The sequence below is a fragment of the Pinus tabuliformis genome, chromosome 1_2 (assembly GCF_031772625.1).
Source record: "Pinus tabuliformis cultivar Carrire ecotype Pingquan chromosome 1_2, CPIR1, whole genome shotgun sequence".
In the NCBI taxonomy this organism is placed as follows: domain Eukaryota; kingdom Viridiplantae; phylum Streptophyta; class Pinopsida; order Pinales; family Pinaceae; genus Pinus; species Pinus tabuliformis.
Window position 1 is genome coordinate 64,312,835 of NC_142298.1, and position 72,089 is coordinate 64,384,923.

Sequence of the window (72,089 nt, forward strand, 5' to 3'; positions counted from 1 at the left end):
ATAGATGAAGAATAGGGAAGAGAGGCATTCAGGTTTTGAGAAATTTAGAGAGCCTTTCTGCTAAAGAAGTAACTTGATATTGCTTGAGAAGCAACTTTGTAATACTTGAGTTTTGAAGTTCATGAATAAAGATTCCTCAATTTCTATAAATCTGTCTCCTTTGTAGATTGTTTTGGATTCCATTCTCGAACTTGTATGAGCCTTGTTAAGGTTGAAGAAGTTGCAAAGACGCAGAAGTAGACCGTTGGGCCATATTTCGTGTTTCGGCACGAGGATATTGTTCAGAAGAATTCTTAGATATTGGAGCGATTAAGCAGACCTAGTATTTATTATGAACTAATATTCTTGTTGGCATTTGTATTCAAATATATTCAAAAACAGATTCGTGATGTTAGATTGCGTAGTAGAGGAGTCTCTTCCCTCTCTGTGATTAAAGTATCGATCACAAATCTTGTTTATTTCCGCATTTCCGCATTCTCGCTTTCGCTGTGTGTGCTTTGTAGTTGGTATCAGAGCGACGACGATCATATCCCCCTAAACTTTTAGAACCATGTAAATGCCATTGTTTACATAGTTGTTGATTTTTGCAACATATTTTTATATTTATCATCTATGTGAGGGATGATAAGAGGTCCAAGAATTTCAATTGGATTTTCCTTAATCTTTGCTTTTATATCTTCACAAGATAGATTCTTGAACTTTTTGACCAAAGCCATTTCTACTTCATTTGTACTTGGATAATAAAATTCATAAAAGGAAATCCATTGGTTATTCTGTTCCATCCAAGCTTTCCAATTTTTGTTGTTGACTTTGTTGATTGTTGACCTATCTTTCTTTGATTAGGTTTTCATTTCTTCACAATATCTATACTCTTGCTGATGAGTATACAAATCCCAGTTAAGCATTTTCTTATACCATTCATTTGAGGGATCATAAGGACTTATTCCTTTGTATATCTTAAGAAATTGAATGATTTCTTCATCAGAAGGAAGTTGTATTTTACTAGGAATCTTATTCCTAGGATCCAATCTGTAGCTGGGGATTTCTTCTGGATATCCTAAGCCTTTTGTAGCAGATTTTCCTACTGATTGAAGAAAAATTTCTTCATGAGCTAAAAAAGGAGAAGACTTTGTATATTCTTGTGTTTGATTTCCAGAACTTGGAACAAAACGAATCATGTTTATTCTTCTTCTGTCTTTATCTTGTTCTTCTTTTTCATGGGGTTTTGGAAGACTAGGAGTTTGCTGACAAAAGCTAGGAGAACAATGAGGATGATTACATACAGATGGTTGTGGAAATTGTGGAATTTGGAATGTTGATTGCATATTAATTGTTCTAGGAGGAACAATATTTGAATGCGGAGACTGAAGAGTTTGTGCAATCATATTTGATAACATATGCATGAAGTTTGGATCAAAAGTAAGATCATATGAATGACTTGGTGATCCTTCAGGAATAGATGGAATAGAGGACATTTGTGGTTTTACTGCGTCTTTAGTTTTTACAGGGTTTTGTATAACAAGAGGAGGAGGAGGTCCACCATGCTCAGACTATGCATACTTTGATTGGGGAAAGAAACGAGTTCGAACAAGGCCATTATCTTCTCTAGCAAGAAGTTCTCTTGATGAGTTTAGTGATAAAAGTTTTGATGAAATTCTTAGAGAAGAAGAAGAAAGAGAATGTAATGAAAAAATACAATCTGGTTTTCACACTGTCGTCCATGATAAATCTATTACATTATTAAATGAACAGAGTAAGTCTGGTTCTTGGTCTTTACCAAAAATAGACCCCAAAGATGTTTATACAAATCTGGGATTATTAGACACTATACAACACTGGAGATATAAGGTTAAAGAAGAGATTCTACAAACCTCCAGTAATAATCATCTGCTTCAAACAATGAACATTTTGAAGCAATCTGAGTTTACAGCTACACTAAAAGCTGGTCTCAATTTTGCTCATTTTGGTCATATCCAAATTAAAATTCAGCCACTACATAGAAAAGGTCAAGACGTTGATGTCTTCTCTTGTGTTTTTGATCGCCGATGGAAAACTTTTCATAAAGCTTTAATTGGTGGATGTCAAGGAACATTAGCCTAAGATTCAATTTCTTGGTCCTGTGTTCCTGATTTTTCTATTTCCTTATATTATCCTATTGCCATCAATGCTCTAGTGCTCGGTATCCAAACACATGGATATGATGATTTTGAAGATAATAGCAATAATGTTGTTATTCATTGGCGATGTGTCATCAAATTTTATAAGAAGACCACTCCTTCTGTTGTCCAACAAGTTTCTGAAACCTCTGAGTTCACTACTCTAATCACTCATGACTATGGCTTAAATCTTGTTCTTCTGTGGTCAGGGAATGCAATTTTGATAAAATTGTAGTTTTTTCTTTTTTCTTTTTAAATATAGTTTTGTTAAAAATTTTAGTTTAAGGGGTTTGTATTTAATTATATGGTTTTTTTTTCAATTTTTTGATAGCATAATTTTGTTAAATTTTTTAGTTTAAGGGGTTTGGTTAATAATTTGTATTTAATTATATGTTTTTTTTTTCAAAATTTTAATAGTTGAATTTGGTGTAATAGCGAGAGCTAGTTTTTCAAAGTTATAAAATTCTAATTCTGATTATAATTTAAAAATAAAATGTATTTATAAATATAAATAAATTCACTATAATAAAAAATTTAAATAATATTCAAATTATTTAAATTTCATAAATCAAATTTATAATTTAAGAAAATACTAAATTTTAAGGTATTTTTAAAAATAATCTTTAAATCAGATTTTAGCAAATCAACTGAGAAAATAAATCAGAAATTTTAAAAAAAAATACACTTAAAACTATTACATTTAAAAAAACACATACCCAAAACACCAAACTTAAAACTAGTGACTTTTAAAAAAACACATTCAAAAAGCTAAATTTAAAATAAGGCAATGAAAACTACATAAGACCAATGAATGAAATTTAGATAAACTGACACCATGTGGACTGTTTCATCTTTTATTTTCAGAATGAATCATCTGGTACAAAAACGTCAACTTTTTTCTAAACCTAGACGATCAAAGCAGATGTAAAATTAAAAGCAACCTCTTTAGACATATGGGGCTCCCGTAACAAAATATAAAAGCAAGCTCTTCACACATGTACTTCCGTAACAAAACAAATCCAATGGGCCACTTAACTTTCCCGCTATTTGATTTAATGTCGTGTAAAAACTCTATAAATCACTTTGGAAAATAGTAGAAATTTGGGCAAGATTATATAAAATTCAGTAGAATGTGATGTACTCAGAAAATTGTAATTATTTTTATTTTTACTGCCGTAAAATAAAATTGGATATTATGGTTATTATTTGAATTAAGTATGTAATTTGATAATTATGAAGAAAATTATTTTGGGAGTGTTAACAAATCTTGTAACTTTTTATATCAAGAAAGTTAGGGTAGGCAGTTGCCTAACGCTAACTACCTCACTGATTATGAATTCTCCAAGGAAATGACTCAAGAGGGTAGACAGAAACCTGAGTGGAAAAGAGGCTAAGTCTGGTGGTGACTAAATTGTTGTGGCACTGTGTGTGAAGCCTTGCAAGAAGATATCAATCTTGTAAGTGGGGAGACTTGGACCTAAAAGCAAGTCTCAAGGTTGGGAGGATTGGAATCTCTTAAATTACAGAGGTGATTTCTACAATTGAATTTGTTCCTTTATTTGTTGATCTTAGATAAGTAAACAACTTGGAGAAACTTTATTAAATATGAAATGATAGAGTAAATACTCAGTTCTGGAAAAATATTGTTGCTAAAGAAAAATTTGGAAATTTAAAATGTTGTACAATCATATCTTGAATTAGGAGAGTAGCTATTTCCATAAACTAGTCATATCTTGAATTAGGAGAGTAGCTATTTCCATAAACTATAAAAAGAGAATTTTTAGTTCAGATATATATTAAGAATGTAGTACAAACTTAGAAAAAACTTACTTAGAAAGGAAAGAAATTTACTAAGTAAAAACTAGAATTATTGAAAGAATATGGAAATATCTTTTTGACAAGAAAGCAGTATGTAATATTTTCCTTGATATAACTAAAACCACATATTAAAGCTAGAGGAAAACCTTAGTCGAGGCCTGTTCCATTGCGATCTAAAACCTTAGTCGAGGCCTGTTCCATTGCGATCTTTGAGAACTATATATATATATGTTATACTACTGTTAGGAAGTCCAAAAACATATATTCCGATCTTTGAGAACTATATATATATATATGTTATACTATTGTTAGGAAGTCCGAAAACATATAGAGATGCAGTACAGTATAGCATCAAGAAACTCAAGAAGTATCGTATTACAGAGAGGGCCAACAAATAATCTGGAAAGACAACCCAGACCCATAGGACCTGATACGTCCATAGGCTAGGGTAAGGCTCCCAGATACCAAGTCTTCATTCCCACAAGCAATAAGCCTAATTACGCATAAAGTATTTAATCAGAGAAATTGTGAATTGAAAGCTTTCAAACCCAGACAAGCAAATTCGGAAAGACTGGAAAACAACATAACCAGAAAGGAATAAGTCGTTGAAAGACCATACATACAAAACAGAGCCTGAATATTGCTCAAATAATAAAAGAATACCTAGAAACAGAGAGATGCGAGAGCTACAGGAATTGCCTGTCAAACACGAGTATTAACCAGTTTTAAACTAATCATTCATTGGTATTTTATAATGAGCCAGACTAGCCATAAGAGGCATCATTGAAAGCATTCAATATTAATGGAAGAAGTTCCAGAGTAAATGAAATAATTAAACAAGCGCTGGATGAAAATTTATAACAAGCCAAACTAGCCATAAGAGACATCATTGAAAGCATTCAATATTAATGGAAGAAGTTCCAGAGTAAATGAAATAATAAAAAAAGCGCTGGATGAAAATTCCAGAGTAATTAAGACAAATAATTTGAGCACTGTCATTAATACTAGGGACCTTCTAGTTTGATCCCCAAGGGGTTTGCTAGATAAACCCCGAAGTCCAAAACCATCACCTGAAGGGTCGACAAGGGTTTCCTTTGAACCAAAAAAAATATACGTTTAGCATAAATACAAAATTACAGCAGCAAGTATTCAGGAGCAGAGTCCCTTTTGCTCAAATAATAAATATACATCCGAAGTACCAAAATCAACACCATAGAAATTTAGAAACCTTTCGAGGGAATCCATATAAGGGCAAGCCTGTATGCCTCTCTACCTGGCCAATAGATGCCGCAAGAAAAAACATTGAACATACCGTGAACCCATTGAAGACCTAAGTGTGTAGGTCTCAGAAAATCGGAGGAAACCACCTCAAATATCCTTTGGAAAGCTAATACCTCACTTGAAGAACCTGCACACTCCAATACCAAGAAATCCATCAGGAGGTATTATTACAACCGCGAATAAGGTAGCTCACGAAAGTTGCAAGAAAGATTAAGAGATTACTTGAAAGGGCTGCGTATGGGTGGTGGCTCCACCTGTTCATAGGACTTCACAGAAGCCAAACCATAGCCTTCACAGCTCAAACCGCTTAGGGACGAGACCGTGGTATCAGAACCGAAAAACCAGAGAAACGAAGACTGAAACAATAAAAATGAAACAAGACCTCCGTAAATTCCAAATGAAGTATTCAAAAGAGCTATCATCCGTTAGATTAGTGCTATGGTCAGACCACCGTCGATGCAGCGAGAAGAACGAGGCAGGAGGGACAACTCGAGGGCGAACGCTGAAGGAGTCGAGGCCTGCTCCCGCCACATCTCGTGGCAGAGCAGAATGACATTATTAAATCTATGTATATCGTAAATCAATAGTATTGAGACTTAATTGTAAATGCATTGAAATATATGCAATGTATTGTATAGCAATAAATCTGCCTTGTGACTAATGATGTATGATTGATAGTATGTTCAATGAGTAAGTGCCTTTACAATCGTCGTATAAAAACTATTCTAATATGTAACAATTTTTTTTTTACTATGATTTATGTTAAAGTACATGTACGTGATATAGAATTTTTTTTAAATCTAAGTTACAATGGTTACACTTCAATATTTTGAGTGCCCAAAAATATTTATGATGCGGAATCAATTTTTACTATAAAAAATACTTCAAATTTTTTTGATTTTTTTTTAACCAAATTTTAACAAAAAAAAAAAAAAAAAAAAAAACCTACTATAAAAACGAATTTGTAAAATTGGTAGAAAACGCCTTTTTTTTAAAATAGGTGTGGAAGGACATTCTGGTCAACGCTCAAAGAAATTTAAATCCGCAGTTCTTGCACAAGCCTATTTATAATATGAAAAAAAAGTTATCAACCAAATAATACTATAACTCAGTGCCTAAATTGTAAACCCTGAATTTAATTTTGTCTATCGCTAGAAATACTTTTACTGATTGATTAATTTATTCTCACTGAATCCTTTAAAAATGAAGACAGTTGAATAATTTAATCTTTTTGGCACTCATATTTTCAACGCGGCTCTACATGGACGTGTTGCTCCCTCCAATTCCCATGATTTTATGTCGAAGGTTCGCCCCGGCTTCACTCCAGGCTCCACAGCTACCACGTTATTTGACTTTCATTAACGTCCATGCCTTTTTGCAACGGTTACCTAACAGTTGCGGTGGCCCATTTTAATACTCCTGGTCTCACCAAAATTAGTACTTCATATTCTTACAGGTCTCTCTTTCCGCCACTTATGTACAACCATTTGTACCCGTCCCACCGCAAGTTATGGTCGTTTATCCAAAAACGATCAAAGATACTGGCGAGATGGAAGGATTTTTAGAAATATCTAGGATTAGCAACTCTCCAGAAATATTTAGGATTAATAGCTAACTACTCAACTAACTTAATCAACCTGAGAGATTATATTTTAACACTCTTTTAATCTTAATTGTTACATTCATTAGCACTCATAATCCAAAAGTGTTTGTTTCTTAAATTCAGAAACAATTATTCACAATGATTTGGTGCAGATATGTGCTAGCTACTTTCTAGATCCACAAAATTGAAGAAATATGTCACCATTGTTCACATTTCACGAATGAAGTGATAGCGAGTGTCAATTTGCCTGTTTTTCGAGTGAAACACATGGTTCTTTTACAATGCAATCGTTGAACTATTATCACAAAAAATAGAAGTTGGTTCCTTCTCCACATGTGCAACATCTTTCAAGAGCCTTCTTATCCATATTGCATGGCATGATGCTATAGTAGCTACTAGATATTTTTCTTCTACAAAATATTTTAAGACAATGAAGTGTTTCTTAGAACCCCATAAGATCAATTTTATGACCAAACGAAAATAATATCCTCAATTGTTTTTCCTATCATCAATACTACTGGCAAAGTCATTGATTTTGTATCATGTAAGTGTGTTGTCTTCAAAACTTGTGTACCACAATCTATAGTCAATTTTTCATGTAATATATCTCAAAATTCCTTTTCAACATTGTCACAACTATCCTTGGGAGACTCCATAAATCTAAAAAATAAACTAATTGTATACACTATACTACCCATTATTGAGTGGATACCCTCTATGAGAAGAACCCTAGGTAACATGGGAACCCTATACTACCTCTAGTCTTTTGTGTTCATATTTTACAATCTTATACATGAACATCCTTTACCAAGGTCATCCCTAAAATGAATGAAATATGGAAGATATGAGATTGGTACCTCTTGGAAGACTACACTATAATCAGGGTCTATGGTTTCAAACAAAAGTCGCACTTACTACAAGTTTTCTTATGCCATAAATATTTGCACTATAGTTTATTAGACAAAGGTTTATCGGTGATTGGTTACACTTTGCATCAAGGAAGTAGGTAATTACATTTCATCTTCCACAAGAAGTTGGGCCATTTATAGCCAAAACTAGAAAGACTCAAAAGACCATACAAAAGATGTTGAATGAACCACATTTTTCTCAGGTAGAAGAATGGGTGTATGATCCTCTAGACATAATCTACAATCAGAGGAAAGAAAAAGGCAGAAATATGCATAGGCACTAGTCAAGACCTCTCTTGGAGCAAGCAACAAATAAAATGATTTTTGAAAAAGTAAAGGAAGTGCTCTTGCCAACTTACTCACAATCTTCTCAATTGTTTGGTACGTAGAGGAGAAAGACTTTTGACATGGAAATAAATTAGGAGAGAGAGTTTGGTTCCAAAAGGCTCAAAATAACAAAGATAGAAGATGGTGATGATGAAGAACAAGGCTTCAATAAATCCATGGTGATGATTGCAATTACTACTGTAGGGCCACCAAGCATGCCTGTGATACCTAAAGGCTCACCAATTATAGTGAAACACATATCAATGGCCTTAACCTCCTCAAAGTCCATGGACACCTCTCACATCCAAATTGGAAATAAGCCATCATCCCTCATTATAGAATTTGAAAGTACAACAAAGAAATCTAAACAAGAAATGAAGAGAGACCTTCGACTTATTGAGACTGGAAATATATCGGACACTTGAATGCTCAATGTCCTAGATTAAAAGGGACACAAGTTGAATTTGGCAGTCCTGAAGGCCAAGAGAAAAGAAGTTCTATTTGCTGAAGACTACGAGGCCACTCAGATCACCTTTGATCTGTCCCAAATACCTTTTCCCGACAAAATATAATTTTTCGAAGGCTCTTAATGACATTATATATAATGAGGCCTAGAAATAACATTCATCTTTGAAGAGATTAAGAAAGAACTATAATAGAGTAGATAAGAATCTGAAGAAGGAATAAAGGGAAACCAGGGCAATAATGTTGAAAATTAAAGCCCTTTATGCCAAAGATCACATGGATTAAAATCATTATGTACAAGTGCTTGAGTAGGCTGTTTCAAAATTTTATACAACATTCCTTCACAAAATCCAATTACTTTAGCATAATCAATACTAGAGCCTTTGGGCCAAACAATAAATTTTCCATCAACCAAAGCTAATCTATATCCTTTATCTTCTAAGCATGAAATATAAACCAAATTCTTCTTCAAACCTCACACATATAATATGTTGTTGAGATTAATGTTATCACCTAATTCTAGCTCAATGTATGTCTTTCTAATGCCTGATTGCATAGTTGTGGTTGTCTCTAAGTTCCACCTATTGTGCTTATCTTCTTTCCATTATACTTGTGAGTTTGTCTCGATATCGCATCATGTTCCTTATGGAAACACTATCTACTAGCCACAAGCCTTCAATATCTGTAACAAAACTAGTAAGAGCAGAAAAATAGAAGAATTTTTATTACCTAGATTTTCGTTTTTTGGTCTCTTTGGAAGTTCTTCAAAATCTGTTGCAGAGGCATGTTGATTTCCCTTTCTCTTTATATCATTCGATCTTTCAAGGAGATCATTTCTAACATTAACAACCTTGTGACATTGATAGCATTGAACCTTTGACATGTCTCTCTTTCCTTGAGGGGTGGATCTTCTTTCTTCTAGTCTTCTTCCTTCATTTCTTCTTCCTCCATTTCTTCCAAACTTCTTTCTTCCTCCACCTTTCTTGAAATGTGTTACATATGATTGAGAATTTCCTTCATCATATCTTCAAAACTTTCCTCTTGATTTGAGCCTTGACTCTTATTTAGTACAATTGGCCCATAGTTCATCAAATTTTTTAGCATCTTTTCTAGCACATATTTTTGTTGAAAAGCATCCCATGATTTAGGTAGACCATTGATTACTGTAGCAACTAATTCCTTATCAAAATTTACTTCATCAATTTCTTGTATTTGATCTCTTAGTTGATATATCCTAATGAATATGAGGCTATAGTATCATTCCTTGTCATTCTAACATCACAAAATTCATTCGTCAAACTCGTGGATTGACCAATATTGTTGATAGTGAACAAACTAATATTCATTCTCTTCATCCTTTTTTGGTTCGATGATCTTGAGTTTCACAATACCCAAGAGACATTCTTTTGCAAGGAGTAGATCAATCCTTGTATTCCAAGCCCTAAATTTTGTAGCTCCTTCTAATTTGTTTTCTGACTTCATGTGGGAACCCATAGTCATAGACAAGAAAATATATTGTAGATATAGGGTTTAAGAGTGATCTCTTACCAAAGCTTCTTCAAGTGTGATCTTAGTTTCCTTTTCGTCACCAAAGCTTTGATACCATGTTGATTTTTTAAGCTCAAATAGATACAAGAAAAATATTTATGAACCACTAGTAATTACTTCGAATGATATAGATCTTCTTTTAACAATTGCATTTTATCATTAATCAATTACACTTCATAAATTCAACCATAAACCATAACGATAGTAGAGATCACAATGCAAAAGAGAACACAAGATTTACCCTGGGAAAACCCACTCGGGTGGAAAACCAAGCAACCTTTTCCTCAGAGAAATTATTTAGTTCAACAAGAGATACATCTAATGCATCCAGTCAACTATGACAACAACAAGATCAACAAGCTATGTCAAACCTGGTCTCTAGCCCTCATGTAGAGTCAAACTTCTGCTCCACAAAATTTCAACCTTCTTAGATCTGCCTAGAATTTGGCCTGCCCAAAATACGCTGCCCAAAATTGTAGCCTACCAAGAAACTATCCAAAAAAGTCACACATGCGAGTTCTTAGAGAGAGAAATGTTAGTTCGAGAGAAAGAGAGATCTTCGTCCTTGTTTTTGTCCTTCTTCTTCTTCTTCTTCTTATCCTTCGCTTGGATGCCCAAAGACTGTCTTATTATGTGATGATCGAATGGTGCTCTTGTGGAGGAGGTTGAATCCCTTTATATAATGTTCTACCTATCTAGAATGAGCGTGTCTCTTCACTGGGTCTACTTGACTTGAGGGAAGGTTGACTTGACTATCTTGGAGCAAAAAAATCAAATTTCAAATTTCAAAAATTTCTCTTTTAAATATGACATGAAGAACACGTCTTATACAAATTCCTTCAATGGATAAAGAATCAAAATGGCATGAAGAACATGCCTTACAAATTATTTTTAAATTACAAAGACAAAAATATAATTATGAAGACTGACCATAGCATCAAAATCCAATAATTATAATGTCCCTATCCTTGTGGAATGTGTAGTATGGTCAATACGCAAGAGAATAGATGAGAGATGGGGGAGAAAATATGCAAGAGTAGGTTAAAGAATTGGGAATGTGTTGGTATGTTGAATGGAGCAACAAGAATGTGAAGAATATGGTAGAAGGAAAAAACAGGGAATGTTGAAGAGAAAGAGAACACAAAGTGAAAAATTGGCGGTGTACATGAATCTTCGAGGGAGAAATAACCTTTTCTAGCCTATGTTATATTCTTGTGATAATATTCCCTATGTTTTACTAATTCTAGTGTGTGTGCCTAAGAATTGAATTCCCAGTGAGAGTTCAATAGAGTTGAATAATTTAGTGGTAGTTAAAAGGAACCGATAAACCACTAATTTCTCATCTTAGGGATGATAAACCACTTATGCGCTCGTTCCATAAGTTGATAAACCACTGAGGTGCTAGTTGAAAGGAATAGATAAACAACTAAGTTCTCACCTTAGGGCCAATAAACCACTTATGTGCTTGTTCCATAAGCTAATAAAAAATATAGGTGCTAGATGAAAGGAACCAATAAACCACTAAGCTCTCGCCTTAGGGTCGATAACCCACTTATGTGCTCCACAAAATGTACAACTTATATGAAAAAATCTAGATGAACCACCACGGCTCTTTGATCTCTTCCAAGAAATGGGGACTACCCTCTTTCTTTCATTTCCTCCTTGATCCACAAGGGATGGGTATGGGCATGATATTCTATCCACGCAAATGAATTTCATCTCATTAATATTCTGCTAGTAAGTAGCTCTCACCCAATCACATCACTCAATTTTGTCAAATGGTGGATTCTTCAATTTGTGAGTGACTTTGTAATTTAATTCAAGTTGGCTTGTGACTTTTCAAGGCACACAACTGGATTCCCCCAGTCATCTCTCCCCACATCCTTGTTAGGAGGTTCGATTGGCTTGTAACTGGCAGGTCCGTGATTTAATTCAGCAACATTCATGGTTTTTAAAACAATCAAGCAAGCTTCCCCATCAAGCTATGTGTAACATCCTTGGGTTAAAACTTCATGTAATAAAGGATAATAAAGGACAAATAATACTAAGGTCATGGGACATGTATTCCAAGCTAAATGTTGGGAAAACACTTTAGTGGGCATCACTTTTGGTTTATTAATGGATATGGAAATTGGCAAGGGAAAAAAGACAATAATTGGCATTTGATTATGAGAAATAAAGGAAAATAGGAGAAAATCCCCAAGGGTTGGGGGTGAAGATGGTTTTCTCTGGAAAGCCCTCAAGAGGTTGGTGGAGACTGAAAATTTCCTCAAGGTATGGTGAAGAAATCATGAGGGATCCAAGCTTGATTTGGTTTTGTTATCTCAGGACCGGTTTAGGTGAGATCACTTTAGCTTGAGGGTGGATGTGGTTAACCTATGGATTCCCTATTTGATTTTGTCTTGGTTTATCCCATGAGATCCCACAATGATTCTTGGATGTGGTATGGGGTGATTCGCTGAAAGGAATATTTGGTTAAGCCAAATCTATGGTTGGGTGGTACGTGGAAGTCCCTGATTCGGTTGGATTTTGCATATGTTAATAAGAGTTATTTTCATATTGTGATCTATGAACACTTGTACTTGTTATTATGTGGGTTTTGTAGCTGATTTTTCATGATTAATATTCTAGTTATATGCGGGTTAAAAGCATGGTTCTATGATGTGCTCTAGCTATGAATTTTGTTCATGATTTGATAAGTATTTGAATGATTGATGAATGCATGGGCTAACAAGTGTTGTTGCAGCTACTTGAGAGGGAATTAGACCTTCTTGGTGATTCTCAAATGAAGTTTATATATTTAAGATCAGATATGTATTCATGACCTGTAACTCATATTTTACCCTATGTTTGACGAAATGTATAACATGTACTAGGTAGTCTATGTCAAGTTCTGGCCTCAAGTTTGAATTTTTTCAATTGCCATCATGTAAATTATGATTTTTGAAAGTTACAGGTAGTTTTGGGTAGTGATCTGGAGGCTAGCCTAGAAACCTGGCTCAGATCTCGGAACCGTTGGCACTGAACTGAATATTTGGGTCATAACTGCATGGAAGCATGCTTATGCATGCAGTTGGAGGCTCACAACTGCATGCATGCTATTTTGCAGGTGCAGTTGGGGTTTAGGCTTGAGAAAAGGCAGTTCCAACTCAGGATCTGGTCATAAGAGGTTGTGGAATGACTTGTAGGTGATCTAGTGCTCCTTAGGGGTATCAATAAATTATCAATGTGATGATCCCACTTCCATAATTGGAACATGGAGTTCGGGTCATGTCATAGTAACACCAAGTTCATGTTTACCCCGAGGAGCTTGTAAAAGAAGGAAAATTTGGGAGGGGCACTCATTTATAGGGTGGTATTAGAGCTTCCAGGTTCAAACACTTGGACTAGATGGGCTAGATGTGACTTTTATGCATGCATGTTAGTCATATGTGTGATTAGTATGCATGCATTATATTGGTTATAGTTTCATGTATATAGTTGATGTTAGAGTTTGTGTTATCGTTCATAATGTGAGATGTTGATAGGTTGGCATGCTGATATTGTTATGTGTATATACATGTATATCATGTTAATTTGGACTAATTTGTGAAGACGATATAACCTCCCCTGAATGTGACTCACCTTACCGACTAGCTTAGTAGTAAGGAGAAGAGTACCTTCCTGACATAGCATATCCCTTGAGAAGTTTAAAGGCAGAAATAAGAAGTTGCAAGGTAGATAATGAAATGATAATTGAGTCATGGGAAAGGTTTGCTAGAGCTCAAGAAAATCAATCTAAGGTTAATGCAATGATGCCTCATAGCTTATCAAATTTGAGGAGACATGGACAACCAAGGATCAGTTATGGACAAGAGGAAAGGACTAACGGGGCATACGGTAGTATGTTTCTATTAGGATACATGTTAGATAGGGATGATACAGACATAGGTGGCAGATGGTTAGATACATCTTATATGAGAGGTAGTGTTTATGGTTTTTATTCTAGTTGTGATTCATAGAGATATCATGGTCATCATCGTCATTATACTTATAGGAGGTGCGAGAAGCAATAATTTCTAGATGAGTTAAAGAAAGCCAAGGCTCCTACATTCCATGGAGAGCTGAAGAAACCAAAAGATGTAGAAGCATGACTTCATGGGATGAATAAGTTCTTCGAATTGCATGATTATACAGAGAGTATGAAAGCCAGAATAATTATTTTCACCGATAAAGGAAAAAGCATATATCTAGTGGGAAGATGTGAATCATGTGAGAGGCATCAAGATAGAGGAGTTGAGTTAGCATGAATTTAAAAGACTCTTCAGAAAGAAGTATTTGTCCAAGATATATTATGGTGGAAAGGCTAAGAATTTATATGAGCTTTAGATGGGTTCCATGACAAATGAAGAGTACATGACTAAGTTTTTGGAGTTGTTGAGGTATGTGCCTATTGTCACTATGACAAACACCCTTCAAAAATATTCCTACACTCGAACTTTGGAGCCTACTATGGATCTTACAATCAGTCGTTTCATAGTCACTTATTAGCAGGTAATGCCTTGTTAATATTTCGAGCTCCCTTCTTGGATTTCAAGTGTCAAAGTCACCTGCTTACACATGCTCGATCTGTAATGAATTCATGAGTGCATTATTTAATGCAAGCCTAAACAAGCCTAACACAATCCATCAAGACAGTGTCTTTTCTATGCTCAACCCATGTCAACAGTTAGTGTGCATTTTCATTGATAGTCTCTAACTTTCGGTTGTCTTGATACTTCTATTTCAATGAGTTTTTCAAAATTTCACTTTTGTGCAACTTCGCTCTTGTGAGTGTCATTTTTATGTTTCTGACTGTCGATTTTTCTTTCTTTCAGTCTAATTAGTGTCATTTTCATGTTAGATGCTCTCTGGCATGTGTCAATTTCATCATCATTCTCATATTGAAAGTTTCGTTCACTCTTTTCTTTCCATCTTGCATGTGTCATGTTTTGGCATGGGAAGTGTCACTTATAACGTAAACTAGATTTTTGGATTGTTTTGAGGGGAAATATTTGTGATAATGAGTGCTCCCTATCATGTAGACATGTTTTGCACTCATTTCCAAATTTTCAAGCATTGTCACAAATGTGTCGCCACTTTCGTCGCAAAGTATATCTTTTGTGTCGCACTTGGTAGGAGCCTTCACAAAGTTGTTGCATTGGGGAAGGGATTGTATTCATACATTTTGAGTGTTCCTTGTCTTGTTGTCAAAGTGATATAAGTGTTTGATCATGCTCAATTTCTATCTTTTTCTCATCTCCATCTCACTAATCTAACACTTAGTCCAACTGGGAAAACTCCCTGACCTAGCCACTTAGCTTCATTCTACCCATCTTGAACTATGCATTATGCAATCTCATCCCTCTAGCAACATCCTTGTCCCTTGGCACTACACAATGCATAGTATTTTCTTTCCAGGATTGCACTGTGTAATCACAGTGCTCAAATGCAACCTCTAAGCTCCAAAACTGCACAATTTCTCTCTTCTGCCAAGTCAATATTGTGCATTACACAGTCTCAAGGATTGGATCTCAGCCCTAAGCTCATGAACTTCACAATTGTGCAATTGTATAGCCTCCCTTCCTCCCAGAACTACGCAGTGGGAAAGCTCAAGGCTCAAGCATTCAGCATGATTCCTTGAGTCCCTCAACTGTGCAATTCCTCTTCCCAAGCCTCCAAAACTGTGTATTACGTAGTCCCAAGGCTCAAGCATCTACAATAAGTCCTTAAGTCCCTCAACTGCATAATTCCTTGGCCACATTCCTTGCATAACCGTGTAGTGGGAATCTTCGAGCCTCAATCCCCATTCGTGAGCTCTTAAGCTCCTCAACTGCGCAATCTCTTGAACCTGGCCATCCTGAACTGCGTAATATGTAGTCTCAAGCCTTAGTCCCCAACCTTGGCCTATGGAACTGCACAATCCCTTAGCCATTCACTCAATCAGTCAGCAGTTCTAGCCTTAACAGGCGAGTTCTTGAAATATGTTGGGTTAGGCATTTTCAGACTGATTTCGGCTTGTCATGAATGGTTTTTAGTTGCAGGTACCCTATGTTATCATGACAAGATGAAGATGGAGAAAAAGGAGAAGGGGACCATGTTATAAGACACATATGAAACTAAAGGGATAAGATGATCATCAGGCGAGGAGACAAAGGAACACTAGATTACAATAGAAGATCAAATATCAGGTGCACATGAAGGCTCCATATGATTCAGAACCCTTTGGAGGGTGGATATGAAGAAAAAATCATATCTCTCATGAAGATGAATCATTGCACATCTCTTATTGAAGACAAAGCAACAACAAAGATTGGCTTGAAATTTCCATGTCATCATGCAATACATGTCATCATTGTCATGTCATGTTAGGATTCATCATGTGCCACATAATTTGTGGATTATATGAATTCTATATTGGAAAATGTAATTTAAAGTGGAAGTCCAAGGGTCATCCATGTAATGTGAAAAGTCATGTGGGAGTCAAAAGGTCATAGAGAAGTCAAATAGTCATGAGGGTAGCCCAAGAGTCACATGGGAGGTGAATGATCACCCCATTTTTTATATATACACCCTCATTATGAATGCAAAGGACTTTTCACCTTGGCTCCTCCTACCAAGCATTGGAGAGGAAGATAGTTGTTTTTTAGGAGCAAGTGATTGCTCTAATGCTCCATTATTGGGGCTAGTGGTGTTCAATGTACTGATGTATCTTGGAACTTTTACTTAATTTAGAAGCTTGTTTAGATGGCACACTTTCATGCATATGCCATGAATACTGTAAGACTATTATTTGAATGTTTGTGATGTATGTTGTTTCTCATCTGTACTAAGGAAATTGAATTATTTTGGTGGCTTTGGTACTTATCTTGTTAAAGGTGTGTTGTATTTTCTTTAACAATTGTTGCTTCCTTGTGAACTATTTTTCTCGTTGATCAATGATTCATTATTATGTATATTCGTGTGTTCCTTTTCTAGATTAGTACTGTTACTTTTCTTTAAAGGGCCCACTTCCCCCTCCATTTCGATAGAAGGAGCTTGATACTTTTCGCAGCTGAACATTTCACAAGGCATACTCACTTGATGATCCAAAGATACATGTGCATTATTCTCTTGTGCTGAAATTTGTAGCCAAGGAAAATATACAACAATACATGGAAGTCAGACCGATACTCCAGATGGGGATCCTACTGCAAACGATGTGAGGTATAATCGAGACTTCACATCGGGGAGACCCCCTTGGTTAATGAATTTCCATCACTATCAACAAAATGGCACTAGAAGGAGGGCAAATGACAAGTTGTGCCCATTGAGTCTATTTTGAACCTCTTATATGAAATGGATCATCCTCAAATCATACTCCTGGGGTGCTTTTCTAATTTTTCCCCTAGTGAACTTTCAGTCCTCGGTAAGTCTCTTCTTTCCTGACCATGCATCCTTTTTCCTTCAATTTTGTGAATACTATGAAATTGATTGTGAATATGTGGCTTGTATTGTTTTCTACCTCACCCTTGAAGATCGAGTTAACCGATGGCATCACACTCTACCACCTGTTTCCATTCATTTTCTTAACCATCTCGTCGAGGAGCCTCATTTATCATTTGATAGGTATGATTACCAAGATGTTTATAAAAGAATCAACCAAATTATAATGAAGCCTCATGAATCAATTGAGGATTTCTCACCTTTGTTATGAATTTCCTCAAGAAGATACATATTGGGATTTCTTGAAACAAAAGTTTGATCCTTTGGTTCATATATCTTTGCACAGTGAATCTATACCACCTGATGTTTCTTCGTCCCCATCTCTTGTAAACCAAGAGACACCCCTAATTTCAGAGGAGGAACCTGTTATTCCTTTTGTTCCTCGTCCTCCTCCTTTTCCAGTTTTGATGAGGGTTCCTCCTCGTGATGTTAATAAGGTTGGGAATTTTCAAATCAAATTCCTAATCCATATTTTCATCCCCCTTCTTTTCATGACTCAGATCCCATGGAGGAAATACCGAAATGGTTGATGAAGCCTATGATGAAGATTAGTTCTTTAATTCCTCAAGATGTCATTAGCACTTTTAACCTCAATATTAAACTTGGTTGCACTAAAATTTTTATTTATACAAAGGAAATATGCTATACTCTTTTATATATGTGAAATGACTCTTTGTTTCATGATCATGCTTGATCAATATGCTCCACCAACTAGTTCTTCACACTCTTTTTATTTCCATGTTGTCGGTTCAAATTGTGATCACGTAGAAGGTAGTCATATTTCGCAAGTAGAGGAGTAGGAAGTTGAATATTCTTTCCATATTTATTCTCTTTTTCAAAGTCCTCTACATGAAGATGGTTTTTCCTAATTCTTGGTTGATATTGAATTTATTAATCTCGGTAATGAATCAAATGAAATCAGTTTGTTTAGATCTGTAGTATTGGGAAACAATCATTCCGATGATGATAATCATGTTGATGATGAATTCCCAAGTGCAACAGTGGATATTTCGATTTCTCATGAAGATTTTAATTTGAAATAATTAGATCTGGAATCTATTTTAGTCAAAGAATGTGCTCTTATGGAAACTTCCTATTTATCTCACTATCCCTTGTGTCCCACAATTTGTGATGAATCAACCTACGATGAAGATACTATATGCTCTTCAAGTTCTTAATCTCATGAGTTAACTTCTCAATTGGCACAAGCTCATGAGGATATTTATGACATTAAGTATTTTTTACATCCCTCATCATCTCTCATTTTGCATAAAGACAATTCTTCAAATAAACTTGCTTGTGAAATTTTCTTGATTCGTTCATCCTCAGATTTGCAATCAGAAGAATCATTAGACTTGAGTAATATGATTGTCGGAGTTGTAAAATTTGATCAAATCAATGACAGAGATGGTTGTCATCCGGTCAGTAGTGGTCCCATTGCAATTAGTTAAAGCATCCATCTTCACACCAAGCATCATCTAGTTCAATATTCAAAATGATATTTTACAATCCTTGAAAGTTTTGAGACTTTTCAAGGAGGTGAGGCACTTCAACTCCCGTTGAAGGTTACGTCAGGATCTCGCAACTCTAGGAAGATCCCTGAACTAAGTCAGGTCTGGTTTTCCTCACAAAACTCTTCTTTCTGCATGATTTCACTTGATGTAAATTCCTTCCTAAATTATGTTTGACATTGCAAATATAATATTTCAAACTTTAAAGATTCGGTTTTTGATTGGATTCAAGTTTTTATTTCAGTTGATTCATATCCATGCAGAACTCTTGCTCTTAACTCAGGTTTGGAGAGTGTATCTCTCACAAAAGCATGCAACCATGAAGTTGATTATTCTAAAGATTATCTTTAGCTGAATAGTCATACATGTCACATTATTTTGCAAACAATCAACCCCTGATTCTTCTTGTGAATATTTTGATGCTAATATTTTTCTTCATCGCACTTGAAATCCTCTTGAGCACTAGTGAATGCATGGATGATCTAGAAAATCAAATTCTTCTTCACTTGTTTTACCCTAACTAGTTTCATGTGTTTTCTATACTAGCATTCCTCTTTACTTATTTCGATAATTATGATTCTAGTGCAATATGTAACTAGTTATAATAAAATGGTTTGTTACACTCATCACGCGAGGAAGATGATTCTATTATGCAGAGCATTTGTGAAACTGTTCAAATTGATTTATCCTTGTTAATTACAAACTAGGAATTTGATGCTTTAATCATCCCATCTAATCATGAGTTTTTCTCTGATGACTATCATTCAACTTATTATTTTCCCATCAACACATCCAATGATAGTTATTTTACATCCTTTGATATTTATGGTTTAATATCTCACTATTTTGGTACTTGTCAAGCAATTGAGGGACTTCCGCACTCACTGATTTATGGCAAGTCCTAATTGTCTTGACACACCTGTTGAATATGTTTCAAAGATTTCAGGGTTTTCAATAGGATTGTCGTGAATTTTATGTTCCAATCGCTGAATGGTTGGATCAATCTTACCTGGCAAGCTCCATCACATATAACAAGTTTGATATTTCCTCATGATTTCTAAGGAGTTCGGTGTAAATGAAGACACATTCGCAAGAAACTTCCTAGGTTTGTTTAATGCTAGTTTTCATCGGAAAGGTAAGAATGCAAGCTAGTTAAAAGTAGTAATTATGACATATCTTTCTGCTGACAGGAAATACCTTCAATTTTTTGTGCAATTTATTCAAGCTCTTCTCTTTTATGATGTGCATTACTTTATATCAGTTTTAATCGATCATGTATTTGTGTATGCAAGTCGAGAGAAATTACGATGGCTACATTAGAAATTTGATTATACGTAACCCTAAACTTTTGGCTAGTTAGGTTAGGAGTAGGTCTAGTTGCATATTAGTTTCCTTTGCACATGCATTGTGCACTCCCTTCCTGTACTCTTTCATTTGCTATCTAAGTTTCGCCTTGCATCCTATTTTCAGTTAGCCTCCATTTGTTTTGTTCTTTTGATTTTGGTTTTCTTGTTGTGTCTTCTCTCTTTTGTGTTTTGTTGAATAATACTTCGCATGAAGGATGCCACTTTGGATAAAAAAATGTGGAAAAATAATAAAGTGGCTTTGTGACACTACAACATTTGCTTGACCTTTAGTCCTTCTTCTCCATCTTGGTTACACCTTTTGGTGGATGATGTTTTGACGGAAATTTTGATCATATGTAAGGAAGGATTTGTGTCAAACCATGATATCCACGTCTATTCTAGAAACCTTATGCCTTCACTCGGTTCTTTATGTTTATATGTTTTCACGCTTATCTAATCTAGTGGAAGAGGAAAAGGGGAAAAATCTAAATGATAAAACCTAAGTCAGAGGTATTTATATGCTTCTCTAAAGGAACAACCTCTCTTGCTATCAATAACTCGAGATTCCTCTTCTGCCCATGAACTGAATAAGTGCCTATGCACAGTCCTATATAAATATGTAAATAAGAGCAAAAGAAGAGAAAGGTTTCCTTGGCAGAGAGGTGAAGAAAAGAACTCTGTCGAGGTATTGTCCAAGCTCTCTGGCAACGGAGCTATGTTTGTGTTCCTGCAGTGACTCCATCGGGGTACTATCTAGACCTACTAGTAGTGGATCAACACAAGATATGAAAAACTATACTCTGAAAATCTAAAGCTCGCAAACTATACTACCCTTTCCTGATTCGAAACATTGTAATATCATTGATCTTATGTTTATGTTCAACCGAGTAAGGACATAGGGGACTATGTTTATTTATTGGGTAAGTGGCGAAGCTAGGGTAATTGGCACGATGACTCAATACTTCCTAAAGAACTAGACCCTGCACAAAGAGTTTAGTAAGGCAAAGAAGCTAGAGTTCTACCATTGTGTCACCAAGTGTTGTTGCGACAAACACCCTCCAAAATTTTTCCTACACTAGAATTTTGGAGCCTACTGTGGATCTTGAGATCGATCTTTCCATAGTCACTTCTTGGTCGCTAATGTCTTGTTAATATTTTGAGCTCCCTTCTTGGATTTCAAGTGTCAAAATCACCTGCTTACACATGCTCAGTCCGTAATGAATTCATAAGTGCATTCTTTCACGCAAGCTTCAACAGGCCTAGCGCAGTCCGTTAAGACAATGTTTGTGCTATGCTCAACCCATGTCGACAGTTAGTGCACATGTTCATTTATAGTCTCTCACTTTCAACTATGTTGGTACTTCTAATTTGGTGAGTTTTTCAAACTGTCGCTTTTGCGCACCTTCTATATCGCGAGTGTTGTTTTCATGTTTTCGACTATTTATTTTTCTTTCTTTCAATCTAATTAGTGCCATTTTAATGTTAGATTCATTCTTACATGTGTCATTTTCATCGTCATTCACATATTGCAAGTGTTGTTCGCTCTTTTCTTTCCATATCACATGTGTCGTTTTTTGGCATGGGAAGTGTCACTTATCGTGTAAACTAGACTTTTGGATTGTTTCAAGGGGTAATATTTGTGATAATGAGTTGTTCCTATAAGTTAGACATGTTTTGCACTAATTTCCAAATTTTCAAGCATTGTGGCAAAGTGTCGCCTCTTTCATCACAAAATATATATTTTTTGTCGCACTTGGTAGGAGTCATCGCAAAGTTGTTGCATTGGGGAAGGCATGTTGTTCATACGTTCTGAGTTTTCCTTTTTGTGTCATCAAAGTGATCTAAGTGTGTGATCATGCTTAGAGTTTGTATTTTTCTCATCTTCATCTCACTGATTCAACACTTAGTCCAGCTGGGAAAACTCCTCGACTCGGCCACTCAACTTCATTTTTCCAAGCTTGAACTGTGCACTACACAGTCGCTGCCCTCTAGCATAATCATTTTCCCTTGGCACTATGCAATACATAGTCTTTGCCTTCTAGGACTTCACACTACACAATCACAATGCTCAAATGTAGCCTCTGATCTCTCTCCTGCCCAGTAAGTACTACACATTGCGTAGTCTTAAGGCTCAAGACTTATCCATGAGCTAATGGGATGTGCAATTGCATAATCACCTAACCTCCCTACTTCCCAGAACTACGTAGAGGGAAAAATCAAGGCTCAAGCCTCTAGCCTGAGTCCTTGAGTCCCACAAATTTGCAATCCCTCTACCCAAGCCTCCAGAACTACGCATTATGCAGTCTCAAGGCTCAAGCCTCCAAACTGATTCCTTGAGTCCCTCAAATGTGCAATTCTCTGGCCTTTGTCCTTCCACAATTATGTAGTGTGAATATTCAAGCTTTAATCCCCATCCTTGAGATCTTAAACCCCTCAACTGTGAAATCTCTTGAACCTAGCCATCTTGAATTGTGCATTGTGCAGTCTCAAGCCTCAGTCTTGGACCTTAGCCTCTAGAACCATGCAATCCCTTAGCCAGCCACCATATCTAGACCTAATAGTTGAGTTCATGAAATATGTTAGGTTAAGGGTTTCCAGACTGATGTCATCTTGTCATGAATGGTTTTTAGTTGCAGGTACTCTATCTTATCATAACAGGATGAAGATGGAGGAAAAGGAGAAGGTGACCATGCTAGAAGACACATACGAAGTTGAAGGGACAACATGATCATCAAGAGAGAAGAAAAAGGAACACCATATTACAACAAAAGATCAAATATCGGGACCACTTGAAGGCTCCATCTGATTCACAACCCTTTGGAGGGTGGATATGAAGCAAAAATCACATCTCTCATGAAGATGAAGCATTCCACATCTCTTATTGATGACAAAGCAACAACAAAGAGTGGATTGAAATTTCCATGTCATCATGCGATCCATGTCATCAGTGCCATGTTATGTCACGAGTCATCCTCTACCACATCATTTGTGCATTATGTAAATTTTATATTTTAAAATGTAATGTAAATTGGAAGTCCAAGAGTCATCCATGTAATGTGAGAAGTCATGTGGGAGTCAAAAGTTCATAGAGAATTCAAACAGTCATGAGGGTAGCCCAAGAGTCACATGGGAGGTGAATTATCACCCCATTTGATATATATATACACCCTCATTCTACATGAAAAATATTTTTCACCTTGGCTCCTCCTACCAGGCATTGGAGAGGAAGATAGTTGTTTTGGAGGAGAAAGTGATTGCTCTAATGCTCAACTATTGGGGCTAGTGGTGTTCACTATCTTGATGTATATTGGAATTTCTACTTATTTCAGAAGCTCTTTGAGCCGACACACTTTCATGCATATGTTGTGAATATTGTAAGGTTGTTCTTTGAATGTCTGCAATGTATGTTGCTTCTCATCTATACTAAGGAAATTAAACTATTTTGATTGCTTTTGTAATTATTTTGTTAAAGGTGTGTTGTATTTTCTTTAACAATCATTGCTTCCTTGTGAAATATTTCGCTGGTTGATCTACTATTCATTCTTATGTATGTACTCATGTTAATTTTCTAGATTAGTACTATTAATTTCCTTTAAAGGGCCCACTTTTCTCCCCCCTTTCGGTAGAAGGACCTTGATACTTTCCGTAGTTGAACATTTCACAAGGCATACTCACTTGTTGATCCAAAGATACTTGTGTATTACTCTCTTGTGCTGAACTTTGTAGCCAAGGAAAATCTACAAAAATACATGGCAGTCAGACCGATACTCCGGATGGGGCTCCTACTTTAAAACATGTGAGGTCTAATTGGGACTTCACATTGGGGAGAGCCCCTTGGTTGACGGATTTCCAACACCGTCAACAATGCCTCACGTCAAGGACGAGAAGACCAAGGTGCAAAGGTTCATCAGTGGAATGCCATTAACATTCAAGGATCAGATTGAGTATGATGAGTCTTAGTCATTAGAGGAAGTCATTTGGAAATTCAAGCATTTCTATGAGAAATCAAAGTGCAAGTATAAGCCTAAGCGTGAAACAAAAGGGAACGCAAAGGCTAAAGGAAAATGGCCTCGGAAGCAAGGAAGACCTTAGGAGGTAGGTGAGAAATAAAATGCGGCTCCTTACAAGAACTTTAATGCAATTGAGAAGGGACACATACCTCAACATGGAGAGAAAAAGAATAAAGGTAATGGAAGAGAACCGTTGCATTGTTCAATTTGTGGAAAAGATCATCACAAGAAGGATTGTCCATTATACCAGGGTGGCATACCTCATATCTATAGTTCTTAGGAGGCGCAGATAGTTGGGGATGTTGGTCAAATAATTCCTCAAATTTATGCAACACTTGATAACAAGCAGGCTCACCATCAAACATCCATTGTTGAGATGGAAGGTAAGCTTTGTGACCGAGTTGTTTCCATTTTGATTGATCCTAGATCTCATTATAGTTATGTTAGTCCTGACCTGGTGGATAAGTGTGTCTTGAATACATAAGTTCATGTAGAGTCTTGGTTGGTGTAGTTGGATACAGGGACCAAGAAAAGAGTTCGTCATCGAGTTGAAAGGGATTCATTGTTTACTCACATAACTAAGGTAGATTGTTATAAAAAGGCTATTGAGTGCCTAGACGATGATGGAGAGAGAAGAATTTTGCAGAAATGAGGAACCCTACATCAGTGAGAATGGTTAAAACTATGCAAGATAAGCACAGTAGCAAGAAAGGGTGTATATTATGTAAAATGCATGTTTCTAGTGATAAAGGGAAGGATGTTGATGATGATGAATTCTTGAAGAGGTATCCTATTTTGCAACAATTTCAGGATGTATTTCCAGTAGTTATTTCAGAGTTACCGTCTCATAAGGAAGTGGATTTATCTATTGAGTTGGTACCAGGAGTAACGCCAACATCAAAGACACCTTACAAGATGAGCACACCAGAATTGGTGGAATTGAAGTTCCAGCTTAAGGAAATGCGCGATAAGGTATACATAAGTCCAAGTGTGTTGCCTTGGGGTGCACCATTGTTGTTTGTGAAGAAGAAGGATGGTACTCTTAGGTTGTGCATTGATTACAGGAAAATGAACAGGGTGACTATCAAGAATAGGTATCCATTATTGCGGATTGATGATTTGTTTGATCAGTTGAAGGGAGCAACAATGTTCTCAAATATTGACTTGAGATTAGGTTATCATCAGGTGTGCATCAAAGAAGAAGATATCTACAAGACTGCATTCTGTACTAGGTATGGGAATTATGAGTTTGTGGTGGTTCCTTTTGGTCTTACTAATGCTCCAACCACTTTCATGTGTTTGATGAATAATGTGTTGCGTCCTTATCTATACACGTTTGTGATAGTTTTCATTGATGATATATTGATATATTATAAGAATGATGAAGGCCATGTAGAGCACTTAGAAACAATGTTGATATTATTGACAGAACGTCAATTGTATGCCAAACATAGCAAGTGTAATTTCCTTCAGTCTCAGGTTCATTACTTGGTGCATGTTGTTTCCAAGGAAGGTATAATAGTGGACCTAGAAAAAGATTAGAGCTATCATGGAGTGGCCAGATCCTAGGAATGTGGATGAGGGAAGATCATTCATGGGACTAGTAGGTTATTACTTGAAGTTCATCAAGAAATTCTCACATATTGCATATCCTATTACATCTTTGCAGAAGAAATGAAATAAGTTTGAATGGGCTATGGAGTGTGCAACTAGTTTTCAATAGTTTAAGTATTTTCTTACAAATGCTCTGGTATTTAAGATTGCAAATCTTGATAAGGAGTTCATGGTATGTACAAATTCTTGCAAGAGAGGACTTGGTGGAGCCCTGGTGCAGAAAGGAAAGTGGGTATGCTACGAGTCAAGAAAGTTGAATGGCAACTATCATTCATGAATTGAAGATGTGGAGGCATTATCTTCTTGGTAGGTATATTATTCTTATGAGTGATCATAGTGGACCGAGGTGCCCATTTGGCCAACCCAATCTGAATTCCAAGCAAGCTAGATGGTTAGATAATCTCAGTGATTTTTATTTCGAGATCAGATACATTAAGGACAAGGAGAATATGGTTGCATATTCTCTCAGTAGGAGAGTGTAGGTGAATCATATTGCAATAATGAGTTCTTATGGGATAGATTTACAACAAAATATTTTGGAGGAAGGACAACATGATGACAACTATCAGCAACTGAAGTAGATTTTGTAGTACCAAGGTGAAGGTGATAGGGATGAGGAGTATCACCTCATGGCAAATGGCTTGATCAGATTTAGAAATAGGATTTATGTGTTAGATGATAGTGAGATCAAGAAGCTTATCTTGAGATTGTTTCATGTTAAGCCATATTCAGGTCACTCAGGATATCATAAGACTTTGACAGTAGTTAAGAAGTTATATCATTGGACAAACTTGAAGAAAGATGTGGCTGCGTTTTTTGAAAGATGTTTGGATTGTCAGTAGGTGAAAGAACAGTGTAAGCATCCAACTAGTCCATTACATCCTATTCTGATTCCAGAATGGAAATGGGAGGTCATTTCCATGGACTTCATTATAGGTTTTTCGAGGACATCAAAGTAGCATGATTCCATCATGGTTGTGGCTGACAGGTTATGGAAACTCACTTCATTGTAGTGAATTCTATGAATTTAGGTAGTGAGGTAGCTTAGATCTATGAATTCAGCTAGTGAGGTAGCTCATATCTTCATCAGCGAGATAGTGATATTGAATGGTGTTCCCAAGAATATTATATCAGACAAATATGCCAAGTTCACTTCCAAGTCTTGGAAGGATTTTTTGCAGGCTTGAGGAAAAAGTTGGAATTTAGTACAAATTATCATCCACAGAAAGATGGACAGAAAGAGAGGGCCAACATGATTCTTGAGGACATGTTGAGGATGTATGTCATGCATCAGCAGAGGAAGTGGCAGGAGTATCTTCCACTATGTTAGATCCCTATACTACTAGTGTAACCCCTTATTGTTATTAGTACAACCCCCTTATTATATTGCTGTGCCCATTTAGTCCCCATATTGTTATTATTATGCCGCATAGAATCCCACTATTGTTATTATTGTGCCCTTACATTATTATTGTTATGGCGGCTTTGATTATATTATGTCCCCTTAGACTCCTATATATAGAAAGGAGGTCTTGCCATTTGTATCATCCAAGAATTGCTCATCTGTGTAAGGTAAAGGAGGTTGCCCCCTCAAAGAGGATGAATTATAAGGCATTGATCTATCTTTTCTATCTTTCTGTGAGTTGGTTTCTTAACATTTGGTATCAAAGCTTTGGATTTTAGGGTTTCGCTGCTACAAATAGGCCATCGTGGAATTTTCGCTATAACATTTTTTTTCTATGAAGTTTCAGAAGCTATAAACAAAACCCATTTGAGATGAAATCAGTCTGAACCTTGGGTCAAAATTTCAATTCTTGGTTCGCTATATTTTCATATATATGATTTGAGGAAGTTAGAGTTTTTGGAGACTCCCAAATTAAATCCTAAACAGGTGACCTTGGGAAAATCGTCATAACTTTCTCTCGGAGCATCAAATTTAAATTTCGTAAGAAGTTACAGAAAGAGGATAGACTATATTTTGTTTTGGTATAATTTTTAGGACCTAAGGTGGAAACAATGACACGCGGTATGTCGTACAAGTTCACTCTACTGAAATATTCTATAATTAGGTCATCGTGGGAGATTGGGAATAAATCTTTCTTCGAGAATCCAATTGTGATCAGATGTGTGGAGTTAGAAAGAGGACTTAGAGGGCTATTACAGGCTGAAATTTTAGAACTTAAAGATCCAAAATTATAGAGTTACAGTCATTTCAAGATCGAGCTCCTAAAATCAATAAAAAGCGAGATCAGGAAGTTTGATGGCAAGGATCCGATAAATTGGATGCTACACATGGAGAAATATTTTGATCTACATGGTGTACCAATGTTACATAAGGTATGTATTGAATCTAATTATTTAGAACCAAATAAATTTTTATGGTATAAAGAACTTTGTTCTTGTAAACCACTTCTCACGGGGTCAATTTTCACGAAGGAAATGATAGCACATTATGAGGATACCAAGAGCAACACCTTCTTTAGCCAATTGTTAAATCTCAAACAAAAGGGTTCAATGGCATAACACATTGAGGACTTGCAAAAATTGAATATAAGGGTAAATGATATTCTAGAGAAGCAAAAGATAAATAGCTTTATCTATGCCATGGAAACTGATATCAATGGTATGAAAGCATATTGGAAGAAAGGCATGGAAGATTTGAAGAAATACATGGAAGGTTTGAAGGAAGGTGGGACAAAGCTTCTACAAGAAAGGCCTCCTAATGACAAAAAGGATCAAGAAACATCAAAATAATAGGATATACACCAGGAACCAACCCTAGAGAAAGAACAAATGAATCCGACCATATCTTGTATTGCAATGGCAGTGATTACCACTCCTCAAACTCTCGAGATAGAAGGAAATATCAAGAAGAAGAAGGTTCAAGCAGTGAAATATCAGGAAGAAAAGTATCAAGAAACATTAAAAGAAAAGGATACTCACTAGGAACCAACCCTAGAGAAAGAAGAAATGAATCCGACCATATCTTGTAATGCATTGGTCGGAATTACTACTCCTCAAACTATAAAGATAGAAGGACATATCAAGAAGAAAAAGGTAATAGTGTTGATTGATTCGAGTAGTACCCATAATTTTATTCATTGTAAGATAGCCAAGGAATTGAATTGCTTCCTATATCCAACACCAGAGTGTCAAGTGACGGTTGTAAGTGGAGGAACCATAAATTTCTTTGGAAAGTGCCATAATATCAAGATATCCATGGGAGAATATGTATTTAATAGCTCAATGCTTTTCGTTCCAATGGGTGGTACTGATGTTGTACTAGGAGTCCAATGGCTATAATCCTTGGGTACAATAGCTTTTGATTTTCAAGAACTTTTCATGAAATTTTCTTCGAAAGGAAAGGAAGTTAAATTAAGGGGTATCACAGGGAAACCAAGAAAGATAATCAGCTCTAATAGAATGAAAAAGCTTCTAAAGAAAGAACAACGAGGTGTAATTGCACAATTATGTTCGCTAATGGTTCTCAAATCGAAATCATCTATTTCTCAAGAACGCCAAAAAGTCTTGGACAATCATTCCGAGGATTTTGTAGACTCCCAAAGGTCTCCCACGTATTCGTTATCATGATCATGCTATTCATTTGATTCTAGGAAGTGTTCCTCCAAACATCAGGCCTTATAGATATACATATGCCCAAAGGACTGAATTTGAACATATAGTTGCAGAAATGGTAGAGGTTGGTATAATTATCCAACCAAATTTGATAAACAAAGCAAGGGATGAATGGAATAATGGCAAAGTAGGGTGGGAACTCATTCAAAAGTTGCCGAAGATCCCAGTTCCAAAAATATTGCCAAAACTTGACAAGGAAGGAAAAATCATATTGGAACTTGAAGCATTCACAGAACTGAGAAGTCGACAGCTACGAAATCGATCAATTTCAGAGTATCTCATCAAGTGGAAGAACTTACCCACTGAAGATTCCACATGGAAGGATGAGAATTTTATACAGAAGCATCAAGAACTACTCAAGCATTGAGGAGAACACTTTTTGAAGGAGAGGGGCATGTTAGGTCCCTATACTACTAGTGTAACCCCTTATTGTTATTAGTACAACCCCCTTATTACATTGTTGTGCCCATGTAATCCCCATATTGTTATTATTATGCCCAATAGAAGCCCAGTATTGTTATTATTGTGCCCTTATATTATTATTGTTATTTCAGCTCTGATTATATTATGACCCCTTAGAATCCTATATATAGAAAGGAGGTCTTGTCATTTGTATCATCCAAGAATTGTTCATTTGTGTAAGGTAAAGGAGGTTGCCCCCTCAAAGAGGCTGAATTATAAGGTGTTGATCTATCTTTTCTATCTTTCTGTGAGTTGGTTTCTTAACACACTAGTTGAGATTAAATATAACAATGGGTATTAGGAGTCCTTAAAGAGGAGTCCATTTGAGGATCTTTATGGGCAGAGTTGTAATACTTCTATTAACTGGAGTGATCCAGTGAATAGGGTGTTGATTGGACTAGGCATGTTGGAAGAGATGGAGCAGGGGATGTAGGTTATTAAGAGGAATTTTAGGGAAACATGGGACAAACATAAGAGTTATGAAAATCAACATTGAGAATTCAAGGAGTTTCAGGTTGGGGAGCATGTGTACTTGTGCATCAAGCCCAAGAGGAGCTCCTTGAGGATTGGATCATGTGCCAAGTTAGCACCTCGATATTGTGAGCCTTTTGAGATCCTTAATAGGATTATACTAGTGGCCTACCAACTTTCACTGCTGCGAACAATGAAAGTCTATGATGTTTTCCATGTTTCATTGCTTAAGAGATATGTGCATGATGTTGATCATGTGATTGATTGGTCTGTATTGCAGGTGAAACTAGAGGGAGAATTCCAACCAGAACCATAATGCATATTGCAATGAAGAAAACTCACACTTTGGAACCGAGCAGTAGAGAAAGTGAAAGTGCAGTGGAAGCACTTTGGGCCTGATGAAGCTACATGGGAGATGGTTGATCAGATGTGGGCTTTATATCCTTCATTATTTGATGGTCCAAGAAAATGAGTTTTTGGTGTATGCATATGGTTGTAAATATCGTAATGAGTTGTGTTATAAATCTCCAATACTCAATATGTTTGTTTTGTTTTCAACACGATGTCATTGTAAATACTGCATTGAGCTATGTTATAAAGCTCCATAAGAAGTATTTTTTTCTTTTGAACAATTTTATCGTCATAGGTGTCATAGAACACTGAGGACGGTGTTCCCCCCTAGGGGGAGGTGTTTGTAACAACCCCAGGTTAAAAATTCATGTAATCAAGGATAACAAAGGAGAAATAAGACGAAGGTCATGGGACATGTATTCCAAGTTGAATGTTGGAAAAACAATTAGTGGGAATAAATTTTAGTTTATTAATGGCTATAGAAATTGGAAAAGTCATGGCAAAGGAAAAAAGGCAATAATTGGCTTTTGATTATGAGAAATAAATGAAAATAGGAGGAAAGATAAGTGAAGAGACACAAATTTGCATGGTAAGGAAATTAGAAGGAAAATGAAGAAAAATGGAGACATCAATGGTAAAAAGGCATCAAAGGATCAATTCACAGTTTTTGTTAGTTTAGTTTTGGCTCTCTCCTTTCATTCTCTCTCTCATTCACTCTTGCACACTTAGAGCATTCTTGGAGCAATTTAGCATTCACTTGGATTTGGAGAAAGGCAAACAAGAAAGCAAAGGAAGGAAAAGGGAAAGCAAAGGAAAGTGTAGGAAAGAAAGGAGAAGGTTGGATTAACACCTTCAACAAGAGGATTTGTAGGTAACAAGTTGCATGTGTGATTTCCTAGCTGAGGTGTCAATGCATGGTACATGAATTTGTTTATTTGGTTCATTTGTTGTCATTGGAATGGATTTTACCTAGCTTGACAATGGTTTCAACCTTGCCTTGCCATGTCTTGGATAGCCATGGTGTGAAGGGATTCATTCTTGGGTGAGCTTTGGATTGCCGAAAGGTTTTGGAACTGGGTGAGGCGGTCTTAGGAAAATTTCTAAGGGTTGGGGCTGAAGATGGTTTTTTCTAGGAATCCCTCGACAGGTGGGTGGAGACAAGCCAATTTGTCAAGGTATGGTGAATAAATTCTGAGGCATCTAAGCTTGGTTTGGTTTTGTGATCTCGGGACTAGATTAGATGAGATCACAGTAGCTTGAGGGTGGAGGTGGTTTAACCTGTAGATTCCTTATTCAATTTTGTCTTGGTTTATCCCTTGAGATCCCATATTCATGCTTCGAATATGGTACGGAGGTGATTGGCTGAAAGAAATATTTGGTTCAGCCCAATCTATTGTCAGGTGGTACATGGAAGTCCCTCACTTGGTTTTCTTTTTCATATAATATTAAGAGTTATTTTCCTATTGTGATATATGAACACTTTTACTTGTTATTATGTGGATTTTATGGCTGATTTGTCATGGTTAATATTCTGGTTATATGCTGGTTATAAGCATGGTTCTATGATGTTCTCTATCTATGGCTCTTGTTCATGATTTGATAAGTATTTGAATGGTTGATGAATGCATGGACTAACAAGTGTTGTTGCAGCTACTTGAGAGGGCATTAGACCTTCTTGGTGATTCTCAGATGAAGTTCAAAGATTTAAGATCATATATGCATTCATGACCTGTAACTCATATGTTTACCATGTGTTTCACGAAATTTATAATGTGTATTAGGAAGTCTAGGTCAAGTTTTGGCTTCAAGTTTGAATGTTTGGCATTATAGTCATGTAAATTATGATTCTGGAAAGTTACATGCACTTTTGGGCAGTGGTTTGGAGGCTAGCCTAGAAAAGTGGCTCAGATATCAAAACCGCTGACAAGGAATTGGAAGATTTGGGTCATAACCACACGAAATCAGGCCTACGCCTATAGTTGGAGGCTCATAACCGCATGCATGTTGTGTTGTGGATGTGGTTGGGATTTAGGCTTGAGAAAAGGCAGTTCCATCTCAGGATCTGGTCATCATAGGTTGTGGAATGACTTCTGAGTGATCTAGTGCTCCTGAGGGGTATCAGTAAGTTGTCAGTGTGTTAGCCCCACTTCCATAGCTGGAACTTGGAGGTTGTTTCATGTCATAGTAACACCCAAATCATCTTTACCCTAGGGAGCATGTAAAAGCGGGTAAATTTGGGAGGGGCACATGTTTACACAATGGATTCATAAGGTAGTCCTTCTCTCAATTGGTAATTAATTAATTTTAAATAATTAATTATAAATGCTTAATCAACATATCATCCAGTCGTGGTTCTCCATGCTAGAATTTCAGTCATAATTTAATATTACAAAATGAGGGGTAAAACAAGAGATGTTACAGAGAGTCAGACCTTAAAAAAATCCATCCATTAATAGGGATAATTCTTCTCTTACTCTATGCATCTAGCATACACTAAGGAACTGTATGCATTTTCCGTTATGTACACATTGCAATACAATAATGTAACCACATTAGAAATATTGTCCTCATGAGATAATTCATTGAAATGGACAAAAAATGGCTTGAAAAGACTAGAGTTTAGAAAAATATGAATTGATGTGAACCTTGTGGTTCTTATGAGTATGCAAGTTCTCCAATGAAAGAAATGAAACCTATTGGTCAAGTTTCAGTAAAACGCTTCCCTTGCCAATGTATTAATAGTCCTTATCTCCCTCTATGCCTCTAGCTTCCATTATACAATTGTTTGCATTTTCCATCAAGCACACACTGCAATAACATAAGTGGATTACATTTGAAATATTACCCTATTAAAATAATATGTTGAGATGCACATAAAATGGCTTGAAAATACTATACTTCAAATAAACTGTAAATGACGTAAACCTTGTGATTATTATTAATACGCAAGTTATGTAGTGAAAGTAGAAAAATGTTTTGGGCCAAAGCCAAAAAAGTAAATAATAATAATGTGTTCAGTTGCACATAAAATGACTTGAAAAAACTAGACTTTAAATAAACTTGAAATGATGTAAACAATGCAACCAACACCAACCAAAAAAGAAAGAAGAAGATATTCACAAGAGAAAGTGAATCTTGAACGAGAACAATTGATTGAAAAGGACAAGACATTCTAAGTCATGATTTCCACCATCACAACCTTAACCAACTACCATCACCATAACTGTGATTCAGTAAACATATTAATATAGTTCTCAATAGAATGGAGACATATTGGAAATTTCTTACCACCACAATGACCTCAATAAACTAATAATGACAAATATGCCTAGGTGATTACAATGATATTCAACAATATATAAAGTATCGGCATAAAATAATAGGAATGAAATGAAGTATTTGTTTCATATTAAAATAAAAGTCAACAATGCCTAAGGGGCATAGAATAGATGGTGATGAAGTGTATTGTTAAGTCACTCTATGATGTGGAGGTCATCAATTTGAAACTTCATGTGCAAAAATCTAGTCACATTAAGGGTTGGTGTGGCCCAGGCCAGGTGTGATCGCATGGTGATTTTGACAGCTTAGATGCCTTTGGGTTGTGGTTTCTCAAGCCAAAGGTTAAGCCAAACCAAAAAAATATATTATTAAGCAAAATTTTAAATAAACTCAAAGCATATGAATAGTTTCAGCTTTGATAAGATTGATGCACTTAAACTACTTTTGTTTGGTCAAGAGCTTATTTTCCTAGGATGTAAGGAAATAGGTTAAAGGCTCAAGACCCAAATGCTTCTGGTACGAGTGAAAGCTCAAGATTTCGTAAATGAATCTTTATTTTTCAAGCAAATTTTAAATAACATTTAAATTGAAATTAAAATTGTGATTGTCAAGTTTTACTAGCACAATTTATTGAGGATAGATCCTTTTTGCAAGGCAACCCATGATCAAAACTCATGGGGTGGTTGTGCCCTGTGCTAGGGGGAGGAGACATGCAAAAAAACATCGAGTCAGGTTAAGGTTGGTGTGGCCTAGGTCAGGTGAGATCCCTAGGTGACTTTGATGAATTAGATGCCTTTGGGTCACAACTCGTCAAACCACAATTCAAGCCTAGAAAATCACAAGCAAGTTGACAAAAAAAAAAACTGAAATTACATTAATACGGTGAAAAATTATATCATAAGATACCTCAAGATTAGACGTTTTCTTTTACTCTTAACCTTCATAAGGATCAATGTTATTTTAAAAAATTGTATTAAAAAAACCATAAAAAGTTTATGTTAACTGTAATTCTCGTGGATGCATCCGAAGAAGTGTTCAAAAAAAAATATGAGGTGGGTATCGATTTTATAAGGCTTTAAAAACACTACCCCCCACCCATAAGGAATGTTGGGGTAGGAGGAGAACGTAGGATCAATGACTTAACGAATCCAAATAGGTAGGGCCAGCTCTCTAATATTAGTTATCTTATTTTTTAATGCTCTATATGATGATGATGGCCTTGATTTTCGAGAAATTACTCTCCTTTTGGAAAGGAAGAATGATTTCCATGTTGGAGATTTGAACCTCCTGTTGAACCTCAGAATTACCTTCCCCTTGAAATTTGTTCTCACCTTTTTCTCTCAATTTCTCATAAAACTACAAATCCAATCAATGGTAAATGCCAGATTTTGTCATAGGAAAGCATTAAAATGATCACCATATTATATTTTCATGTTCTTGCTATTTTAATAGATTTTTGAAAATTAGCTACGGAACGTAGCCTATTCTGCAGCTAACTGTTAGTTCCGTAGCTACTCTCATGGTTTGGTAGGTTACAGGTGTCAAATGAAGAACTGGGCCACATGGGCATCTCTAGAATCATCTCTACATGGATTCCATCCTACTCACTCGATCCAGATCGACAGAAAGGCATGCCCAAAGTCTTGGTCAAAGATGGAGTCAAACATGTTATCTAGTAGGAGTAGGACTCTTGATATTTCGTAGTTGATCAGCAGTGTAACGGTTTTGATGAAGAAGTTAATGTGGAGTAAGCCACTTGTAGCTGATCAGGAGTTGAAGAGTTATTGCATATCAGGCCACATGTAGCTGTTCATAAGTCTAACAGTCTCATTACAATTTGAACTAAGCCATTTGTAGCATATCTTTCTATAAACAGTCATGATAAGATTCGGATTAAGCCCCTTGTAACAATATTTTCTCTTAAAACAGTTATGTTGTTTTTCTATAAATATCGGTTAAATGAGACCGAGAAGCAGTTAGAAGTAAGGGAAGGATACAAGCTTTTTGTTACAAGACTCTGTTCAGACTTCGTTTTGTTGATAATACAAACTTTGTTTTGTCAATGGTGGTTTAAAAGTGCATCTTTAGTTAGTTGTTATCCAGCCACATCAGTTGTAGAGGGCCCCTGAGTGAAGGAGGCTTTTACTTGTTGTTTTCATTTTTTTTCTACTACTCTGTTTTTTGCAAGTCCATTTTCTCTAGTTTTGTTTCATTTCAGTTTCGTAACCAATAGTGTAAGGGTAAAAATCACAATAGTGCAAGTCTTTTTCTTGTGAGATATTATATGAGAAATGACTTAATGAACAATGAAGACATGAGAATACACAGTTGTTTTAGCTTCTTACTATTTTTGATTACTCATTTTAGCATAGAACTGTCAATGAGCTGTATTAATAGATGTTCTCAAAACCATTTCGAAATGATGACAATTCTAACTTAATTGGTTGAATATCTAATGCATGCAATGATTGAGTTTACTTAGCATATTGTTAGTTTTACAAACTGTCATCTTTTCCTTTATGTTTTTAGGTCATTACTTAGTTGCATCACTTGACATTCCAAAAGATCATTTCAAGGAGATTGATTCTATCATGTTCCAAAATTGAATGGTTGAATGGCTAATGAATGCAATTATTGAATTTCCCTCTGCATCAATATTACTTTTGGTTTTAAGAATAAGACCCATGGATTAGAACTAAATGGTAGATTAGAACTAAATGGTAGATTAGGACTAATTGGTAGATTAGGACTAATTGGAAGATTAGGACTAAAAGGTAGATTAAGACTAAATGATAGATAAGCTAGATACTCTGTTTTTTCGATTAGGCCTTAACTAGTCAAAAATGATTCTTGGTCCATTTCTTTAGGAGTTTAGACTAACTTAGGAACCTATCCTTTCCTTGAAAACTCATTAGGTCCCTATAAATTTCTCATAGACTGTATATTCTTAGACACCAAAGAACAGAAACCCCCAAGACAAACATAAAAATACAAAACAACGAAGTAAGAGAAAAGTTAACTAAGCACATATAGTGCATCACACTTCATAAGTCTAAATTGACTAAATTGACTAAACATTTTTGCGTCGTTGCTGGGGAAGTGTAATTCGATAACCTTATCTCTTACATTCAAGAAAAAATGATATGTGTAGAGAAAGAGACTCTAATGGTAGATTTATAGCTAGAGGCAAGAGTTCAATTCCTATAACACCACCTACCCCACCAAGACTAAGAAGAGATATACCTCCATCTCAAGCTCATACTCCTAGCCATGGACCTCCTGAAGTTCTAAGGTTAGAAATTCAACCAAGAGTAGATCCTACTTCATCTGCTGAAGCAGTCCTAGAGGAGGAAAATCTTGGATCTCCAACAGAAGGAGTAGCCTTTTTCACCTCCACAGGGGAACATATTTTAGTTGAAGAATTAAGAATACCTAGTGAGGAAGAAGAAGTAGAACCTCTCTCCCACATACCATTAATAGAGGAACTAGAGGAAGAACAATTAACCTTGCAGGTTGAATCTTATATTGGCTCTGAAGAAACTATAATAGCAGAAGAAGGAGAGGATGGAAAATTCACATTGTTTGGAGGAGGAGGAGGTATGGGAAGAGGTAGAGGAAATAATGGAGAAGGCAGAGGAAATAATGGAGGAGGTAGAGGAAATAATGGAGAAGGCAGAGGAAATAATGGAGGAGGTAGAGGAAATAGGGAAGTTGATAATTCTTTTGGATTCCCTATAGTTGATGAACAAACAGATGCCACAATGAAAAATATCTCACCTTCTGTCCTCTCAAACTTTCATGGATTAAAAAGTGAAGACCTTGAAACCTTCTTATTTGAATTTGAAGTCTTGTGCAGAACTTATGATTATTTACAAGACTCTCAAAAACTCAAATTGTTCCCTTCAACGTTGAAAGGAATTGCTTTAAAGTGGTTCATGGGGTTGGTGTTGGTCGGATAAATTGATCTTGCGGACAAGGCCGATCTCCCTAATATCAAAAGATATCTAGCAACAAGCAGACAAACAAATCTATCTTTCTCTAAACATATACGATTCATAAATAAAAACTATAGAGGTGTTTAAACCGTACCTTAAGTCCAACACTAGTTTGTAGTAGCCATCCTTCAACCGTCCAGAAGAGTTTCCTTTTGAGAACCTACCATCACAAACAAGCAAACATCAAATAACACCTGCATAGCTAATATCATAAATCATGTTCATTATGGTGATCAAGGAATCCATAAAATAAACCATCAAGAACAGCTTATTGAGAAAAACAAACTTATTTGTATTAGCTTTGAAGTAGAAGAACCTTACAACCTTTTCAACGTTGATGTTGAACAAGCACTTCCCAGGGCCCGAAACAGGAATCCCCTTTACTTTGACAAGCCTTACACTCTTCCAAATGAGATCAAAGAGGTATGTAATCTCTCCTCATAAAAGCTCAATTAAGAAGACTAAGTTCCAACAACATTTCACCTCAAAAATATTCAGCTTTCAACCTCCCTGGTAACCAACCCAATGCTTCATTTTATAGTGCAGATGAAGGAGGTTACAGGTCCACCTATGAAGGGATAGAGTCCTCATTCAAAGGGATAAGCTCCTCACATCAAGGGGTTAGCTCCTTAAGGTATGGGATGCATGAACCTTAAGGGAGCGAACTTGTTACCTCAAGATTCCTTCCAGAAGCTTCTAGAAATGACTCGAAGTGAGTTTTTAAGAATATACTTGTGCCTTTTTAACTTTTACATGGGTCAACACCCATAACACAGAGACAAAGTGGTCAAGTGCGCAGGAGACATGACCTTCAGGTGCAGGACCACAGGTAATGCTAAGAGAAAGTGCAGAACCAGAGTTTTACATACTTCTGAGGACTTTCTCTTATTTTCAAGGCTTGATATGAAGAACTGAGGCTTAAGACTTGCAAAGGAGGAAAGTATGAGTGATAATGGACTCACACAGATTGCAGAATGTCAAGGTGACAATTTTTTGTGCAACAAATTGCCCCCTAAAGTGCAAAGTTTGTAATAGATGAAGATAGAGTTTGTCATCTATGAAGAGTGAAGTACTTTATCATTTCAAGGATCATCCTGTGGACACCCCAGTCAAAACCTATAAAAAACATTCAATGCAAAATATATATACGTGAACATATCATCACTAAGGTAGGCACTTCCATACTCAGATCAAAACTGACTAGAAAAATGACTAAACTATTCTGATACAGGAATGATTTTGTAATACATCAAGAGTATAGACATATGTAGACAAATTATGGGCACAGCCATCTCTTTATGAATAGTCCACTGTATAATGAATAACAAAATTCCTCGCAGCCTGGATGGTAGAAACTAGATCCAGGGTCTTGATTTCTGCTTCCCGAACTAGTATGATTCTATCCATGTGAATGAATGTGTCGAAGTCGAACATGGTAGAAACCACTTGATTAACAGTCAATGATGTGAACTGTTAACAAGTGTGAGAGAAACCACCAGTAATGTCAATGGCTCTCAAAGTACTCAGTACAATCCATGAAATGTGAATAAATGAGCTGATGTTGAACATCTCATAGAATCCTTTGATCGAAGGTCAATGATGCAACCTATCGTCGAAGGCGAGAAACTTGCCATTAGGGCATGCATATTTCAAGGTATTGAAAATTTCTAGATCATCTTTCTAGATAATGAGTTGAAGTCGATAGAAAGCGATCTGTTGTAGGCAAGCCCACAACACGAAATCATAGATCAAGTTTTGAAGAAATATATTTGGCAAGGACTAACTCAAGGATGGTCAAAATGGATGACAGATATTTTGTAGATGAAGGTTTGTTTGAACTAACCTCTTGAACACATAACGACATTGTAGATGGTTTGGTGACAATTGACCCAAAGTTAATACCCAGAAACTGGCTGAAGACTTTCAATATGGTTTTATTAACTGTTAGGCAAAGGATTTCCCAACCCAGGTGAACAAAAAGTGTCGTGTTCAAGAGTGGTTAACTGATTTTCTAAAAAACAAAGTGTAACAAACAAGTTCATTTTTCTCTCTTTTCCCCCACCATTTATGGCAAGTACCTCTTTATTTTTACCAAGCTTGAGGAGGATAACATTTACTTGTTTATAAGATCATCCTTCAAATGAGTCCAACTTAGTTTAAAATTCAAACCTTAAGAAGGAGTGGTTCGTTCCTGTTTAAAATTGAACAGGTCCTTTACTATTAAATTTTAACGAGTCCAGTATAGGAAAAACTCGGTGTTTTTCAATTTTAGGGAGTTAGAAGAAAACTTAAGAAAACCCCATGGGGGTACTTTTTCATAAAATAATCCCTTAGGTCTGAAAAAGGACAAAATAATACAGGAGGGATGTCATTTCCAATACTTTAACGAGCTGGAAAGGACAAGCACTCGATAATATTTTCATATTTAACAAGTCTGAAGAGGGTTTAAAGAGGACTCTAGTCTCGTCATAGTGACAAGTCCAATGTCATCAGGGTTTAACAAGTCCGACATAGGTAAAACTTGGAGTCTTTTTCATATTTAGAGAGTTTGAAAAAGACACGGAAAAGAAAAACTCCAGGGGGGTCCTTTTTCGTAAATTTGTGTCTCTAAAGCCCGAAAAAGTATAAAATAATACTTGAGAGAACCGCTTGACCATTATGATCAAGGAGTACTTTTCATAATTAGTGGCTCCGATCTGAGAAAGTAAAAAGCGATCGAAGACACGTCATTTTAGAACCAGTATCGAACTTGAAATGACAAAAGTCCGGCGATCTTTTCATGTTTATACGATCAGAAAAGAGCTGTAAGTGGACGGCCTTTTTATTCTATTTAACGAGTTAAAAGTGAAAAACTTGGAAATCTTTTCATATTTTACGAGTCAGAAAAGAGCTTAAAGAAGGCTCGTCCTAGAGGAACAAGTGGTATAAAGGGTAGCAACTGGTTCCGGCAATGGTGGAACTGTTCAAAACATGTAATGGTTAAGAGGCTAGCTAACAAAACCACTCATAGTTGCGGTCCCTCAGGAAAGGAAAAACAACCAAGTGAAAGCATATGATCGGCCAAAGAGATGGTGGCGATGGAATGAAAACAACCAAGGCTCATCAAACAAAATTTAGTGGATAAAGACAACAATCACGAGATGTAAAATGGGTATGGGTTCATTTTTATACAAGCAAAAACCATAGAGAACTCTGCTTGGATTCGGTTTCATGTTTACGCAAGCTTGAAACGAAAAACTATACTTGTTATAAGTTCGCATGCCCCCAGCATAATGACTCAAAACAAGGTACATGCCCCCAAGCTTCATTGCATTCAACGAGGTGGATGGAATAAAGGTTCACTTTCGATATATTGGAAAGACTCGACTTGGATTTTACAAGATCTTAATCAAAGACTCGATTTGGAAAGGGAGTTGTTTCATTTTTTAATGAGGTTGACATAGTAACAGAACTATCCTCATGACCCTTGTTTCATTTTTTAAACGAGCTTGACACAAGACAAGGAACTATGCTCCATGACCGTTGTTTCATTTTTTAACGAGCTTGACACAAGACAAAGAACTATGCTCACAACTCCTTGTTTCATTTTTTAACGAGCTTGACACAAGACAAGGAACTATGCTCCATACATCCGGTTTCATTTTTTAACGAGGTTGAGACAGGAACAAACTATCCTCGAGATATCTAGTTTCATTTTTTGACGAGGTTGATACAGGAAGAAACTATCCTTGCAATATCCGGTTTCATTTTTTAACGAGGTTGAGACAGGAAGAAACTATCCTCGCAATATCCGGTTTCATTTTTTAACGAGGTTGAGACAGGAAGAAACTATCCTCACGATAGGTCAGGAATCAGAAAATGACTGTACAGCCTGATATGCAATTTCAAAGGGACTCAAAGGCATCGCGCCATCAAATGAATCCACCTCAGAATCGGAAGGTACAATCCAAGGATCATAAAAAATAACAGTGTTTGATGAAATCATATGAATAGTCGCAATAGAAGGCGATATGTTAGGAGGAGGGAACGAAAAAGTTCCCAGTAAACCAGAATCTTTAATCAAACCTACGCCAACATCCTTGTAAGGGATAGTTGTTTTACTGACGTGATGAACACTATCTGAAGAGGCTGGGTTGGATGAAAAATAAGTCAGTTGGTCTATTGTAACGATCTTTCCATTATGAGGAAACTTAACAAGCCAAAAGATCGATGAAACAATAGCAGTCATAGCATAAGACCAACTGTGACCCAAGAGAAGGTTGTAATCTAGAGGGGCATCAACCATTTCCACATCTAGATTTATGGTTTTGCCTTCAACCCCTATAGGTAAATCTTCCAAAATCAAAAGGATGGAACCCTCGGCCATCAAAAGCCTTTAGAATTGTCAGAGACTGATTGAGTGTAGGAGAACCAAGATATCTCCAACACTGGATCGACATAATACACGTAGAATCTCCCTCATCAATCATAGTTTGAAAGCAAGGTCTGTTTTTGACTAACACTGGAATCTGGAAATCCATTTGATGAGGAAGGTGGGGTGTACTATTCTCTAAATCGAAGATTATTAGTTTCGAATCCTGAATATCGACACCTCCTATAGCAGACAATAGTAATTTACGCTGTGCTAGGCATGATTGCAGCACTTCCAAAGCCGACATTGCTGAAGGGGCAATGGCTAGGTCTTCAACAATTTCATAATTCTAAGCAGCTCTCGCATGTGGATTGAAAGTTGATTTCCGAAATATACCTTTAGCAGGCGGTTTGATTACTAAGTCAAGATTGGATTTCTCGATCTGTAGCGGATCAGAACCAGGAGGAGTTGTAGTTGATGGGTTTGAATTAGAAGATTCTGCTTCTTTACCTCCAATAGGAATTTTACTACCATAATCTCGTGATCGCGTCATCATAATGGGTTCTTCTGAGGTATTCGAGGAAGAAGCAACCATCTTACTATCTTGTGTAGGAAAAAGATCCTTTAAGACAGCAGGCTTCTGAGAACCTTTAACGAATTTTGAAAACCCTGCTCGATATGGGCATTCTTTGGTAAAATGATCCTCGTCGCAAATGAAACAAGGATAGCGAGGTTTTCATTTTTCGTCAATAGATTCATTTTTATTTGTTTTATCTTTTGAATTTTGATTGATTTTGTTCTTCCCCTTCTCTTTACTAATGGATTTGGTCGTAGATGAATCTACGACATGGACGTCGACAGAAACTTCAACGAAAGAATCTCCTTTTGGGGAATCAAGTAAAGTTATTGTAGGAGAAGAATTCTTTGAAGATTTCTTCTTGCTTTTGTTGGAAATAATACTAAGAGGGGGGATGAATCAGTATTATCAAGTCAATTATTTCCTTTTTCAAATCCAGATCATATACGCTACTTCAATTAGTGAAAATCGTGTATATACGCAACTACGTATAAGGAAAACCGCGTATACCATGCAAACTTATAATTTACTTTATCTTATAGATGTTGATCATTAATCTATGTATCAGAATCAAATAAACAGTAACCAAAACATTGAAACAGAGCAGAAGACAATCACACACAAGAACACAAGATATAAGGTGGAAACCCAATGTGGGTGAAAACCACCTGCTGCAATTCGTCTCTATCTTCTTTTTAATTAGAAAATTCTTTTTACAATGATTCTGCACTAGTGTAGTCTTTTACCAGTACGCAGGCTGCAACTTGCAGAGAGCTACAACCCTCTCTCATTCTCCAGCTTCTCCTGGAAGGGAGCTACAAACCCCTTAGCTTTTGCACTAGCCAAGATACTAGTACATAGGTGCTGGCCTACAGAAGGCTACAACCTTCTCTTTCTTCCAGGGACCACGTTTCATAAATTTTCAGACTGGATCCATGAACATCAATCAATCATCAAGAATTTATGCATCAAACAATATTCTTTTCACCAATTAGAACTGAATCAAGTAGACACTTCTCTGACAGTTGTACCCAAAACACAGTAACAGTAACCACACACCAAATTCTGAACCCAGAACACTGCAGCAATAAACAGAAGCTGCTAGATATACGCTACTTCAATAACCAGAAACCTGCGTGCATACACTTCTGTGATTGGACCAACCTACGTATACGCTGTTTTTACTCACAGAACCAGTGTGTATATGCACCTTTGCTTCACTGAACCTGTGTATAGATCTATAAAGGATAATTCACTCTTTCAAATATTCAGACATTAATTAACCCAGATTACCAGATTTATAGATCAAGCATGCGCCACATATAACTGATCAAAATCATACAAAGATACTATTATTCAAGCCTTAAGATTATGACCCATCAATAGAACTTATCCTTCTCTTTGCGCTCAGGTTCCTCCTTCATTCAGATCCAGATCTGCACCATAACCCAATCACCAATATTCCAGATCTAGCACTTTATCAGATATTCAATAATTCATATGATCCTTTGCCAAATGATCTCCTTCCTCTTTTATAGTATTAGGCCTTCCACAATACCACGGTCCAAAACCATAACAAAACAATACCATGGACCCAATACTTGGGATCAACACTCTTGACGAGATACCATGGCCCAAAACCATAGGTTCAATTACCAAGGACTAAATACCATGGACCAAAAGTAAGTTCTCCAACATGTATGCGCTTTTCCTTGCGTGAAAGTGCATGTATACGCATACACGCCTTTGTAACGTATAACCCGCGTGTATACGCGTCTTCGTCCAGGTGAACCTGCATATATCACTTTTCCTTCATTCTGAAAGCCTGAACTAAGATCTGTCACTAGAGTGAGTTGCCATCAAGGACAACACCTGTGCCATAGCTCCAAACCTATGCCATAATGCCAACAATCTCCCCCTTTAGACTTGATGGCAACCCCAAGATCCTCAAAGTCATTCTCCCCCTTTTTCATCAAGGGCAAAGGTTTATGCTCCCCCTGAGTACATGCTGAAATATCTGCTATGCTGTGCTGAACATGCACCCCTGACTGTAGGCAAGATCTGCAAAAAGATGTTATTCAAGAAGAACCATGACTTATACATCATAAAAGACCTTCCTATCACCAAAAGACTCTATACATACATCCATCACCCAACCAAGTGGGGATACATCAGAAATTTACATACGACAACCAAGTACATTACATCATTCAACCCAGGCATAGTGGGGAAACCAAAATAGTCTGTTACATGACCTTGACACCATAAAAGAGATACATGACATAGAGACGAAATATCTAGAGCAAGACTTATGAAAGTCACCAATAACTGATATTAGCAGCATCTGTCAATCACTATTCAAATCAGCAACCATGTTTTCCTTCTGTTCTCCCTCTGCATTTGTTCCACTTGATATCAACAGTTGTGAACCTGAACCAAGAGCTTCTAATGTAATGCCAACAATGCATTATCAGAAATTTATCTGCTCCCCCTGAACCTGTGCCAGATGGTCTCTGACAGACCCATATCAGACTTTCTTCAACCAGAGTTTGTCCCCACTGATTTCTTTCAAACTTCCATATACGTGACTGTCTCTGCATAAACCGGCGTATGTACATGGATCCTCCTCAGGCAACTCGCGTACACCCATTTTTCTCTGAAACAGACAAGTTTCAACAACAAGATGATGCATCAACTACTGCCAGCTTTTGTCCAAGGTATTCAAAAGTTTCCTGTTACACTAAAAAATGTCACCATGACTATTTACAGTTAGTATGGCTCAATCAACAGTCATGCTACCCTCTTAGGCAAGTCTTATGCCTCTGCTATCCATCTCAAACTCAAAAAGAGAGAAAGTCTTGTAAAAAATGTGTTTATCTCTGGGGACGCAGGTTCTCTCAAGCCTTACCTGCGGGGACGCTCACAATGTTCACAAAGACTGCGTCCTTGGACGCTCTGTATGTTAAGGGACAGGTGCGTCCTTCTGTAAAAGGCAAAATGCGCAAGTTTCATCTTAAAAAAGTTACTTGTGGTTACTTCTATAACTTTCTAGAGGTCGGTTTGATGAAATGGATGCGCCTCCAGTTGGTTCATGTATCCCTATTAAGGAGGAACTTATCCCATCAATAAGGGAGCTATCCCACCCAAAGAGGGGGATTATCCCATTGATGGTGGACCTGAATAACCTCTTTACAGCACTATAAATAAAGGCATTGAGCCAGAGGGAGAGGAGGTTGAAGCTATACATTTTCTTTGGGTAAATGCTGCAGGAATTAGGACTCCCATTTAAAACCTTGTGAGGAGAGATTGTCTTTGCTTGATTCTACTTGGAAGTGGGTGAGCTTTGTCAAAGTAGAGGAAAACCCTTGATGGACCCTGGGAGGAACTTGCACAACACCAAGGCCAGGTTGTAAGAGTTTCTTTGTTTCGTTATTAATACAAACTGGTTTATTTTTCTCAATAGCTTGTGTTAATGAGTTATTTCATGTGTTCCTTGGTCTGCATGTTGAATATATGTTTTATTATATGAAATGCAAGTGCTTGGTAATTGTTTGATTGTTTGTGGTTGCAGGAATTGATGTGAAGGAGGAGCTCATCCGGATCGGCAAGGACGGACTACAACAACAGCGTTTTGGAATAAGGTAAGCCTAAACACTTATAGTTTTCATGTTTTAAAAGGTATATTTAGAGAAAGATCACTCCATTTTGTCTTGTTTGTCGCTAGAGAGTTTAGACTCCTAGGGAGGTCAGTTGTGTCCGCACAAACGACTTTTTCCGCCACGACAAATTGGCGACTCCGCTGGGGAATCCATTAATGAGAAAGTCTTTTCCTTTGTGTGAACTTTGCTCTGAGAAAATCATTTTTATTTTCTGGTTTTTTGACTGTGAGAATTAGTATTTGGGTGGCTTAGCTTTAGATTTAGTTAGATTTGGTTTTTCTTAACTTTTCCAGAAGGACGCACTCTCTGAGTACTGCACAGTGTGTCTTTGGACGCGCTGTTGCCGTTTGCACAGAGCGGGCCCGCGCCTGTTCTAACGGGTTGCCTGCGTCTTCCTGTAAAATTTAGGAAAATTCCATTTTTTGCTTTAATTGCTTTTAGATTTTGATTTTTCTTAGTGTTTTCTGCCCAGATCCTTTAGTACCCTGTCAAAAATTTTCACCTGAACTTGTTTTGTGAGCTTTGAGTGTTTTAGTGGATTTCAACGAAGTTTAGGCCTAGGGTTTGATTTTTGAATAGGTCCTGTAGTGACTTTGACGGTAGAAAGTTGTCCAGCCTTAGATCTCTCTGGTTTGTCAGCCTTCTTAGAAGTCGGGCCTGTCGTAAAGTCTCCTTGTGTGAGCAGCTTGCCATTTAAGTTGTCTTTTGGGTCAAATTTCGAATTACTTGTTTATAAAGTGTTGATTTCCATTTTATAAAAGAACAAAAAGATTAGAGTTTTGTTTTGGCTAGTTTTTGGTTCTGCAATAAGCTAGTCCTTGATTTGATTGTGATCAAGTAAAACACCTTAGAATAATCATTGTTGGTTTTGGCCTCGTTAAGATTGCTTAGAGTAAATTTACCTTTTAGTTTGCTTATGAGTGAATTTTCGTAGATTTTAATAGTTGTTAAGATTGATTTTTGTTACCTTAGATTTATTTGCTTTATTAAAAGAAAAATACAAAAACATCTTCTTTAAAAGTCTTGTTTCAAGTAGCTTTTTGTTTTTGAAAGAGAAAAGAGTTTTTTCGTGCATGTAAAGAGCGGTCATGTTTTTATGCTTGGAAAAGACAAACGAATTGTTTCTTTGATTGTCTTCAATTAAGAAGTTGCTTTTATAAAAATTGCATTCTCTCAACTTTTTAGTTAAGCAATTCATCGAAAAAGTAAAGTAGTGGGTAAATCATCCTAGGTGCATTTTGTAGTGGTTTCGAGTCGAGTCAACACACCACTGGTTTCACTTCCATCACCTTTTGACTTAAGAAACAACCTTAAAAGTAACGCTTAAATTAAAATCAATCTAGTAATTTTTATTTTTCTAGGGCTCTGAAACACCAACATAGCTTAGGCTAGGGTCTTGGAGTAGGTGAGTACTTAACTCTCCAAGACTACAAAACCAAACAGATAGTTTATCTTGAGTAGAATAAATCCAATTGTTTCAGTTGCACTCTGGGAAAGCTCCTCTTAAAGGAGAAGCACGAGCTCGTGTCCGAACCAGTGAGGGGATCATTCCCCCCTCGTTGGGAACGACGCCAGACAGTACGTATTACAAACGGTAAACCTCGGATTAACCATTGTCGAGGAGCCAGGGGTCACTTATCGGTAAACCTTGGATTATTGTCAAGGAGCCGGTAAGGGGATTGAGCTTGTTACTCTGCCCTTGCGTGCTGTCGGAGTTTAGACTGTTCCCCCAGGTGTAATTGTTGTGATTGGTAACTTTAGTGACCATAATCTTTAGGGTTCTACCGAGGTGACGGTGGAGGGAAGGTCCCACTGTACCTGGAGCAGACGTCGGTTATACTCACTTGGATTTTCCGGGGGGTTCACTTCACTTCGAGACGGTTAAAGTGGAGGAACTTGTGCCGGTCTATTCATTAAGCAGGTTGCCGGGGTAACTGTTCCACCCGCCATTTCTGTACTGAATCCTGCGAGGTTGGGCCTAATCACCAACTAGCGCTTTTGGTCCGGAAGACTACTGTTTGTGTTTGGTTTGACGCTCTAGATTATTTAGGCGTGTGCTTCAAATTTGTTTGCTTCTTTAGAAGACTTTAGGTGGTTTGATTTGAAATTTTTACTTTGTTTTCGTGTGTTGTAGTTAAAAATCTTTAATTGTGGCGGAATTACCGAGACAGTCCCGTAGACTTCGGGGCAAGTCTCCTGAGATTGTTACCGGAATAGATTTGTTAAGAAAACTCCGTAAATCGCGGGGTGAATCTCCTGAAGACATTCCGGGTCAGTACGAAGGGTTAAAGGTCCTTGTAACTCCTCCTAGTGACAGTAGAGTAGGTTCACCTGAAGAAGGAGAATCTTCCTTGGTAGTCCATCCAGATTACCAAAGTTTAGAGACAGGTTATAATCCCGAAGCTGTTTCAGTTTCTGAGCTTGTTGGTAGTTTTTCGTCTGCTAGTGATACAGGCGAAGAACCTGAAATATCTGAACCTGTTACTCCAACTTCTAGTGTTCCAGATTCACCAAGAATAGAAAGAATTATCACCGAAAATCTACCTTCTGGTTTGATTGCTATAGAAGAACTTGCTCCAGAAGAAGATATAGGTGTCTCTCACCTTGAAGGTCAACTTACTATTGATCTAAGGGAGCGTGAATCCATCTTTTACAGTCCTCCTAGAAGTACTTCTTGGTACCTTGCGTTAACCAATTTTTTAGACAACTCAGTAGGTTTTTCTACACCTCGTACTCCTTTTCCACCTGGAGGTATTTATACTCCTGTAAATATGTCTGGTCAGTCGTCCGTGTTTACTCAAAGTCCTGAATCTTTTTTACACGGCGGTCCTTCTGTTCCCACTGGGTATCAGTCACTTTCTGGTACCTTTGCGGGGGCATCTCCTCAACCCGTTGATCATGGGTTATTTGCTGGAAACAGTGGTAATATACCATTGGGTGTAGGAGACATTTACATGATGTCAGGTTCAGTTCCCGTTTCCCAACCTCAAGGTGGCCAATTACCGCCTGGGGGGCAACCGCAGTTAACGCCTGGGGGGCAACCTCAAGGTACACAAATCGTGTCTGGGGGGCAACCTCAAAGTCAGTATGTACCTATGGTGCAATACGTGCCTCAAGGTCAACCTCAGCCTCAATATGTACCCCAAGGTCAACCTCAGTATCAATATCAACCTCAAGGATGGCAACCCCAAGGATGGCAACCTCAAGGGTATCAACCCCAAGGTTATCAACCTCAAGGGTACCAACCTCAAGGTCAAGGTCAACCCCAGTATCAGTATTTACCTCAAGGTTATCAACCTCAAGGTCAATACTCAAGTCAAGGTTATCAACCGCCTCAAGGTCAGTCATATGTTCCAAGTATGGGAACTGCACCTTACAATTATCAATCCTACCCTCAATCTGGTTATGGATCTCAGTATCCTCAACCTGTTACGGGTCAATACCCTGGAATGTTAGTGTGGGATCCATCACAGGGTCAACAGGTGTTGCAGCCAAGTGTACAGATGGTTCCTCAAGCTGGACAACCCGTAGTTTCTGGTCCAACCCAGCAACCGCAACCTGTCCAGCCAAATGTTCAAACTTCTGTAGCTTCGGTAGTTACTCAGCCGTCAATTGCACCTAGTACTCCATCTCAAACGGCTGCTGCAACTACCGCTACATCTACCATACTTACTTCTGGAGTATCGACGGCTCCAGTTTCTACTGTCCCTGTTACCACACCTCAGACATCTTTACCGTTGTCTGGATCTACGATTCAAACCACGGTCCAGATGCCTGTAGGTCAGCCTGGTATAAGTACGGTTGTCACTACTCAACCTCAATTTGTTCAACCTCCGTACCAGGGACAGTACCAACATGGGCAAGCTGTCCAACAACCGGTTTACCAGTATCAACCGTATCCTGGGTACACTTATCAACAACCTCAACAACCCCAGTACGGTCCGGTTAATCCTGGTTTTCCAGGAGGATATAATATCCCAAATGCGACTCCTGTTCCTAGTTATCCTGGATATCCTCCTCCTGGGGCTGGTATTGTGACCCAGAGTTTTAGAGATCCTAACCGGCAGTTACCGTTTATCGCAACTTTGGATTTACCCGACTTGACGCGCCTAACGAACGATCCAATTCAATATCTTCAGTTCTGGCCGCCAATGCCAAATAAGTTGCCCAGCGATATACCCAAGTTCGAAGGTAAGTCTGGAGAGGATCCGTCCAATCATGTGATGACTTACCACCTCTGGTGTGCTTCGAATTCTATCTCAGATGATTCCATCCGCTTACGTCTTTTCCAGCGTACACTCATTGGTCTCGCGGCCAAGTGGTACATTGAGTTACCACGGGCCTCTTTTTACAACTTTAGCCAGTTAGCTACCTCGTTCTTAACTCACTTTCAGTTGCCGGTCAGATACGATAACGGCACGGAGTTATTAACTTCACTAAAACAATCGACGTCCACGTATATTTCTGATCACATTCATGAGTGGAGACGTCGAAGGAGATTAGTGAAAGTTTTTATCCCGGACCAAATCTTAGCTGAATGGTTTGTCAAATCATTATTACCGAAGATTACTGAAGATGTAGCTAAGGCCGGAGTAGTTACTGAGGAGCAAGTCATTGCTCAGGCACAATACCTTGACTTAGTTTACACTCAGTCGGGTACGTTACACGAGAAGATTCCGGATCTTCCAAAGTCGAATCAAATCGCTGCTGCTCCTTCGGGATCTCATGCCGCTGATGGTATGATTGGTATCGTGACTACGAAGAGCAAGAAGAAGTCTTCCAAGGCTTCAACTACTCCAATTATCACTTTGCCTGATTCTCCGACAGGAGAGTCTTCTCCTGAACTCACCGCCGACATTCACGCTGTAGAGTCATCTACGGCCAAATCAAAAAACGGTGGAAAGAAGAAAGGAAAGAAGAAGGCTAAAGCAGACAAGGCTCCAAAGGAGAAAACTGAAAAGTCGGAAACCAATGACGAAAAACGCAAACCTCGATATCCTTGTCTTATTTGTGAAGAGGATCATTTTACGAGAGATTTGCCCTCATCGGGCCGAGGTTGTGAAAATAGTCAAAGGTTCTCCCACTCCTGCTGTGTTAAAGAATCCATTTCCAGAGCAGGAGAATAAGATGATAGGTTCTTCTTCGAATGCCAGTGAAGAACCCATTTTGATGATGTCTCATGTGAGGATTGCGACTCGATCGCAAGATTATGGTAGTAAGGCTCCTGTTGATGGTAAGGAAGCAGAATCTTCTCACTCTAACCCATCAACCTCAGCTCCTGGTTCCGATCCACTACAGATCGAAAAACCTAACCCAGACTTAGTGATTAAGCCGCCCGCCAAGGGTGTACTTCGAAGGTCTGCTTTCAATCCACATGCGAGAGCAGCCCAGAATTACAACATTGTTGAGGACTTAGCTGTTTCACCTTCAGCAATGTCGGCACTCGAAGTGCTGCAATCATGCCCAGCACAACGGAAATTGCTTTTGTCGGCTATCGGAGCTGTCGATGTTCAGGACCCGAACCTAATGATCTTTGATCTAGAAAATAGTACGCCACGTCTCCCCCATCAAATGGCTTTCCAAATTCCAGTGATAGTAAAAAACAGGCCTATTCATCGGACTGTGATTGATGAGGGAGCTTCTACGTGTATTATGTCGATTCAATGTTGGAGATCGCTTGGTTCTCCTTCGTTGAACCAATCCCCCACCATCCTTAAGGCCTTTGATGGCCGTGGGTTCCGTCCGTTTGGTATTCTACAAGAATTGCCTATAGGGGTTGAAGGTAAAACCGTTAGTCTGGATGTGGAAGTGGTTGATGCCCCTCTAGACTACAACCTTCTTTTGGGTCGAAGTTGGTCATATGCTATGACAGCGGTCGTTTCATCGGTCTTCAGAGTAATTAAGTTTCCACATAACGGTAAGATCGTGACTATTGATCAGCTGACATACTTTTCATCCGACCCAGCCTCTTCAGAGAGTATCCAGCATGTCGGTAAGACGACAATCCCTTATAGGGACGTTGGTGTAGGTTTAGTTAAGGATTCCGGTTTACTGGGAACTTTTCCTCTCCCTCCACTCAGCGCAGATCCTTCGTTTGCAACAATTCATATGATTACATCAGAAAACATTATTTATGATGATCCTTGGTTCGTCCCATCTGACTCTGAGATAGACTCACTCGGTAATGCTATGCCTTTGAGTCCGTATGAAATTGCTTATGAAGCTCTCATGTCTTTTACCGACTTTCATTCAACCGAGGTCGACCAAATGAATGTGGTCAGTGAAGAGTCACTTTTCACCTCACCCTTAGAACGGATAACGTTTCCCGAAGTCGTGTCATCTGACGAACAACTTCGCGAAATCCTAAGTGTAGACGATCTACCATGGGAGGATCTCCATCACAGATCTTCGTTTTTACCTAAGGATGATGCATTTGAAAATGATTTTTCATCTATCTTTACCGCTGAATATGTCAAAGACGCTCAGGATCCAACGAAACATTCTGATTCAGAGTTGAATTTAGGGAATATTTCTCGTACTATTCCCATTGATATTTCAGTGAAGCCCGGAATCGAGGAAAACATTCATATAGGTGCCGCATGTACTGAAGAAGAAATCCAAACTTACAAGGCCCTATTCCAAGAATTCCGCGACGTGTTTGCCTGGTCTTACGAGGAAATGCCGGGAATTGATCCTGCCATTGTTGTTCATGAAATAAAGACCTACCCGGATGCTAAACCCGTCCGGCAACGGTTGCGTCAAATTCACCCTCGAAAAGCGGCTGCGATTAAAGCAGAAGTCGAAAAGCTGTTGAAAGCAGGTTTCATTTATCCGATCCCGTTAACGGATTGGGTATCGAATATTGTTCCGGTCAATAAGAAACAAGGAACAATAAGAATCTGTATCGACTATAGGGATATAAATCGAGCTTGTCCAAAAGACAACTATCCTACGCCTTATATCGATCAAATTATTGATGATTGTGCCGGAAGTGAAATGTTTTCCTTCATGGATGGTTTCTCGGGCTATAATCAAATCAATATTCTACCTGCCGACCAACCAAAAACGGCATTCATTTGTCCATGGGGGACATTTGCTTATTGCAAATTACCTTTTGGGCTTAAGAATGCCGGGGCTACTTTTCAACGGGCGATGTCTTATGCATTTCATGACATCAAGCACATTGTGCAACCCTATCTCGATGATTTGCCTGCTCATTCTTTACATCGAGCTGATCACCTTGTCCACCTACGAGCAATCTTTATGAGGTGTAGGCATTATCGAATTCGGTTGAATCCCCACAAGTGTGTTTTCTGTATAGAAACAGGTCGATTGCTGGGATTTGTTGTTTCAAAAGCCGGCATTCGCGTCGATCCCTCGAAAGTCGAGGCTATCATCAAATTGCCTCCTCCTTCGAGTTTGCGCCAACTCCAAAGTTTGCAAGGGAAAGCGAACTTTTTACGCCGATTCATCCCAAACTACGCCGAGGTCACTAAAGGTTTTACACGGTTGTTGAAACAGAACGCACAATTCTTTTGGGACGAGATTGCCCAACAATCTTTTGATGCACTTAAACACGCGTTGACCCATGCACCGTTATTGCATCCTCCCAACTACAACCAGGACTACTTCTTATACCTCGCAGCTTCGCATTCCACCATTGGAATGGTGTTAGTTCAAGAAGATGAATTCAGAGCGGAGCATGTGATATATTATCTTAGTAGGACCTTGAATCCCACTGAGCTAAAATATTCGCATGTGGAGAAATTGGCCCTGGCAGCCGTTCAAGCTGTCCAGCGTTTTCGTCACTACATTCTTCTCCGTAAAACTACAGTTATTTCGGATTGCAACCCTATGATTTATATTTTGACAAAACAATTGCTAGGGGGCAAGTACTCTAAATGGATCGTTATCCTGCAAGAGTTCGACTTGGAGTTCGAGAAGTCCAAGTCTAAGAAATCCTTAGTTTTTCGGAATTGATGTGTGATTTCCCGAGTGCTGACACAGAGACTGTGGCAGAAGAGTCCATTGCGGACGAATCTTTGTTTCTTATCAGTACTGTAGATCCGTGGTACGGGGATATAATCATCTATCTCCAAACCCAAACCTTTCGGCCTGAAGCTTCCAAAGCGGAACGTCGAAAAATTCGGTTTCAATCCCAGCCATACAAAATTATTGGAGATACACTTTATCGCCGGGGGGCAGACTTAGTTTTTCGACGTTGTTTAACTCACGAAGAGGCTGAGAGGGTTTTGAATGATTGTCACTCTGGAGCATGTGGCGGTCATATGTCTGGGTATGCCACAGCTCAGAAGGTGTTGCGCGCTGGCTATTTCTGGCCGTCTATGTTTAAGGATTGTATCATTGCAGTCAGGAAGTGCCACAACTGTCAAGTGTTTGATCGCAAGATGCGCGCTCCACCTGCTCCTCTCCACCCTATAATTGCCGTTGGTCCATTCGCCAAATGGGGTATCGACTTTATTACTTGTAACCCTCACTCGGCCGGGGGGCATGCGTATATCATCCTTGCGGTTGATTATTTTACTAAGTGGGCCGAGGCGATGCCTACATTCGACGCAAGCGGCAAAACAGCTGCAGTTTTCGTATTCAATCATATCATAACTAGGTTTGGTGTCCCACAAGCAATCATTACTGACCATGGGAGCCATTTTCGAAACGTCATGATGACTGAGCTTACAAGCCAGCTTGGTTTGCGCCACGATAGCTCTACTCCTTATTATCCGCAAGCCAACGGTTTGGTTGAGTCTATCAACAAAGTTCTAGTTATCATGATCCGACGAACCATTGGTGTTCATCGGTCGAATTGGCACAACATGTTATTTTCAGCGCTATGGGCATACCGAACCTCAGTGAAAAATTCAACAGGGTTCACTCCTTTCCAGCTAGTTTATGGCTTAGAAGCTGTGTTACCCATTGAATGCGAAATCCCATCACTTCAAATGGCTGTCGAATTACTTCCAGCTACTTCCGAAGAGGAGAAACGTTTATTGTACTTGGCTAAATTAGATGAGACTCGACGTGACGCTACATTGGCAATCGAGACTCACGCGAAACGAATGAAAGCTCAGTATGATAGAAATGTAACCCCTCGAAGTTTTTCGGAAGGAGACCTAGTACTATTATATGATCAAGCTAACGATAAGCTAGGTGCTGGAAAATTCGTTCCCATGTGGCATGGGCCCTACATTGTAAAGCGAAAGCTAGCAAAAGGGGCTTATGAGCTAGTTGACTTTGATGGGGACTCTTTGGGTAAACCCAGAAATGGACTTTACCTAAAGAGGTATTATGCTTAAATGATGGGTATGGAGAAATTTTTAGATAGGTTAGATTTTCTTTCTAGCTAGCGAGTGTGTTAGTTTAGTCAGTGTGCTTAGCTTAGAGAGTGTGGTTTTTCGTCGTTATTCTGGCTTATCTTGGTTTTACTCTTGATATTGCAGATGTCGACGCCTCTCCAAACATACATTGGATTTGCTGATGGTGCTTGTCGTAGTACACGGAATATCTCTTCCGCAGCTTGGGTTATCTATTCGCCCTCTGACGAGTTAGTTTCTATGCATGGGGTAAGCCTCGGTCAAACAACGAACAACATTGCAGAATACAGTGCAGTGATTGAATTATTATCCGAATCTATTTCATTTGGAATTCGACGTTTGATAGTGAGGTTAGATTCTGAACTTGTTGTATTACAGCTTAATAGAGTTTATGCCATTAGAAATCCTGTGTTATTAAGGTTGTTTTTGAGAGTGCGTCTCTTGGAACGTGAATTTGATTACATTGAATATCAACATATTCCAAGGTCTTTGAATACATTAGCAGATGCAATTGCTTCTCGAATGTTGGACAGACATTTACAATAATCATGCAAGTAAATTTAAAAACATTTCATCACATATGTTAAACAAGATAAGCCGGTAATAGTGATATATATAGATAGAAGTGTGTCAAAAAATATATACATCGTCTTCGATCATAGGTTGAAAACACCTTATGATCGGCAAAATGATAGTACAAAAAGTCAAAATGTCACATGTGACTACAAAAGTGACTAGTCAATCACTGGTGGTGCTCTCTGTATGACACAACTGCGCGGGCTACCTTACGCAAAAATCTCCTAAACGGTCCAGGGACCGCGACTACGAAGCGCTGAAGCCTGGTAGGAATGTCGTCCATAGTAGTCTCAGGTATATCTGCCGTGAGACGCTCTAGATCATGCTCCAACTCAGCTAGTACTTCTGCAGCCGCATCCTGTGGGGCCGGTACCGGTGCAGCTGGATGTAGTCTATCAAAAGGCCGGAGGTTGGCTGGACGCTGTGGACCAACATCTGCATTTTGAAAGTTTTACTGTTAGTTTTGAGACGATATATATGAAAAATAAAAAAATACATAATTAGAAAACTTGTGAAAATAAAAGTACCTCTGTCATCCCATTGTTCTCCCGGTGGAAGAACCATGTCCGGATCACCTCTAAAATCCACTCCGGCATACGGAAAGTCCTGTATCGAAAAAACCTGGTCCTCTAACCAGTGAAAGTAACTATCTGAGAATCGAACCACTGTCGCGCCCTCGTCAGGATGCCGGGCCATCACCGTAACCCATCGTATCAGCTTTGGCTCCCGAGGACCCAAGATATCAACAGTGAGTTGCTGAGGGATCACATTGGAACTCTCTCCAAGGCAAAGCTCACGACTAGAGGCCCATATCCAAAAGTCTTTAGTCGTCCGTTCTTTGCCTTGGTCAGTTGGCTCTTCATATGAGCCGACACAGCTTCACACCAGTTGAAAATGGTGCCTTGGTAACAGTCAATTGCCATCCGCATTTGGGATCCGGAAGCAATGTGTAAAGCGGCCGCGCCGCAAATTCTGGTAACCATGAACGCTATGACTTTGAGTTCACGCAGAGTGATGTGTTTTATCTCTATGCTTTTCGAATGGTGAGCCCCAGGTGTGCACCACTCGTCGCGGAGACTATCAAGGGATTGGCCACCCGGCCTAGTCCCCGCAAGACTGAGTTGCTCGCCTCTGTTCGGCAAGCCAGTGAGAAAGTATACATCCGAGGGCTCTATCTCGAGCTGGTGCCCTCCTATGTAAAAGCATTGTTCTTGAACGTTCCATCGCTCAACCAGCCATTCCAAGAATCTTACCTGGCCCCTCATGCCCGGTATGGTCCAATATTTGTATAATCTGCATGCTCTTAGGGCATCCAGGGAAGGTTGATGATTTATTGCAGCTTCATCATCCTCTACATGCTCTCTTTCTCTCCAATCTAACATGGTTAATGCCCTGCACACCAGAAATAGTCATTAGAAATTGATTTGGGGATTTTTAGATAGTTATTTGAGGGGGTTGGGGTTTTGAAATGCGCGTTTCACGGAAGACGCACCCCGCCTTTACAGCACAGGGCGCCCGGACACGGCTGGCCTGAAGGCGGACTGTGTCTTCCGACCGTTTTCCTGTATAGGAAAAAGTCGGGGGACGCGGGTCACCCGAAGGGCACCCGCGTCCGCCGAGAGGCGCATTCCAAAGCCAAAACCCCCCCAAAAAATGAAACTAAGACCTAAAAATTAATTCTAAACGGATAGAAATGCAGAGTAGGATGTGTAAAATACCTGGATAAGACGACGTTCGATTCCGACGGTCGGATTTTCCGCAGCGACCACGGGAAGTTTCTTGTCAAAAGCTCCTTTTTCAACCTCAACAGTCAAACGGTAAAAATGACATGGTAAAAGGTCTTTTTATAGGTTTTTTGGATGAATTAGTTCATTTTTTACCATGAAAAGATATTTTTCGATGTATTTTTGCCTATTTTAAACAGGTATGAGTAATGTGTTGCTTTTGTGCAGGACAAAGGGATTTCGAGGGAAATTGTCATTTTTCACAAACAAAAATATCAGAGTCATCTTTTAAGCCCTTTTCTGACTCCTAAAACATGAAAAGATCGCCGAGCGTTTCTTTTACACTCGTTAAAACGTAATTAAAAGACGGTTCCCTTTTAGCTCTTTTCTGACCGCAAAATCAGGAAAAGATTGCCGGGTTTTTGTCGTTTCAAACTCGATAAGGAAATAAAACGACGTGTCCTTGATCGCTTTTTACTTTTCAGGTCAACGACACTATTATGAAAGTACTCCTTGGTCGCAAGATCAAGCGGTTCCCCCAGGTATTATTTTATACTTTTTCGGGCTTGAGGGACACAAATATACGAAAAAGTTCAACGTGGAGTCTCCTTTTGTTTTTTCAGACTCTCTAAAATTGAAAAACGCCGAGTTTCTCCTATACTGGGCTCGTTAAACTTTTACAGTAGAGGACCTGTTCAATTACAAACAGGAACGAACCACTCCTTCCTAGGGTTCGAATTTAAACTAGGTTGGACTCGTCCGAAGGATGAGCTTATAATCAAGCATATGTTATCCTCCTCAAGCTTGTTAAAAATAAAGAGGTACTTGCTAGAAATGGTGGGGGAAAAGAGAGAAGAATGAACCTGTTTGTTACCTTTTGTCTCAAAAGAAACTTTATTACCACTCTTGAACACGACACTTTTTCATTCACCTGGGTTGGGAAATCTTTTACCTCACAGTTGATCAAACCACTTTGAAAGTCTTTAACCGGGTTCCGGGGATTAACTTTGAGTTATTCGTCACCAAAGCCATCTCTCGTGTCGTTATGTGTTCAAGAGGTATGCAAGCAAAACTTTCATCTGCAAAATACTTGTCATCCATTTGACCATCCCTGAGTCAGTCCTTACAGCAACATTTCTTCAACTTGAACAATGATTTCGTGTTGCGGGCTTGCCTGCAACGGGTCGCTTTCTATCGACATCGACACATTATCTAGAAAGATGACTTAGGAATCGACAGTACCTTGAAGTCTGCATGCATCAATGGCAGGTTTCTCGCCTTTGACGTCAGTTTACATCATTGACTTTCGATCAAAGGATTCCGTGAAGTGTTCGACATCAAAACATCTATTCACATTTCACGGGTTGTGCTTGGTACTTTGAGAACCATTGACATTACTGGTGGTCTCTCTCACGCTTGTTAACAGTTTACATCATCGACTGGTAATCAAGTGGTTTCTAACATGTTCGACATCAAATCATTTAATCACATGGCTAGAATCGTACCAATTCGGGAAGTAGAAGTGAAGACCCTGGATCTAGTTTCTACCATCCAGGCTGCGAGGAGTTTTGTATTCATTATCTATGTAGACTAATCATAAATAGATGGCTGCGTCCATACTGTGTCTACAAAAGTCTATAAAATGATGTACTGCAAGATCATTCCTGTATCAGAGTAGTTAGTCCTTTAGTTAAAGTTTTGAATCTGAGTATGGGAATGCCTACCTCAGTGATGATATAATCTTATACATGTATTTTGTGTTGAAAATTGCAGGTTCCAACCAGGTCGTCCACAAGACAATCCTTGAAATGATAAAGTGCTTCACCCTTCCTAGAATTACAAAACCCTAATCTATTCCAGGCTTCGCACTTTAGGGGGCAATCTGTTACACTAAAAAATGTCACCATGACTATTTACAGTTAGTATGGCTCAATCAACAGTCATGCTACCCTCTTAGGCAAGTCTTATGCCTCTGCTATCCATCTCAAACTCAAAAAGAGAGAAAGTCTTGTAAAAAATGTGTTTATCTCTGGGGACGCAGGTTCTCTCAAGCCTTACCTGCGGGGACGCTCACAATGTTCACAAAGACTGCGTCCTTGGACGCTCTGTATGTTAAGGGACAGGTGCGTCCTTCTGTAAAAGGCAAAATGCGCAAGTTTCATCTTAAAAAAGTTACTTGTGGTTACTTCTAGAACTTTCTAGAGGTCGGTTTGATGAAATGGATGCGCCTCCAGTTGGTTCATGTATCCCTATTAAGGAGGAACTTATCCCATCAATAAGGGAGCTATCCCACCCAAAGAGGGGGATTATCCCATTGATGGTGGACCTGAATAACCTCTTTACAGCACTATAAATAAAGGCATTGAGCCAGAGGGAGAGGAGGTTGAAGCTATACATTTTCTTTGGGTAAATGCTGCAGGAATTAGGACTCCCATTTAGAACCTTGTGAGGAGAGATTGTCTTTGCTTGATTCTACTTGGAAGTGGGTGAGCTTTGTCAAAGTAGAGGAAAACCCTTGATGGACCCTGGGAGGAACTTGCACAACACCAAGGCCAGGTTGTAAGAGTTTCTTTGTTTCGTTATTAATACAAACTAGTTTATTTTTCTCAATAGCTTGTGTTAATGAGTTATTTCATGTGTTCCTTGGTCTGCATGTTGAATATATGTTTTATTATATGAAATGCAAGTGCTTGGTAATTGTTTGATTGTTTGTGGTTGCAGGAATTGATGTGAAGGAGGAGCTCATCCGGATCGGCAAGGACGGACTACAACAACAGCGTTTTGGAATAAGGTAAGCCTAAACACTTATAGTTTTCATGTTTTAAAAGGTATATTTAGAGAAAGATCAATCCATTTTGTCTTGTTTGTCGCTAGAGAGTTTAGAATCCTAGGGAGGTCAGTTGTGTTTGCACAAACGACTTTTTCCGCCACGACATTTCCCTAGGCAGTGGTTTGGTGAGAATGTCAACAACTTGTTCCTTAGAGGGAACATACTACAATTTGACCTTTTGTTCCAACACTTGTTCCCGGTGAAAATGATACTTGATCGGTATGTGCTTAGTCTTTGAATGCATGACAGGATTCTTTGAGATACTGATAGCACTTGTATTATCACATAAGATGGAGATAGGTGGATTACAAGTGATTTGAAAATCCTACAAAGTTTGCATCATCCAAAGGAGTTGTGTGCAACAAGATGCGGTAGCCACATATTCTGCTTCAGCTGTAGATAGAGCAATCGAACTCTGTTTCTTGCTGAACCAAGATACTAATCTGGAACCCATAAATAATGCATCACCACTTGTGCTTTTTCTGTCATCCACACTTCCAGCCCAATCTGCATCCGTATAAGCATGAAGAGTGAGATCTGTATCTCTAGGATACCATAGGCCATAGTTTTGAGTTCCTTGAAGATACTTGAAAATTCTCTTTACTGCCTGAAGATGAGTTTCCTTAGGATTTTCCTGAAATCTTCCAACCATTCCCACTGCATGCATGATGTCTAGTCGGGTACCTGTTAAATAGAGCAGACTTCCAATCATGGATCTATAAGTTGGTTGATGCACTGCTGCTGATTCATCATTTGCACTGAGGCTGCATCCTGTAACCATAGGGGTACATACTGGTTTTGAATCTTCCACGCCATACTTCTTTAAAATCTGCTTGAGGTACTTGGTTTGAGATAAAAAGATACCGCCTTCATTTTGTTGGATTTGTAATCCAAGAAAATATGTCAGTTCTCTAAGCAAGGACATTTCAAATTCTTTCTGCATCATCAAGGCAAAGTTTTGACTCATAGCTTCTTCATTGCTGCCAAAATATCATCAACATACACAACAAGTATTAGCAATTTGTTATTTTCAATTTTTATATAAAGATTGCTATCTGCTGATCCTTTTGAGAAACCTTGTTGATGAAGATATTTGTCCAGACGATAGTACCAAGCCCTTGGAGCTTGTTTAAGACCATAGAGAGCATTCTTAAGTCTGCATACAAGTTTTGGATCATTTCCAAGGATGAATCCATCTGGTTTTTCAATATACACTTCTTCTTCTAAGTCTCCATTCAGAAAAGCTGATTTCACTTCCATTTGAAATACTTTGAATTTCTGAAAGCTTGAGAGCGCAAGGAACATTTGGATGGCCTCAAGTCTAGCAACAGGAGCAAACGTTTCTTCAAAGTCTATTCCTTCTTGTTGAGCATACCCTTTACAAATAATTCTGGCCTTGTTTCTAATAACTTCCCCATTTTCATTCAACTTGTTTTTGAATATCCATTTTGTCCCTATGACATTCTTATCTTTTGGTCTAGGAACCAACTCCCAAGTGTTATTCTTTTCAATCTACTCAAGTTCTTCATCCATTGCCTTGACCCAGCATTCATCTTTGCATGCCTCTTTTACATTTTGTGGTTCAGTGGAGGAGAGCAATGCCAAATAGCTTGAGGCTTCTGCAATTGTTCTTCTTGTTTGTATACCTGCCTCTTTCTGCCCCAAAATTTGAGATTCTAGATGATTCTTCTGAACGTACCTAGATGGAGTCTTATCTTCTATCCTTATCTATTCTTCTGGTGCCCCTTGAGCTTCTTCTTCATCATAAGTCTGATTTGATGTTGAAGGATAGTCCTCATCATCTTCGAAATCTTCAGATCTTACCTGCCTAGGAGTGTTTTCTTCTTCATCAACTACTACATCAATACTTTCAACAATTTTTCCAAGCATTTTATTGTAACACTTGTAAGCTTTGCTGTGGGGAGAATAACCAAGGAGAATGCCTTCATCTGCTCTAGGTTCAAACTTGCCAAAATTTTCATCAGTATTTTTTATATAGCATTTGCTTCCAAAAATTTTGAAATATTTTACCGAAGGAGTCTCACCATACCAGAGCTCATGAGGAGTTTGAGTGTTGTTCACCCGGACATTTGTTTTGTTGAGAATAACAACTGTAGCAAATGCGGCTTCACCCCAGAAAGTTGCAAGAGTTCCAGACTCATCAAGCATAGCACGAGCCATTTTTTGAACTATTCTGTTCATCCTTTCCACTACTCCATTTTGCTGAGGAGTCCTAGCTATAGAGAATTCCCTTCTTATTCCATGTTCTTCACAAAAATCTAAAAATTCATTCGAGGTAAATTCTCCTCCTTGATCAGACCTGAGGCATTTGATTCTGTGATCTGATTCGTTCCACCAAGGCTTTGAATGATTTTAACTTTTCAAAGGCTTTGTCTTTGTGCTTCATAAGTCCTATCCAACACATCCTGGAAAAGTCATCAATGAATAATATAAAGTATTCTTCTCCTCAAGGTGACCTTTTCCTAGATGGACCACATACATCAGTATGGACAAGTTCAAGCGGCCTACTAGCTGATCCTTCCTTCTCAGGGAAGTTATTTCTGGTTTGCTTACCAAATTGACATGATTTGCATATTGTATTGTCTAGAATTCTGATGTCTGGAAGACCACGAACTGCCTGGTATTTGCATGCTTTCCTTATCTGTGAGAAGCTAAGATGCCCCAATCTTCTGTGCCATAGCCAGTGTTCATCATTCTTGCTTAGATAGCATTGATGTTGTCCTTCTTTGAATATGTATAAATAATTTGGAGTTCTTATGCCTTTGATCACTGTTTTTCCTGTATCAAGGTCACGAACACTACATCCATTTGATCGAAATATTACCTCTGTTCCTTGATCACACATCTGACTGACACTTAATAGATTATGCTTTAAGCCATCAACATACATGACATTTCCAGCTTTGACCCTTTCTTTCAACTGAACAGAACCTTTACCTTTTATGAGAGCAGGGGTGTCATTTTCAAAAGAGACCTTCTTCTCCTTCTCTAAGGCACTATATGACTGAAGTTTTTCTTTATCACTTGTCAAATGTTTCAAACATCCATTGTTGATGTACCATTGATTTTCCTGCCCATCTACATATAAGGCTATACCACATCTTTCTGGTTGTGGTTCTTTTATTCTCCATGACTTGGCACTTGAGGCTTGCTCCTTCTGATTTGTCTGCCGAAACCTGCTCCTGCATTTAGAATCTTCATGACCGAAATTGTTACAAATAGAACATTATATTTTATTTTCAAGAGCAGAGAAGTTATTGTAGGTCCTTTTCATGATCCCAGCCATACTCCTCTGTTTATGAGCTTCTCTAGTCATGATTGTCTTATAGGCAACACATTGAGCTGCTTTGTGACCAAAGTTATGACAAGAAAAACATTGGCCATTGAAGAAACTCCTGTGATTATCAAATCTACCAGCCAAATGATTGTAGTTCCTATTGACATCCATTCTTGAGGCAGATTGAGAAGGTTTTTCCTGTGGCTGGTTGTATCTTCTGTTCATTCTAAAAATGGATTGCCCCCGATTTATCTGATAGTCTTTGTTCATTCTTGAGGTGAATTGTCCCTGATTTACCTGGTGATTTCCATTTGGACTTTGTTCACTTTTCCTTGCAGCATCAAGATAACTTTTGGAGGTAGATGGTTACTGCACTTGAGTTTTTTCTTCATTATATCCCAGACCTGTCTTGATTAGTGGAGAACGCTGCACTTTGATAATCTCATCTAATGTTTCAGATCCTTTAACAAATGTAAGATTAAGAGCTTTAGATTTCTCAATCTCTTTTCTAAGTCCCACAATTTCACATTCTAACTTTTCATGATGTTTTTCCCTTTCAGCCAGTTGGAATTGCAGAGTATCAATAATCATATTTTTCTCTTCTAAACAAATTTTGAGTTTAGAAATCTCTTCATAAAGACCTTCTTCATCTATAGCATCCATGAAATCTTCATCTTCAAAAGCCATTAAAAGTCTATATTTATTACCTTGTTCATCTTCATCACTATTTGAAAGTCCATCACTGTCTTCATGAGTGTAATAGCTTTTCTTATTTACATTATGTTTCTTGTTCCATCTAACAGGTTCCTTACCCTTGTCAAGCTTATATTTATGAGGACATTTAGCAGCATAGTGACTGACTCTTCCACAAGCAAAGCATTTGAAAGTTAACTTACCTCTAAATCTTCCAGCACCCCGTTGAAGGTTCTTGACAAAATTTGATTCTTCCTCTTCTTCTGACATATGTCCTAACTCATAGTAATCTCCTTTGCCTGAAGCCTTGAAAGCAGCTTCTCTCTTGTCTGATGGTCCTCCTTTCCTCATTTCGTAAGCAGTCAGAATTCCGTGCAGCTGTGACATGGTAAGGTTTCGTAGATTCTCTTTTTCTTCTATTGCAGAAACTTTAGATTCAAACTTAGAGGACAAAGATCTTAGAACCTTTTCAACCACAACAGCCTCTTTTATTTCTTCACCCAAGTTTTTCATACAATTAACAATCTCATCTACACGAAGGAAATAGTTAGCCACACTTTCATCATTGTGCATTCTGAGATTTTCATACTGAATTCTGAGGGTTTGAAGTTTTGCTCATTTTACTTGTTCATCTCCTTCATAGCTCAAAACAATCTTGTCCCATATTTCTTTCGCGGATTTATACTGCATAACCTTGACGAATTTTGATTGAGATAGACATCCTAATAGAGTATTGACAGCCTTTGCATTTGTTTCATATTGCTTCTTACCAGCCGAATCTGTAGGAGTTGTGGATGGAAAAGTGTACCCTGTATCTATGATATCCCAGACTTCTATACCAAGAGATTGAAGATAGGTTGTGACTCTTACCTTCCAATAGACGAAGTTGGTCCCATCAAAAATTGGTGGCCTGATAGATGCTTCTCTCTCGTAGTTGCTCATGATGATGGATCTTCCTTCAAGCGATCAAGCTTCTTCAGAAGGACCTACTTTGATACCAATTGTTGGAAATAATACTGAGAGGGGGGGTGAATCAGTATTATCAAGTCAATTATTTCCTTTTTCAAATCTAGATCATATACGCTACTTCAATTAGTGAAAACTGTGTATATACGCAACTACGTATAAGGAAACCCGCGTATACCATGCAAACTTATAATTTACTTTATCTTATAGATGTTGATCATTAATTTATGTATCATAATCAAATAAACAGTAACCAGAACAGTGAAATAGAGTAGAAGACAATCACACACAAGAATACAAGATATAAGGTGGAAACCCAATGTGGGTGAAAACCACCTGCTACAATTCGTGTCTATCTTCTTTTTAATTAGAAACTTATTTTTACAATGATTCTGTACTGGTGCAGTCTTTTACCAGTACGCAGGTTGCAACCTGCAAAGAGCTACAACCCTCTCTCGTTCTCCAGCTTCTCCTGGAAGGGAGCTGAAACCCCCTTAGCTCTTGCACTAGCCAAGATGCTAGTACGTAGATGCTGGCCTACAGAAGGCTACAACCTTCTCTTTCTTCCAGGGACCACGTTTCATAAATTTTCAGACTGGATCCATGAACATCAATTAATCATCAAGAATTTCTGCATCAAACAATCTTCTTTTCACCAATTAGAACTGAATCAAGTAGACACTTCTTTGACAGCTGTACCCAAAACACAGTAACAGTAACCACACACCAAATTCTGAACCCAGAACACTGCAGCAATAAACAGAAGCTGCTAGAACACAACTCAAGAGATATACGCTACTTCAATAACCAGAAACCTACGTGCATACGCTTCTGTGTTTGGACCAATCTGCATATACGCTATTTTTACTCACAGAACCAGCGTGTATACGCGCCTTCGCTTCACTGAACCTGCATATAGATCTATAAAGGATAATTCACTCTTTCAAATATTCAGACATTAATTAACCCAGATTACCAGATTTATAGATCAAGCATGCGCCACATATAACTGATCAAAATCATACAAAGATACTATTATTCAAGCCTTAAGATTATGACCCATCAATAGAACTTATCCTTCTCTTTGCGCTCAGGTTCCTCCTTCATTCAGATCCAGATCTGCACCATAACCCAATCACCAATATTCTAGATCTAGCACTTTATCAGATATTCAATAATTCAGATGATCCTTTGCCAAATGATCTCCTTCCTCTTTTATAGTCTTAGGCCTTCCACAATACCACGGTCCAAAACCATAACAAAACAATACCATGGACCCAATACTTGGGATCAACACTCTTGACGAGATACCATGGCCCAAAACCATAGGTTCAATTACCAAGGACTAAATACCACGGACCAAAAGTAAGTTCTCCAACATGTACGCGCTTTTCCTTGCGTGAAAGTGCGTGTATACGCATACGCGCCTTTGTAACGTATAACCCGTGTGTATACGCGTCTTCGTCTAGGTGAACCTGCATATATATCTTTTCCTTCATTCTGAAATCCTGAACTAAGATCTGTCACCAGAGTGAGTTGCCATCAAGGACAACACCTGTGCCATAGCTCCAAACCTGTGCCATAATGCTAATAGGTTTTAATATTAATTGAACCAATCATACCATCAACAGCATGAGACCCTGAAGGAGCTGTAGTTTTTGGAAGCTCAAGGATTTTTTATTGTAAAGTACCTCACTGCGTATAAATGAGGTCAAGTTATTAAGCCTGAGAAATGACTTGCTCTTCAATGACAACTCTTGCCTTAGCTACATCTTCATTGATTTTAGGTAACAATGATTTAACGAACCATTCCGCTAAATTTTGACCCGGAATGAAAAATTTCACCAAACGTCGTCTACGTCGCCATTCATGAATATGATCAGAAATATATGTGGACATGGATTGCTTTAGTGAAGTTAACAGTTTCGTTCCATTGTCGTATCTGACAGACAACTGAAAATGTGTTAAGAAAGAAGTGGCTAATTGACTGAAATTATAAAAAGAGCCTCATGGTAACTCAATGTACCATTTGGCGGCAAGACCAATAAGAGTTCTTTGAAAAAGACACAATCGAATTGAATCATCAATGATTGAATTAGATGCACACCAGAGGTGATAAGTCATAACATGATTTGACAGATCCTCTCCTAACTTACCCTTGAATTTATGGATATCACTGGGCAACTTACTAGGCATTGGCGGCCAATACGAAAGCTATTAAATTGGATTGTTCATAAGGCACGACAAATCAGGTAAATCCAAAGTTGCAATAAATGGTAACTGATGGTTAGGTTCGCGAAAACCTTGTGTAATGAGACCAGCTCTAGGAGGAGGATATCGAGGATAATCTGGAATCAGATTTTAATTAGGAATGTTATAACATCTTGGAAAACCATGATTAACTAGACCAAAGTGGGGTTGTTGAGGCTATTGATAAGTATAGCCAGGGTACTGTTGATACTGATAAACTGGGTTTTGTACAGTAGGACCGTATTGATACTGTCCCTGGTACGGTTGATAAGTGAATTGCGGTTGACTTGTGGCGATCGTACTTGGACCAGCTGGTCTTGCAGGCATCTGGACCAAAGTCTGAACTAAAGGTCCTGACTGGGGCACAAAGACTTGAGGAATTTGCACTGATGTAGGGATAGTAGAAACCAGAGCTATAGCTACTCCAGAAAGACGTGTGGTAGGTTGAACAGAAGTTGCAGTAGTTATAACAGCAGTTTGAGGCAGAGTCTGAGGCGAGCTAGGTCCAGGCTGATGAACTAAACCAAGTGCAAAGACTTGAACAGTAGGTTGGACGGGTTGCTGGGTTGGACCAGAAACCAAAGGCTGTCGAGCTTAATAAGGTAACTGCACATTAGGTTGCAAAGTCTGTTGAGTTTGAGACAGATCCCACACCATGTTCATTCCGGGACTCATAAAAGGTTGTGCATATGGAGGACCATAACCTGGTTGAACGTAGGGCTAATAATTAGGAGGTACATTTCCAGCTCCTTGTAAAAATGACTGACTAGAAGGTGGTTGGAAACCTTGAGTTGGGTATTGACCTTGAGGTTGATAACCCTGAGGCACGTACTGAATCTGGGGTTGATAAACATTCTGACGAATATACTGAGTCTGGGGTTGACCTTGGGGTATGTACTGTCCTGAAGGTTGAAAACCTTGAGGTAGCCCTCCAGGTGGAAACTGACTACCTTGGGGTTGCCCCCCAGGCAGTAACTGACTACCTTGCCCCCCAGGCGGTAACTGACTACCTTGAGGTTGAGGATTTGGAATACTACCAGACATCATAAAAATCTGCTCTGCATTCAAAATTTTAGTTCCATTACTACTAGGTGATAACTGATGTTCAGTCGGTCTAGGAGTTGCTCCTGAAAAAGTACCAAAAAGTGACTGGTACCCCAGAGGAACAGAAGGACCGCCATATAAAAATGTGGTGATTGGGAAAACATAGATGACTTTCTTGACATGATTGATCAAGGATAATAATCTCTGGGTGTAGGATGAAAATAATTACACGCAAACAAAGAAAATTTCAATAAAAGCACCTAAAGTCTCTAAAGAAACAAACAACTGAATCAAAAGCCTAAAAAATCTAAGTGTTCAAACCACACACAAACAATAACTTCCCGTACTAAAAACAATAGCTGGTGATGAAATCCAACGTTGTAGAATTTTAATACAGAAAGGGCAGTTGGAACAGTTACCCCGACAACCTGCTTAATGAAACACACTGGCACAAGTTTCTTCACAAAACCATCTCGAGTGAAGAGAACCCCCCAGAGAGTCCAAGTGAGTCTAGTCGATATCTGTTCCAGGTACAGTGAGACCCATCCTTCACCGTCACCTTAGGAAATAACCTTAAGTTTATAGACACTAAGGTTACCAACAACAACAAATACAACTGGGGGAACAGTCTACGATCCGATCTACGCGCAAGGGCACAGTAACAAAGCTCAATCCCCTTGAAGGCTCCTTGACATGATCAATCCGAGGTTTACCAACAAGTGACCCCAGGCTCCTCGACAATGGTTAATCCGAGGTTTATCGTTTATAATACGCGCAAATCTTCTATCTTTCCCAATGAAACAGACTTGATTGTCTCAAAGGTTTGGACATGATCTCGTGATTGACTCCTTTAAGAGAAGCTTCCTAGAATGTATCAATTACAATTGGATTTATTTCCTACCGCAAGATATAGCTACTTGTTTGTTTTAACTATCTTGGAGAGTTAATTACTCCCTACTCCAAGATACTAGCCTAAGCTATATTGGTGATAAGAGCCCTAGAAATAAAAAAGATTACTAGATCAATTTTAATTAAGCATTGCTTTTATGGGTTGTTCTTTAAGTCAATAGGTATGGAAATGAAACTTTGATGGTGTGAAGACTCGACTCCAAAAACACTAAAAATATGCACCTAAAATGATAAACAATTCGTTTTTTCTTTCAATGAAATTCTAGCTAAAAGAAAGAGTTCGAAAATGCAATTCTTTAAGAAACAAATCTTTCTTTCAACATGGAAATGGAAAGAAAATCTTTTTGTCTTTTTCAATAAGAACTCAAAACGAGACTACTAATTAAGGCTCACAATAAATTCCTTTCTCTTTTCAAAACTCGAAACTACAAAAAAATAATTTTCTTCAAAAGAGATCTATAAGTTCTAGAAAACACTCAAAACCACAAAACTAATTTTGAGATCTAAAAACTTAAAAAAAATATAAATGAATAAAAGCTTCAATTCTTTTTGAGGACATTTTACTTAGTTGTTTAGTAAACTAAGGATTCATTCGTTCAGAATAACAAATCAATCAAAAAACATCCAGATATGTTTTCTTTTTTTAAAATGAAATTCAAAACTTATAACCAAGTTCGTTCAAAGATTTGCAAAGAGAAAACTAAATCTATTTCTCACAAAGGATAGATTTCACAACTCAGTCAGACTCATCAAGAAGACAAAAAGACACTAGGGTAATCTAAGGTTTCTCAAGCTTCTGATCTTTGAGTCACTACAGAGACCAAGTGAAAACCATTCCAGGCATGCAAAACTTCTAGAAAATCATCTAAAACAAAAATACCAATGGAACTTACTCACAAGAGATTTTTGAAAGAAAGAATGCAGATCTGGGTAGACACTAAAAACCTTAAATGAAACCTAAACTTAACTGGAAGAAAACATTTTAGGTTTTTCAAAAAAAATTATAGGGTCTGCAGGCTTCCAGAAGAAACAGGTGTGGTACCACTCTGTGTACTAAAGGAAGAGTGTGGAGATGCCCGCACAGTCTGTAAAGATAAAGCGCGGTCCCGTGAAAACTTCTAAAAAACAAAAAATAATCCAGATCCTAAAAACTACCCAATTCAACATACATCAATCAAAAACCAAAAACGAAAACAAGCTTCTCAAGTCAAAGACAAAGGAAAACCAAAAACCAAATTCAATTCCCCAGTGGAGTCGCCAATTTGTTGGATGGATAAATCGATCTTGCGGACAAGGCCGATCTCCCTAGTATCAAAAGATATCTAGCAACAAGCAGACAAACAAATCTATCTTTCTCTAAACATATACGATTCATAAATGAAAACTATAGAGGTGTTTAGACCGTACCTTAAGTCCAACGCTAGTTTGTAGTAGCCATCCTTCAACCGTCCGAAAGAGTTTCCTTTTGAGAACTTGCCATCACAAACAAGCAAACATCAAATAACACCTGCATAGCTAATATCATAAATCATGTTCATTATGGTGATCAAGGAATCCATAAAATAAACCATAAAACAACAACTTATTGAGAAAAAC